This window comes from Narcine bancroftii, chromosome 4, assembly GCF_036971445.1.
Source record: "Narcine bancroftii isolate sNarBan1 chromosome 4, sNarBan1.hap1, whole genome shotgun sequence".
NCBI classification, from domain to species: domain Eukaryota; kingdom Metazoa; phylum Chordata; class Chondrichthyes; order Torpediniformes; family Narcinidae; genus Narcine; species Narcine bancroftii.
The window spans coordinates 149,178,423-149,250,511 of NC_091472.1; positions in this window are offsets into that span (position 1 = coordinate 149,178,423).

Below are 72,089 nucleotides of genomic sequence, written 5' to 3' on the forward strand. Positions count from 1 at the left end.
TTCCCACCTCTGATTCCCCATCTCTGATTCCGCACATCCAATTCCCTGCCTCTGATTCCCCAACTCTGATTCCCCACATCTGATTCCCCAGCTCTGATTCCCCGCCTCAGATTCCCCGCGTCTGATTCCCTGCCTCTGATTCCCCACCTCTGATTCCCTGCCTCTGATTCCCCATATCTGATTCCCCGCCTCTGATTCCCCAACTCTGATTCCCCGCTTCTGATTCCCCAGCTCTGAATCCCCGACTCTGATTCCCCGAGTCTGACTCCCTGCCTCTGATTCCCCGCCTCTAATTCCCCATCTGTGATTCACAACCTCTGATGCCCCACCTCTGATTCCCCATATCTGATTCCCCGCCTCTGTTTCCCCGCCTCTGATTCCCCGCCTCTGATTCCCCATATCTGATTCCCCGCCTCTGATTGCCCACCTCTGATTCCCCGCGTCTGATTCACTGCCTCTGATTCCCCGCCTCTGATTCCCCATATCTGATTCACCACCTCTCATTCCCGCCCTCTGATTCCCCATCTCTGATTCCGCACATCCGATTCCCTGCCTATGATTCCCCACCTCTGATTCCCGCCTCTGATTCCCCATATCTGATTCCCTGCCTCTGTTTCCCCGCCTCTGATTCCCCACCTCTGTTTCCCCATATCTGATTCCCCGCCTCTGATTCCCCATCTCTAATACCCTGCCTCTGATTCCCCAGCTCTGATTCCCCGCCTCTGATTCCCCGCATCAGATTCCCTGCCTCTGATTCCCCGCCTCTGATTCCAGGCCTCTGATTCCCAGCATCTGATTCCGGCCTCTGATTCCCGGCCTCTGATTCCCTGCTTCTGATTCTGATTCCCTGCCTCTGATTCCCCATCTCTGATTCCGCACATCTGATTCCCTGCCTCTGATTCCCCACCTCTGATTCCCCATATCTGATTCCCCAACTCTGATTCCCCTCCTCTAATTCGCCAGCTATGATTCCCCGCCTCTGATTCCCCGCCTCTGATTCCCTGCGTCTGATTCCCTGCCTCTGATTCCCAGCCTCTGATTCCCCTTTTCTGATTCACCACCTCTGAATCCCCACCTCTGATTCCCCATCTCTGATTCCGCACATCCGATTCCCTGCCTCTGATTCCCCGCCTCTGATTCCCTGCCTCTGATTCGCAACCTCAAATTCCCCACCTCTGATTCCCCATATCTGATTCCCCGCCTCTGTTTCCCTGCCTCTGATTCCCGGCCTCTGTTTTCCCATATCTGATTCCCCTCCTCTGATTCCCCAACTCTGATTCCCCGCCTCTGATTCCCCAGCTCTGATTCCCCGCCTTTTATTCCCGGCCTCTGATTCCCTGCCACTGATTCCCCGCCCCTGATTCCCCACCTCTGATTCCCCATATCTGATTCCCCGCCTCTGTTTCCCCAGCTCTGATTCCCCACCTCTGATTCCCCAGCTCTGATTCCCTGCCACTGATTCCCCGCACCTGATTCCCCACCTCTGATTCCCCATATCTGATTCCCCGCCTCTGTTTCCCCACCTCTGATTCCCTGCCTCTGATTCCCTGCCCTGATTCCCCATCTCTGTTTCACCGCCTTTGATTCGCCAACTCTGATTCCCCATATCTGATTCCCCGCCTCTGTTTCCCCGCCTCTGATTCCCTGCCTCTGATTCCCAACCTCTGATTCCACACCTCTGATTCCCCATATCTGATTCCCCGCCTCTATTTCCCCATATCTGATTCCCCGCCTCTGATTCCCCAACTCTGATTCCCCGCCTCTGATTCCCCAGCTCTGATTCCCCGCCTCTGATTCCCGGCGTCCGATTCCCTGCCTCTGATTCCCCGCCTCTGATTCACCATCTCTGATTCCCCGCCTCTGATTCCCCGTGTCTGATTCCCTGCCTCTGATTGCCCGGCTCAGATTCCCCGCCTCTGATTCCCTGCCACTGATTCCCTGCCCCTGATTCCCCACCTCTGATTCCCCATATCTGATTCCCCGCCTCTGTTTCCCCGCCTCTGATTCCCCGCCTCTGATTCCCCATATCTGATTCCCTGCCTCTGATTCCCCAACTCTGATTCCCCGCCTCTGATTCCCCGCCTGTTTCCCCATATCTGATTCCCCGCCTCTGAATCCCCAACTCTGATTCCCTGCCTCAGATTCCCCAGCTCTGATTCCCCGCCTTTGATTCACCCCGTCTGATTCCCAGCCTCTGAATCCCCGTGTCTGATTTCCTGCCTCTGATTCCCCGCCTCTGATTCCCCATCTCTGATTCACCGCCTCTGATTTCCCACCTCTGATTCCCCATCTCTGATTCCGCACATCCAATTCCCTGCCTCTGATTCCCCAACTCTGATTCCCCACATCTGATTCCCCAGCTCTGATTCCCCGCCTCAGATTCCCCGCGTCTGATTCCCTGCCTCTGATTCCCCACCTCTGATTCCCTGCCTCTGATTCCCCATATCTGATTCCCCGCCTCTGATTCCCCAACTCTGATTCCCCGCTTCTGATTCCCCAGCTCTGAATCCCCGACTCTGATTCCCCGAGTCTGACTCCCTGCCTCTGATTCCCCGCCTCTAATTCCCCATCTGTGATTCACAACCTCTGATGCCCCACCTCTGATTCCCAATATCTGATTCCCCGCCTCTGTTTCCCCGCCTCTGATTCCCCGCCTCTGATTCCCCATATCTGATTCCCCGCCTCTGATTGCCCACCTCTGATTCCCCGCGTCTGATTCACTGCCTCTGATTCCCCGCCTCTGATTCCCAATATCTGATTCACCACCTCTCATTCCCGCCCTCTGATTCCCCATCTCTGATTCCGCACATCCGATTCCCTGCCTATGATTCCCCACCTCTGATTCCCGCCTCTGATTCCCCATATCTGATTCCCTGCCTCTGTTTCCCCGCCTCTGATTCCCCACCTCTGTTTCCCCATATCTGATTCCCCGCCTCTGATTCCCCATCTCTAATACCCTGCCTCTGATTCCCCAGCTCTGATTCCCCGCCTCTGATTCCCCGCATCAGATTCCCTGCCTCTGATTCCCCGCCTCTGATTCCAGGCCTCTTATTCCCAGCATCTGATTCCGGCCTCTGATTCCCGGCCTCTGATTCCCTGCTTCTGATTCTGATTCCCTGCCTCTGATTCCCCATCTCTGATTCCGCACATCTGATTCCCTGCCTCTGATTCCCCACCTCTGATTCCCCATATCTGATTCCCCAACTCTGATTCCCCTCCTCTAATTCGCCAGCTATGATTCCCCGCCTCTGATTCCCCGCCTCTGATTCCCTGCGTCTGATTCCCTGCCTCTGATTCCCAGCCTCTGATTCCCCTTTTTCTGATTCACCACCTCTGAATCCCCACCTCTGATTCCCCATCTCTGATTCCGCACATCCGATTCCCTGCCTCTGATTCCCCGCCTCTGATTCCCCGCCTCTGATTCGCAACCTCAAATTCCCCACCTCTGATTCCCCATATCTGATTCCCCGCCTCTGTTTCCCTGCCTCTGATTCCCGGCCTCTGTTTTCCCATATCTGATTCCCCTCCTCTGATTCCCCAACTCTGATTCCCCGCCTCTGATTCCCCAGCTCTGATTCCCCGCGTTTTATTCCCGGCCTCTGATTCCCTGCCACTGATTCCCCGCCCCTGATTCCCCACCTCTGATTCCCCATATCTGATTCCCCGCCTCTGTTTCCCCAGCTCTGATTCCCCACCTCTGATTCCCCAGCTCTGATTCCCTGCCACTGATTCCCCGCCCCTGATTCCCCACCTCTGATTCCCCATATCTGATTCCCCGCCTCTGTTTCCCCACCTCTGATTCCCTGCCTCTGATTCCCTGCCCTGATTCCCCATCTCTGTTTCACCGCCTTTGATTCGCCAACTCTGATTCCCCATATCTGATTCCCCGCCTCTGTTTCCCCGCCTCTGATTCCCTGCCTCTGATTCCCAACCTCTGATTCCACACCTCTGATTCCCCATATCTGATTCCCCGCCTCTATTTCCCCATATCTGATTCCCCGCCTCTGATTCCCCAACTCTGATTCCCCGCCTCTGATTCCCCAGCTCTGATTCCCCGCCTCTGATTCCCGGCGTCCGATTCCCTGCCTCTGATTCCCCGCCTCTGATTCACCATCTCTGATTCCCCGCCTCTGATTCCCCGTGTCTGATTCCCTGCCTCTGATTGCCCGGCTCAGATTCCCCGCCTCTGATTCCCTGCCACTGATTCCCTGCCCCTGATTCCCCACCTCTGATTCCCCATATCTGATTCCCCGCCTCTGTTTCCCCGCCTCTGATTCCCCGCCTCTGATTCCCCATATCTGATTCCCTGCCTCTGATTCCCCAACTCTGATTCCCCGCCTCTGATTCCCCAGCTCTGAATCCCCGCCTCTGATTCCCCGCGTCTGATTCCCTCCCTCTGATTCCCCGCCTTGATTCCCCATCTCTGATTCACAACCTCTGATTCCCCACCTCTGATTCCCCATATCTGATTCCCCGCCTCTGTTTCCCCGCCTCTGATTCCCCATATCTGATTCCCCGGCTCTGATTGCCCACCTCTGATTCCCCGCCTATGATTAGCCAGCTCTGATTCCCCGCCTCTGAATCCCCGCATCTGATTCCCTGCCTCTGATTCCCCGCCTCTGATTCCCCATCTCTGATTCACCGCCTTTGATTCGCCACCTCTGATTCCCCATATCTGATTCCCCACCTCTGTTTCCCCGCCTCTGATTCCCCGCCTCTGATTCTCCATATCTCATTCCCCGCCTCTGAATCCCCATCTCTGATTCCCAGACTCTGAATCCCCACCTCTGATTCCCCATAGCTGATTCACCACCTCTCATTCCCGGCCTCTGATTCCCCATCTCTGATTCCGCTCATCCGATTCCCTGCCTATGATTCCCCACCTCTGATTCCCGCCTCTGATTCCCCATATCTGATTCCCGGCCTCTGATTCCCGGCCTCTGATTCCCCGCTTCTGATTCTGATTCCCTGCCTCTGATTCCCCATCTCTGATTCCGCACATCTGATTCCCTGCCTCTGATTCCCCACCTCTGATTCCCCATATCTGATTCCCCGCCTCTGTTTCCCCGCCTCTGATTCCCCGCCTCTGTTTCCCCATATCTAATTCCCCACCTCTGATGCCCCAACTCTGATTCCCCACCTCTGATTCCCCAGCTCTGATTCCCCACCTCTGATTCCCCAGCTCTGATTCCCCGCCTCAGATTCCCCGCGCCTGATTCCCTGCCTCTGATTCCCCGCCTCTGATTCCCTGCCTCTGATTCCCCATATCTGATTCCCCGCCTCTGATTCCCCAACTCTGATTCCCCGCTTCTGATTCCCCAGCTCTGAATCCCCGACTCTGATTCCCCGAGTCTGATTCCCTGCCTCTGATTCCCCGCCTCTAATTCCCCATCTGTGATTCACAACCTCTGATGCCCCACCTCTGATTCCCCATATCTGATTCCCCGCCTCTGTTTCCCCGCCTCTGATTCCCCGCCTCTGATTCCCCATATCTGATTCCCCGCCTCTGATTGCCCACCTCTGATTCCCCGCGTCTGATTCACTGCCTCTGATTCCCCGCCTCTGATTCCCCATATCTGATTCACCACCTCTCATTCCCGGCCTCTGATTCCCCATCTCTGATTCCGCACATCCGATTCCCTGCCTATGATTCCCCACCTCTGATTCCCGCCTCTGATTCCCCATATCTGATTCCCTGCCTCTGTTTCCCCGCCTCTGATTCCCCACCTCTTTTTCCCCATATCTGATTCCCCGCCTCTGATTCCCCAACTCTAATACCCTGCCTCTGATTCCCCAGCTCTGATTCCCCGCCTCTGATTCCCCGCATCAGATTCCCTGCCTCTGATTCCCCGCCTCTGATTCCAGGCCTCTGATTCCCAGCATCTGATTCCGGCCTCTGATTCCCGGCCTCTGATTCCCTGCTTCTGATTCTGATTCCCTGCCTCTGATTCCCCATCTCTGATTCCGCACATCTGATTCCCTGCCTCTGATTCCCCACCTCTGATTCCCCATATCTGATTCCCCAACTCTGAATCCCCTCCTCTAATTCGCCAGCTATGATTCCCCGCCTCTGATTCCCCGCCTCTGATTCCCTGCGTCTGATTCCCTGCCTCTGATTCCCAGCCTCTGATTCCCCTTTTCTGATTCACCACCTCTGAATCCCCACCTCTGATTCCCCATCTCTGATTCCGCACATCCGATTCCCTGCCTCTGATTCCCCGCCTCTGATTCCCCGCCTCTGATTCGCAACCTCAAATTCCCCACGTCTGATTCCCCATATCTGATTCCCCGCCTCTGTTTCCCTGCCTCTGATTCCCGGCCTCTGTTTCCCCATATCTGATTCCCCTCCTCTGATTCCCCAACTCTGATTCCCCGCCTCTGATTCCCCAGCTCTGATACCCCGCATTTTATTCCCGGCCTCTGATTCCCTGCCACTGATTCCCCGCCCCTGATTCCCCACCTCTGATTCCCCATATCTTATTCCCCGCCTCTGTTTCCCCAGCTCTGATTCCCCACCTCTGATTCCCCAGCTCTGATTCCCTGCCACTGATTCCCCGCCCCTGATTCCCCACCTCTGATTCCCCATATCTGATTCCCCGCCTCTGTTTCCCCAGCTCTGATTCCCTGCCTCTGATTCCCTGCCCTGATTCCCCATCTCTGTTTCACCGCCTTTGATTCGCCACCTCTGATTCCCCATATCTGATTCCCCGCCTCTGTTTCCCCGCCTCTGATTCCCTGCCTCTGATTCCCAACCTCTGATTCCACACCTCTGATTCCCCATATCTGATTCCCCGCCTCTATTTCCCCATATCTGATTCCCCGCCTCTGATTCCCCAACTCTGATTCCCCGCCTCTGATTCCCCAGCTCTGATTCCCCGCCTCTGATTCCCGACGTCCGATTCCCTGCCTCTGATTCCCCGCCTCTGATTCACCATCTCTGATTCCCCGCCTCTGATTCCCCGTGTCTGATTCCCTGCCTCTGATTCCCCGGCTCAGATTCCTCGCCTCTGATTCCCTGCCACAGATTCCCTGCCCCTGATTCCCCACCTCTGATTCCCCATATCTGATTCCCCGCCTCTGTTTCCCCGCCTCTGATTCCCCGCCTCTGATTCCCCATATCTGATTCCCTGCCTCTGATTCCCCAACTCTGATTCCCCGCCTCTGATTCCCCAGCTCTGAATCCCCGCCTCTGATTCCCCGCGTCTGATTCCCTCCCTCTGATTCCCCGCCTTGATTCCCCATCTCTGATTCACAACCTCTGATTCCCCACCTCTGATTCCCCATATCTCATTCCCCGTCTCTGTTTCCCCGCCTCTGATTCCCCATATCTGATTCCCCGGCTCTGATTGCCCACCTCTGATTCCCCGCCTATGATTCGCCAGCTCTGAATCCCCGCCTCTGAATCCCCGCATCTGATTCCCTGCCTCTGATTCCCCGCCTCTGATTCCCCATCTCTGATTCACCGCCTTTGATTCGCCACCTCTGATTCCCCATATCTGATTCCCCACCTCTGTTTCCCCGCCTCTGATTCCCCGCCTCTGATTCTCCATATCTCATTCCCCGCCTCTGAATCCCCATCTCTGATTCCCAGACTCTGAATCCCCACCTCTGATTCCCGGCCTCTTATTCCCAGCATCTGATTCCCCATATCTGATTCCCCGCCTCTGATTGCCCACCTCTGATTCCCCGCGTCTGATTCACTGCCTCTGATTCCCCGCCTCTGATTCCCCATATCTGATTCACCACCTCTCATTCCCGGCCTCTGATTCCCCATCTCTGATTCCGCACATCCGATTCCCTGCCTATGATTCCCCACCTCTGATTCCCGCCTCTGATTCCCCATATCTGATTCCCTGCCTCTGTTTCCCCGCCTCTGATTCCCCACCTCTTTTTCCCCATATCTGATTCCCCGCCTCTGATTCCCCAACTCTAATACCCTGCCTCTGATTCCCCAGCTCTGATTCCCCGCCTCTGATTCCCCGCATCAGATTCCCTGCCTCTGATTCCCCGCCTCTGATTCCAGGCCTCTGATTCCCAGCATCTGATTCCGGCCTCTGATTCCCGGCCTCTGATTCCCTGCTTCTGATTCTGATTCCCTGCCTCTGATTCCCCATCTCTGATTCCGCACATCTGATTCCCTGCCTCTGATTCCCCACCTCTGATTCCCCATATATGATTCCCCAACTCTGAATCCCCTCCTCTAATTCGCCAGCTATGATTCCCCGCCTCTGATTCCCCGCCTCTGATTCCCTGCGTCTGATTCCCTGCCTCTGATTCCCAGCCTCTGATTCCCCTTTTCTGATTCACCACCTCTGAATCCCCACCTCTGATTCCCCATCTCTGATTCCGCACATCCGATTCCCTGCCTCTGATTCCCCGCCTCTGATTCCCCGCCTCTGATTCGCAACCTCAAATTCCCCACGTCTGATTCCCCATATCTGATTCCCCGCCTCTGTTTCCCTGCCTCTGATTCCCGGCCTCTGTTTCCCCATATCTGATTCCCCTCCTCTGATTCCCCAACTCTGATTCCCCGCCTCTGATTCCCCAGCTCTGATACCCCGCCTTTTATTCCCGGCCTCTGATTCCCTGCCACTGATTCCCCGCCCCTGATTCCCCACCTCTGATTCCCCATATCTTATTCCCCGCCTCTGTTTCCCCAGCTCTGATTCCCCACCTCTGATTCCCCAGCTCTGATTCCCTGCCACTGATTCCCCGCCCCTGATTCCCCACCTCTGATTCCCCATATCTGATTCCCCGCCTCTGTTTCCCCAGCTCTGATTCCCTGCCTCTGATTCCCTGCCCTGATTCCCCATCTCTGTTTCACCGCCTTTGATTCGCCACCTCTGATTCCCCATATCTGATTCCCCGCCTCTGTTTCCCCGCCTCTGATTCCCTGCCTCTGATTCCCAACCTCTGATTCCACACCTCTGATTCCCCATATCTGATTCCCCGCCTCTATTTCCCCATATCTGATTCCCCGCCTCTGATTCCCCAACTCTGATTCCCCGCCTCTGATTCCCCAGCTCTGATTCCCCGCCTCTGATTCCCGACGTCCGATTCCCTGCCTCTGATTCCCCGCCTCTGATTCACCATCTCTGATTCCCCGCCTCTGATTCCCCGTGTCTGATTCCCTGCCTCTGATTCCCCGGCTCAGATTCCTCGCCTCTGATTCCCTGCCACAGATTCCCTGCCCCTGATTCCCCACCTCTGATTCCCCATATCTGATTCCCCGCCTCTGTTTCCCCGCCTCTGATTCCCCGCCTCTGATTCCCCATATCTGATTCCCTGCCTCTGATTCCCCAACTCTGATTCCCCGCCTCTGATTCCCCAGCTCTGAATCCCCGCCTCTGATTCCCCGCGTCTGATTCCCTCCCTCTGATTCCCCGCCTTGATTCCCCATCTCTGATTCACAACCTCTGATTCCCCACCTCTGATTCCCCATATCTCATTCCCCGTCTCTGTTTCCCCGCCTCTGATTCCCCATATCTGATTCCCCGGCTCTGATTGCCCACCTCTGATTCCCCGCCTATGATTCGCCAGCTCTGAATCCCCGCCTCTGAATCCCCGCATCTGATTCCCTGCCTCTGATTCCCCGCCTCTGATTCCCCATCTCTGATTCACCGCCTTTGATTCGCCACCTCTGATTCCCCATATCTGATTCCCCACCTCTGTTTCCCCGCCTCTGATTCCCCGCCTCTGATTCTCCATATCTCATTCCCCGCCTCTGAATCCCCATCTCTGATTCCCAGACTCTGAATCCCCACCTCTGATTCCCGGCCTCTTATTCCCAGCATCTGATTCCCGGCCTCTGATTCCCGGCCTCTGATTCCCGCTTCTGATTCTGATTCCCTGCCTCTGATTCCCCATCTCTGATTCCGCACATCTGATTCGCTGCCGCTGATTCCCCACCTCTGATTCCCCATATCTGATTCCCCGCCTCTGTTTCCCCGCCTCTGATTCCCCGCCTCTGTTTCCCCATATCTAATTCCCCACCTCTGATGCCCCAACTCTGATTCCCCACCTCTGATTCCCCAGCTCTGATTCCCCACCTCTGATTCCCCGCATCCGATTCCCCATGTCTGATTCCCCGCCTCTGTTTCCCCGCCTCTGATTCCCCGCCTCTGTTTCCCCATATCTGATTCCCCGCCTCTGATTCCCCAGCTCTGATCCCAGCCTCTGATTCCCCGCGTTCTATTCGCTGCCTCTGATTCCCCGCCTGTGATTCCCCATCTCTGATTCACCACCTCTGATTTCCCACCTCTGATTCCCCATATCTAATTCCCCGCCTCTGCTTGCCCGCCTCTCATTCCCCGCCTCTGTTTCCCCATATCTGATTCCCCGCCTCTGAATCCCGAACTCTGATTCCCTGCCTCTGATTCACCAGCTCTGATTCCCCGCCTTTGATTCCCCCCGTCTGATTCCCAGCCTCTGAATCCCTGTCTGATTTCCTGCCTCTGATTCCCCGCCTCTGATTCCCCATCTCTGATTCACTGCCTCTGATTCCCCACATCTGATTCCCCATCTCTGATTCCGCACAACCGATTCCCTGCCTCTGATTCCCCGACTCTGATTCCCCACCTCTGATTCCCTGCCTCTGATTCCCGGCCTCTGTTTCCCCATATCTGATTCCCCTCCTCTGATTCCCCAACTCTGATTCCCCGCCTCTGATTCCCCAGCTCTGATTCCCCGCCTTTTATTCCCGGCCTCTGATTCCCTGCCACTGATTCCCCGCCCCTGATTCCCCACCTCTGATTCCCCATATCTTATTCCCCGCCTCTGTTTCCCCAGCTCTGATTCCCCACCTCTGATTCCCCAGCTCTGATTCCCTGCCACTGATTCCCCGCCCCTGATTCCCCACCTCTGATTCCCCATATCTGATTCCCCGCCTCTGTTTCCCCAGCTCTGATTCCCTGCCTCTGATTCCCTGCCCTGATTCCCCATCTCTGTTTCACCGCCTTTGATTCGCCACCTCTGATTCCCCATATCTGATTCCCCGCCTCTGTTTCCCCGCCTCTGATTCCCTGCCTCTGATTCCCAACCTCTGATTCCACACCTCTGATTCCCCATATCTGATTCCCCGCCTCTATTTCCCCATATCTGATTCCCCGCCTCTGATTCCCCAACTCTGATTCCCCGCCTCTGATTCCCCAGCTCTGATTCCCCGCCTCTGATTCCCGACGTCCGATTCCCTGCCTCTGATTACCCGCCTCTGATTCACCATCTCTGATTCCCCGCCTCTGATTCCCCGTGTCTGATTCCCTGCCTCTGATTCCCCGGCTCAGATTCCTCGCCTCTGATTCCCTGCCACAGATTCCCTGCCCCTGATTCCCCACCTCTGATTCCCCATATCTGATTCCCCGCCTCTGTTTCCCCGCCTCTGATTCCCCGCCTCTGATTCCCCATATCTGATTCCCTGCCTCTGATTCCCCAACTCTGATTCCCCGCCTCTGATTCCCCAGCTCTGAATTCCCGCCTCTGATTCCCCGCGTCTGATTCCCTCCCTCTGATTCCCCGCCTTGATTCCCCATCTCTGATTCACAACCTCTGATTCCCCACCTCTGATTCCCCATATCTGATTCCCCATCTCTGTTTCCCCGCCTCTGATTCCCCATATCTGATTCCCCGGCTCTGATTGCCCACCTCTGATTCCCCTCCGATGATTCGCCAGCTCTGAATCCCCGCCTCTGAATCCCCGCATCTGATTCCCTGCCTCTGATTCCCCGCCTCTGATTCCCCATCTCTGATTCACCGCCTTTGATTCGCCACCTCTGATTCCCCATATCTGATTCCCCACCTCTGTTTCCCCGCCTCTGATTCCCCGCCTCTGATTCTCCATATCTCATTCCCCGCCTCTGAATCCCCATCTCTGATTCCCAGACTCTGAATCCCCACCTCTGATTCCCTTCCTCTTATTCCCAGCATCTGATTCCCGGCCTCTGATTCCCGGCCTCTGATTCCCCGCTTCTGATTCTGATTCCCTGCCTCTGATTCCCCATCTCTGATTCCGCACATCTGATTCGCTGCCTCTGATTCCCCACCTCTGATTCCCCATATCTGATTCCCCGCCTCTGTTTCCCCGCCTCTGATTCCCCGCCTCTGTTTCCCCATATCTAATTCCCCACCTCTGATGCCCCAACTCTGATTCCCCACCTCTGATTCCCCAGCTCTGATTCCCCGCCTCTGATTCCCCGCATCCGATTCCCCATGTCTGATTCCCCGCCTCTGTTTCCCCGCCTCTGATTCCCCGCCTCTGTTTCCCCATATCTGATTCCCCGCCTCTGATTCCCCAGCTCTGATCCCAGCCTCTGATTCCCCGCGTTCTATTCGCTGCCTCTGATTCCCCGCCTGTGATTCCCCATCTCTGATTCACCACCTCTGATTTCCCACCTCTGATTCCCCATATCTAATTCCCCGCCTCTGCTTGCCCGCCTCTCATTCCCCGCCTCTGTTTCCCCATATCTGATTCCCCGCCTCTGAATCCCCAACTCTGATTCCCTGCCTCTGATTCACCAGCTCTGATTCCCCGCCTTTGATTCCCCCCGTCTGATTCCCAGCCTCTGAATCCCTGTCTGATTTCCTGCCTCTGATTCCCCGCCTCTGATTCCCCATCTCTGATTCACTGCCTCTGATTCCCCACATCTGATTCCCCATCTCTGATTCCGCACAACCGATTCCCTGCCTCTGATTCCCCGACTCTGATTCCCCACCTCTGATTCCCCAGCTCTGATTCCCCGCCTCTGATTCCCCGCGTCTGATTCCCTGCCTGTGATTCCCCGCCTCTGATTCCCAGCCTCTGTATCCCTGCCACTGATTCCCCGCCCCTGATTCCCCACCTCTGATTCCCCATATCTTATTCCCCGCCTCTGTTTCCCCCCCTCTGATTCCCAGCCTCTGATTCCCCATATCTGATTCCCCGCCTCTGATTCCCCATATCTGATTCCCCGCCTCTATTTCCCCATATCTGCTTCGCCGCCTCTGATTCCCCAACTCTGATTCCCCGCCTCTGATTCCCCAGCTCTGATTTCCCGCCTCTGATTCCCGGCATCCGATTCCCTGCCTCTGATTCCCCGCCTCTGATTCCCCATCTCTGATTCCCCGCCTCTGATTCCCCGTGTCTGATTCCCTGCCTCTGATTCCCCGCCTCTGATTCCCCATATCTGATTCCCCGCCTCTGTTTTCCCGCCTCTGATTCCCTGCCTCTCATTCCCCATATCTGATTCCCCGCCTCTGATTCCCCAACTCTGATTCCCCGCCTCTGATTCCCCAGCTCTGAATCCCCGCCTCTGATTCCCCGCGTCTGATTCCCTTCCTCTGATTCCCCGCCTCTGATTCCCCAACTCTGATTCCCCGCCTCTGATTCCCCAGCTCTGAATCCCCGCCTCTGATTCCCCGCGTCTGATTCCCTGCCTCTGATTCCCCGCCTCTGATTCCCCATATCTGATTCCCCGCCTCTGATTGCCCACCTCTGATTCCCCGCGTCTGATTCCCTGCCTCTGATTCCCCGCCTCTGATTCCCCATCTCTGATTCACCACCTCTGATTCCCAGCCTCTGATTCCCCATCTCTGATTCCGCACATCCGATTCCCTGCCTATGATTCCCCACCTCTGATTCCCCGCCTCTGATTCCCCATATCTGATTCCCTGCCTCTGTTTCCCCGCCTCTGATTCCCCACCTCTGTTTCCCCATATCTGATTCCCCGCCTCTGATTCCCCAACTCTAATACCCCGCCTCTGATTCCCCAGCTCTGATTCCCCGCCTCTGATTCCCCGCATCTGATTCCCTGCCTCTGATTCCCCGCCTCTGATTTCAGGCCTCTGATTCCCAGCATCTGATTCCGGCCTCTAATTCCCGGCCTCTGATTCCCTGCTTCTGATTCTGATTCCCTGCCTCTGATTCCCCATCTCTGATTCCGCACATCTGATTCCTTGCCTCTGATTCCCCACCTCTGATTCCCCATATCTGATTCCCCGCCTGTGTTTCCCCGCCTCTGATTCCCCGCCTCTGTTTCCCAATATCTAAGTCCCCGCCTCTGATTCCCCAAATCTGATTCTCCACCTCTGATTCCCCAGCTCTGATTCCCCGCCTCTGATTCCCCGCATCTGATTCCCTGCATCTGATTCCAAGCCTCTGATTCCCTGCCTCTGATTCCCAACCTCTGATTCCCCACCTCTGATTCCCCATATCTGATTCCCGCCTCTGTTTCCCCGCCTCGGATTCCCCGCCTCTGTTTCCCCATATCTGATTACCGGCCTCTGATTCCCCGCCTCTGATTCCCCGCCTCTGATTCCCTGCCTCTGATTCCCCATCTCCGATTCCGCACATCTGATTCCCTTCCTCTGATTCCCCGCCTCTGATTCCCCGCCTCTGATTCCCTGCCTCTGATTCCCAACCTCGGATTCCCCACCTCTGATTCCCCATATCTGATTCCCCGCCTCTGTTTCCCCGCCTCTGATTCCCCGCCTCTGATTCCCAACTCTGATTCCCCGCCTCTGATTCCCCAGCTCTGATTCCCCGTGTTTGATTCCCTGCCTCTGATTCCCTGCCCTGATTCCCCATCTCTGTTTCATCGCCTTTGATTCGCCACCTCTGATTCCCCATATCTGATTACCCGCCTCTGTTTCCCCGACTCTGATTCCCTGCCTCTGATTCCCAACCTCTGATTCCACACCTCTGATTCCCCATATCTGATTCCCCGCCTCTATTTCCCCATATCTGATTCCCCGCCTCTGATTCCCCAACTCTGATTCCCCGCCTCTGATTCCCCAGCTCTGATTCCCCGACTCTGATTCCCGGAGTCCGATTCCCTGCCTCTGATTCCCCGCCTCTGATTCCCCATCTCTGATTCCCCGCCTCTGATTCCCCGTGTCTGATTCCCTGCCTCTGATTCCCCGCCTCTGATTCCCCGCCTCTGATTCCCTGCCACTGATTCCCTGCCCCTGATTCCCCAATTCTGATTCCCCATATCTGATTCCCCGCCTCTGTTTCCCCGCCTCTGATTCCCCACCTCTGATTCCCCATATCTGATTCCCTGCCTCTGATTCCCAAACTCTGATTCACCGCCTCTGATTCCCCAGCTCTGAATCCCCGCCTCTGAATCCCCGCGTCTGATTCCCTGCCTCTGATTCCCCGCCTTGATTCCCCATCTCTGATTCACAACCTCTGATTCCCCACCTCTGATTCCCTATATTTGATTCCCCGCCTCTGTTTCCCCGCCACTGATTCCCTGCCCCTGATTCCCCACCTCTGATTCCCCATATCTGATTCCCCGCCTCTGTTTCCCCGCCTCTGATTCCCCGCCTCTGATTCCCCATATCTGATTCCCTGCCTCTGATTCCCCAACTCTGATTCCCCGCCTCTGATTCCCCAGCTCTGAATCCCCGCCTCTGATTCCCCGCGTCTGATTCCCTCCCTCTGATTCCCCGCCTTGATTCCCCATCTCTGATTCACAACCTCTGATTCCCCACCTCTGATTCCCCATATCTGATTCCCCGCCTCTGTTTCCCCGCCTATGATTCGCCAGCTCTGATTCCCCGCCTCTGAATCCCCGCATCTGATTCCCTGCCTCTGATTCCCCGCCTCTGATTCCCCATCTCTGATTCACCGCCTTTGATTCGCCACCTCTGATTCCCCATATCTGATTCCCCACCTCTGTTTCCCCGCCTCTGATTCCCCGCCTCTGATTCTCCATATCTCATTCCCCGCCTCTGAATCCCCATCTCTGATTCCCAGACTCCGAATCCCCACCTCTGATTCCCCATATCTGATTCCCCGCCTCTGTTTCCCCGCCTCTGATTCCCCGCCTCTGATTCCCAACTCTGATTCCCCGCCTCTGATTCCCCAGCTCTGATTCCCCGTGTTTGATTCCCTGCCTCTGATTCCCTGCCCTGATTCCCCATCTCTGTTTCATCGCCTTTGATTCGCCACCTCTGATTCCCCATATCTGATTACCCGCCTCTGTTTCCCCGACTCTGATTCCCTGCCTCTGATTCCCAACCTCTGATTCCACACCTCTGATTCCCCATATCTGATTCCCCGCCTCTATTTCCCCATATCTGATTCCCCGCCTCTGATTCCCCAACTCTGATTCCCCGCCTCTGATTCCCCAGCTCTGATTCCCCGACTCTGATTCCCGGAGTCCGATTCCCTGCCTCTGATTCCCCGCCTCTGATTCCCCATCTCTGATTCCCCGCCTCTGATTCCCCGTGTCTGATTCCCTGCCTCTGATTCCCCGCCTCTGATTCCCCGCCTCTGATTCCCTGCCACTGATTCCCTGCCCCTGATTCCCCAATTCTGATTCCCCATATCTGATTCCCCGCCTCTGTTTCCCCGCCTCTGATTCCCCACCTCTGATTCCCCATATCTGATTCCCTGCCTCTGATTCCCAAACTCTGATTCACCGCCTCTGATTCCCCAGCTCTGAATCCCCGCCTCTGATTCCCCGCGTCTGATTCCCTGCCTCTGATTCCCCGCCTTGATTCCCCATCTCTGCTTCACAACCTCTGATTCCCCACCTCTGATTCCCTATATTTGATTCCCCGCCTCTGTTTCCCCGCCACTGATTCCCTGCCCCTGATTCCCCACCTCTGATTCCCCATATCTGATTCCCCGCCTGTTTCCCCGCCTCTGATTCCCCGCCTCTGATTCCCCATATCTGATTCCCTGCCTCTGATTCCCCAACTCTGATTCCCCGCCTCTGATTCCCCAGCTCTGAATCCCCGCCTCTGATTCCCCGCGTCTGATTCCCTCCCTCTGATTCCCCGCCTTGATTCCCCATCTCTGATTCACAACCTCTGATTCCCCACCTCTGATTCCCCATATCTGATTCCCCGCCTCTGTTTCCCCGCCTCTGATTCCCCATATCTAATTCGCCAGCTATGATTCCCCGCCTCTGATTCCCCGCCTCTGATTCCCTGCGTCTGATTCCCTGCCTCTGATTCCCAGCCTCTGATTCCCCTTTTCTGATTCACCACCTCTGAATCCCCACCTCTGATTCCCCATCTCTGATTCCGCACATCCGATTCCCTGCCTCTGATTCCCCGCCTCTGATTCCCCGCCTCTGATTCCCCGCCTCTGATTCGCAACCTCAAATTCCCCACCTATGATTCCCCATATCTGATTCCCCGCCTCTGTTTCCCTGCCTCTGATTCCCGGCCTCTGTTTCCCCATATCTGATTCCCCTCCTCTGATTCCCCAACTCTGATTCCCCGCCTCTGATTCCCCAGCTCTGTTTCCCCGCCTTTTATTCCCGGCCTCTGATTCCCTGCCACTGATTCCCCGCCCCTGATTCCCCACCTCTGATTCCCCATATCTTATTCCCCGCCTCTGTTTCCCCAGCTCTGATTCCCCACCTCTGATTCCCCAGCTCTGATTCCCTGCCACTGATTCCCCGCCCCTGATTCCCCACCTCTGATTCCCCATATCTTATTCCCCGCCTCTGTTTCCCCAGCTCTGATTCCCTGCCTCTGATTCCCTGCCCTGATTCCCCATCTCTGTTTCACCGCCTTTGATTCGCCACCTCTGATTCCACATATCTGATTCCCCACCTCTGTTTCCCCGCCTCTGATTCCCCACCTCTGATTCCCCATATCTGATTCCCCAACTCTGAATCCCCTCCTCTAATTCGCCAGCTATGATTCCCCGCCTCTGATTCCCCGCCTCTGATTCCCTGCGTCTGATTCCCTGCCTCTGATTCCCAGCCTCTGATTCCCCTTTTCTGATTCACCACCTCTGAATCCCCACCTCTGATTCCCCATCTCTGATTCCGCACATCCGATTCCCTGCCTCTGATTCCCCGCCTCTGATTCCCCGCCTCTGATTCGCAACCTCAAATTCCCCACGTCTGATTCCCCATATCTGATTCCCCGCCTCTGTTTCCCTGCCTCTGATTCCCGGCCTCTGTTTCCCCATATCTGATTCCCCTCCTCTGATTCCCCAACTCTGATTCCCCGCCTCTGATTCCCCAGCTCTGATTCCCCGCCTTTTATTCCCGGCCTCTGATTCCATGCCACTGATTCCCCGCCCCTGATTCCCCACCTCTGATTCCCCATATCTTATTCCCCGCCTCTGTTTCCCCAGCTCTGATTCCCCACCTCTGATTCCCCAGCTCTGATTCCCTGCCACTGATTCCCCGCCCCTGATTCCCCACCTCTGATTCCCCATATCTGATTCCCCGCCTCTGTTTCCCCAGCTCTGATTCCCTGCCTCTGATTCCCTGCCCTGATTCCCCATCTCTGTTTCACCGCCTTTGATTCGCCACCTCTGATTCCCCATATCTGATTCCCCGCCTCTGTTTCCCCGCCTCTGATTCCCTGCCTCTGATTCCCAACCTCTGATTCCACACCTCTGATTCCCCATATCTGATTCCCCGCCTCTATTTCCCCATATCTGATTCCCCGCCTCTGATTCCCCGTGTCTGATTCCCTGCCTCTGATTCCCCGGCTCAGATTCCCCGCCTCTGATTCCCTGCCACAGATTCCCTGCCCCTTATTCCCCACCTCTGATTCCCCATATCTGATTCCCCGCCTCTGTTTCCCCGCCTCTGATTCCCCGCCTCTGATTCCCCATATCTGATACCCTGCCTCTGATTCCCCAACTCTGATTCCCCGCCTCTGATTCCCCAGCTCTGAATCCCCGCCTCTGATTCCCCGCGTCTGATTCCCTCCCTCTGATTCCCCGCCTTGATTCCCCATCTATGATTCACAACCTCTGATTCCCCACCTCTGATTCCCCATATCTGATTCCCCGTCTCTGTTTCCCCGCCTCTGATTCCCGGCATCCGATTCCCTGCCTCTGATTCCCCGCCTCTGATTCCCCATCTCTGATTCCCCGCCTCTGATTCCCCGTGTCTGATTCCCTGCCTCTGATTCCCCGCCTCTGATTCCCCATATCTGATTCCCCGCCTCTGTTTTCCCGCCTCTGATTCCCTGCCTCTCATTCCCCATATCTGATTCCCCGCCTCTGATTCCCCAACTCTGATTCCCCGCCTCTGATTCCCCAGCTCTGAATCCCCGCCTCTGATTCCCCGCGTCTGATTCCCTTCCTCTGATTCCCCGCCTCTGATTCCCCAACTCTGATTCCCCGCCTCTGATTCCCCAGCTCTGAATCCCCGCCTCTGATTCCCCGCGTCTGATTCCCTGCCTCTGATTCCCCGCCTCTGATTCCCCATATCTGATTCCCCGCCTCTGATTGCCCACCTCTGATTCCCCGCGTCTGATTCCCTGCCTCTGATTCCCCGCCTCTGATTCCCCATCTCTGATTCACCACCTCTGATTCCCAGCCTCTGATTCCCCATCTCTGATTCCGCACATCCGATTCCCTGCCTATGATTCCCCACCTCTGATTCCCCGCCTCTGATTCCCCATATCTGATTCCCTGCCTCTGTTTCCCCGCCTCTGATTCCCCACCTCTGTTTCCCCATATCTGATTCCCCGCCTCTGATTCCCCAACTCTAATACCCCGCCTCTGATTCCCCAGCTCTGATTCCCCGCCTCTGATTCCCCGCATCTGATTCCCTGCCTCTGATTCCCCGCCTCTGATTTCAGGCCTCTGTTTCCCAGCATCTGATTCCGGCCTCTAATTCCCGGCCTCTGATTCCCTGCTTCTGATTCTGATTCCCTGCCTCTGATTCCCCATCTCTGATTCCGCACATCTGATTCCTTGCCTCTGATTCCCCACCTCTGATTCCCCATATCTGATTCCCCGCCTGTGTTTCCCCGCCTCTGATTCCCCACCTCTGTTTCCCAATATCTAAGTCCCCGCCTCTGATTCCCCAAATCTGATTCTCCACCTCTGATTCCCCAGCTCTGATTCCCCGCCTCTGATTCCCCGCATCTGATTCCCTGCATCTGATTCCAAGCCTCTGATTCCCTGCCTCTGATTCCCAACCTCTGATTCCCCACCTCTGATTCCCCATATCTGATTCCCGCCTCTGTTTCCCCGCCTCGGATTCCCCGCCTCTGTTTCCCCATATCTGATTACCGGCCTCTGATTCCCCGCCTCTGATTCCCCGCCTCTGATTCCCTGCCTCTGATTCCCCATCTCCGATTCCGCACATCTGATTCCCTTCCTCTGATTCCCCGCCTCTGATTCCCCGCCTCTGATTCCCTGCCTCTGATTCCCAACCTCGGATTCCCCACCTCTGATTCCCCATATCTGATTCCCCGCCTCTGTTTCCCCGCCTCTGATTCCCCGCCTCTGATTCCCAACTCTGATTCCCCGCCTCTGATTCCCCAGCTCTGATTCCCCGTGTTTGATTCCCTGCCTCTGATTCCCTGCCCTGATTCCCCATCTCTGTTTCATCGCCTTTGATTCGCCACCTCTGATTCCCCATATCTGATTACCCGCCTCTGTTTCCCCGACTCTGATTCCCTGCCTCTGATTCCCAACCTCTGATTCCACACCTCTGATTCCCCATATCTGATTCCCCGCCTCTATTTCCCCATATCTGATTCCCCGCCTCTGATTCCCCAACTCTGATTCCCCGCCTCTGATTCCCCAGCTCTGATTCCCCGACTCTGATTCCCGGAGTCCGATTCCCTGCCTCTGATTCCCCGCCTCTGATTCCCCATCTCTGATTCCCCGCCTCTGATTCCCCGTGTCTGATTCCCTGCCTCTGATTCCCCGCCTCTGATTCGCCGCCTCTGATTCCCTGCCACTGATTCCCTGCCCCTGATTCCCCAATTCTGATTCCCCATATCTGATTCCCCGCCTCTGTTTCCCCGCCTCTGATTCCCCACCTCTGATTCCCCATATCTGATTCCCTGCCTCTGATTCCCAAACTCTGATTCACCGCCTCTGATTCCCCAGCTCTGAATCCCCGCCTCTGATTCCCCGCGTCTGATTCCCTGCCTCTGATTCCCCGCCTTGATTCCCCATCTCTGATTCACAACCTCTGATTCCCCACCTCTGATTCCCTATATTTGATTCCCCGCCTCTGTTTCCCCGCCACTGATTCCCTGCCCCTGATTCCCCACCTCTGATTCCCCATATCTGATTCCCCGCCTCTGTTTCCCCGCCTCTGATTCCCCGCCTCTGATTCCCCATATCTGATTCCCTGCCTCTGATTCCCCAACTCTGATTCCCCGCCTCTGATTCCCCAGCTCTGAATCCCCGCCTCTGATTCCCCGCGTCTGATTCCCTCCCTCTGATTCCCCGCCTTGATTCCCCATCTCTGATTCACAACCTCTGATTCCCCACCTCTGATTCCCCATATCTGATTCCCCGCCTCTGTTTCCCCGCCTATGATTCGCCAGCTCTGATTCCCCGCCTCTGAATCCCCGCATCTGATTCCCTGCCTCTGATTCCCCGCCTCTGATTCCCCATCTCTGATTCACCGCCTTTGAATCGCCACCTCTGATTCCCCATATCTGATTCCCCACCTCTGTTTCCCCGCCTCTGATTCCCCGCCTCTGATTCTCCATATCTCATTCCCCGCCTCTGAATCCCCATCTCTGATTCCCAGACTCCGAATCCCCACCTCTGATTCCCCATATCTGATTCCCCGCCTCTGTTTCCCCGCCTCTGATTCCCCGCCTCTGATTCCCAACTCTGATTCCCCGCCTCTGATTCCCCAGCTCTGATTCCCCGTGTTTGATTCCCTGCCTCTGATTCCCTGCCCTGATTCCCCATCTCTGTTTCATCGCCTTTGATTCGCCACCTCTGATTCCCCATATCTGATTACCCGCCTCTGTTTCCCCGACTCTGATTCCCTGCCTCTGATTCCCAACCTCTGATTCCACACCTCTGATTCCCCATATCTGATTCCCCGCCTCTATTTCCCCATATCTGATTCCCCGCCTCTGATTCCCCAACTCTGATTCCCCGCCTCTGATTCCCCAGCTCTGATTCCCCGACTCTGATTCCCGGAGTCCGATTCCCTGCCTCTGATTCCCCGCCTCTGATTCCCCATCTCTGATTCCCCGCCTCTGATTCCCCGTGTCTGATTCCCTGCCTCTGATTCCCCGCCTCTGATTCCCCGCCTCTGATTCCCTGCCACTGATTCCCTGCCCCTGATTCCCCAATTCTGATTCCCCATATCTGATTCCCCGCCTCTGTTTCCCCGCCTCTGATTCCCCACCTCTGATTCCCCATATCTGATTCCCTGCCTCTGATTCCCAAACTCTGATTCACCGCCTCTGATTCCCCAGCTCTGAATCCCCGCCTCTGATTCCCCGCGTCTGATTCCCTGCCTCTGATTCCCCGCCTTGATTCCCCATCTCTGCTTCACAACCTCTGATTCCCCACCTCTGATTCCCTATATTTGATTCCCCGCCTCTGTTTCCCCGCCACTGATTCCCTGCCCCTGATTCCCCACCTCTGATTCCCCATATCTGATTCCCCGCCTGTTTCCCCGCCTCTGATTCCCCGCCTCTGATTCCCCATATCTGATTCCCTGCCTCTGATTCCCCAACTCTGATTCCCCGCCTCTGATTCCCCAGCTCTGAATCCCCGCCTCTGATTCCCCGCGTCTGATTCCCTCCCTCTGATTCCCCGCCTTGATTCCCCATCTCTGATTCACAACCTCTGATTCCCCACCTCTGATTCCCCATATCTGATTCCCCGCCTCTGTTTCCCCGCCTCTGATTCCCCATATCTGATTCCCCGGCTCTGATTGCCCACCTCTGATTCCCCGCCTATGATTCGCCAGCTCTGATTCCCCGCCTCTGAATCCCCGCATCTGATTCCCTGCCTCTGATTCCCCGCCTCTGATTCCCCATCTCTGATTCACCGCCTTTGATTCGCCACCTCTGATTCCCCATATCTGATTCCCCACCTCTGTTTCCCCGCCTCTGATTCCCCGCCTCTGATTCTCCATATCTCATTCCCCGCCTCTAAATCCCCATCTCTGATTCCCAGACTCCGAATCCCCACCTCTGATTCCCCATATCTGATTCACCACCTCTCATTCCCGGCCTCTGATTCCCCATCTCTGATTCCGCACATCCGATTCCCTGCCTATGATTCCCCACCTCTGATTCCCGCCTCTGATTACCCATATCTGATTCCCGGCCTCTGATTCCCGGCCTCTGATTCCCCGCTTCTGATTCTGATTCCCTGCCTCTGATTCCCCATCTCTGATTCCGCACATCTGATTCCCTGCCTCTGATTCCCCACCTCTGATTCCCCATATCTGATTCCCCGCCTCTGTTTCCCCGCCTCTGATTCCCCGCCTCTGTTTCCCCATATCTAATTCCCCACCTCTGATGCCCCAACTCTGATTCCCCACCTCTGATTCACCAGCTCTGATTCCCCACCTCTGATTCCCCAGCTCTGATTCCCCGCCTCAGATTCCCCGCGCCTGATTCCCTGCCTCTGATTCCCCGCCTCTGATTCCCTGCCTCTGATTCCCCATATCTGATTCCCCGCCTCTGATTCCCCAACTCTGATTCCCCGCTTCTGATTCCCCAGCTCTGAATCCCCGACTCTGATTCCCCGAGTCTGATTCCCTGCCTCTGATTCCCCGCCTCTAATTCCCCATATCTGATTCCCCGCCTCTGTTTCCCCGCCTCTGATTCCCCGCCTCTGATTCCCCATATCTGATTCCCCGCCTCTGATTGCCCACCTCTGATTCCCCGCGTCTGATTCACTGCCTCTGATTCCCCGCCTCTGATTCCCCATATCTGATTCACCACCTCTCATTCCCGGCCTCTGATTCCCCATCTCTGATTCCGCACATCCGATTCCCTGCCTATGATTCCCCACCTCTGATTCCCGCCTCTGATTCCCCATATCTGATTCCCTGCCTCTGTTTCCCCGCCTCTGATTCCCCACCTCTGTTTCCCCATATCTGATTCCCCGCCTCTGATTCCCCAACTCTAATACCCTGCCTCTGATTCCCCAGCTCTGATTCCCCGCCTCTGATTCCCCGCATCAGATTCCCTGCCTCTGATTCCCCGCCTCTGATTCCAGGCCTCTGATTCCCAGCATCTGATTCCGGCCTCTGATTCCCGGCCTCTGATTCCCTGCTTCTGATTCTGATTCCCTGCATCTGATTCCCCATCTCTGATTCCGCACATCTGATTCCCTGCCTCTGATTCCCAACCTCTGATTCCCCATATCTGATTCCCCAACTCTGATTCCCCTCCTCTAATTCGCCAGCTATGATTCCCCGCCTCTGATTCCCCGCCTCTGATTCCCTGCGTCTGATTCCCTGCCTCTGATTCCCAGCCTCTGATTCCCCTTTTCTGATTCACCACCTCTGAATCCCCACCTCTGATTCCCCATCTCTGATTCCGCACATCCGATTCCCTGCCTCTGATTCCCCGCCTCTGATTCCCCGCCTCTGATTCGCAACCTCAAATTCCCCACCTATGATTCCCCATATCTGATTCCCCGCCTCTGTTTCCCTGCCTCTGATTCCCGGCCTCTGTTTCCCCATATCTGATTCCCCTCCTCTGATTCCCCAACTCTGATTCCCCGCCTCTGATTCCCCAGCTCTGATTCCCCACCTTTTATTCCCGGCCTCTGATTCCCTGCCACTGATTCCCCGCCCCTGATTCCCCACCTCTGATTCCCCATATCTTATTCCCCGCCTCTGTTTCCCCAGCTCTGATTCCCCACCTCTGATTCCCCAGCTCTGATTCCCTGCCACTGATTCCCCGCCCCTGATTCCCCACCTCTGATTCCCCATATCTGATTCCCCGCCTCTGTTTCCCCAGCTCTGATTCCCTGCCTCTGATTCCCTGCCCTGATTCCCCATCTCTGTTTCACCGCCTTTGATTCGCCACCTCTGATTCCACATATCTGATTCCCCGCCTCTGTTTCCCCGCCTCTGATTCCCCACCTCTGATTCCCCATATCTGATTCCCCAACTCTGAATCCCCTCCTCTAATTCGCCAGCTATGATTCCCCGCCTCTGATTCCCCGCCTCTGATTCCCTGCGTCTGATTCCCTGCCTCTGATTCCCAGCCTCTGATTCCCCTTTTCTGATTCACCACCTCTGAATCCCCACCTCTGATTCCCCATCTCTGATTCCGCACATCCGATTCCCTGCCTCTGATTCCCCGCCTCTGATTCCCCGCCTCTGATTCCCCAACTCTAATACCCTGCCTCTGATTCCCCAGCTCTGATTCCCCGCCTCTGATTCCCCGCCTCAGATTCCCCGCGCCTGATTCCCTGCCTCTGATTCCCCGCCTCTGATTCCCTGCCTCTGATTCCCCATATCTGATTCCCCGCCTCTGATTCCCCAACTCTGATTCCCCGCTTCTGATTCCCCAGCTCTGAATCCCCGACTCTGATTCCCCGAGTCTGATTCCCTGCCTCTGATTCCCCGCCTCTAATTCCCCATATCTGATTCCCCGCCTCTGTTTCCCCGCCTCTGATTCCCCGCCTCTGATTCCCCATATCTGATTCCCCGCCTCTGATTGCCCACCTCTGATTCCCCGCGTCTGATTCACTGCCTCTGATTCCCCGCCTCTGATTCCCCATATCTGATTCACCACCTCTCATTCCCGGCCTCTGATTCCCCATCTCTGATTCCGCACATCCGATTCCCTGCCTATGATTCCCCACCTCTGATTCCCGCCTCTGATTCCCCATATCTGATTCCCTGCCTCTGTTTCCCCGCCTCTGATTCCCCACCTCTGTTTCCCCATATCTGATTCCCCGCCTCTGATTCCCCAACTCTAATACCCTGCCTCTGATTCCCCATCTCTGATTCCCCGCCTCTGATTCCACGCATCAGATTCCCTGCCTCTGATTCCCCGCCTCTGATTCCAGGCCTCTGATTCCCAGCATCTGATTCCGGCCTCTGATTCCCGGCCTCTGATTCCCTGCTTCTGATTCTGATTCCCTGCCTCTGATTCCCCATCTCTGATTCCGCACATCTGATTCCCTGCCTCTGATTCCCAACCTCTGATTCCCCATATCTGATTCCCCAACTCTGATTCCCCTCCTCTAATTCGCCAGCTATGATTCCCCGCCTCTGATTCCCCGCCTCTGATTCCCTGCGTCTGATTCCCTGCCTCTGATTCCCAGCCTCTGATTCCCCTTTTCTGATTCACCACCTCTGAATCCCCACCTCTGATTCCCCATCTCTGATTCCGCACATCCGATTCCCTGCCTCTGATTCCCCGCCTCTGATTCGCAACCTCAAATTCCCCACCTATGATTCCCCATATCTGATTCCCCGCCTCTGTTTCCCTGCCTCTGATTCCCGGCCTCTGTTTCCCCATATCTGATTCCCCTCCTCTGATTCCCCAACTCTGATTCCCCGCCTCTGATTCCCCAGCTCTGTTTCCCCGCCTTTTATTCCCGGCCTCTGATTCCCTGCCACTGATTCCCCGCCCCTGATTCCCCACCTCTGATTCCCCATATCTTATTCCCCGCCTCTGTTTCCCCAGCTCTGATTCCCCACCTCTGATTCCCCAGCTCTGATTCCCTGCCACTGATTCCCCGCCCCTGATTCCCCACCTCTGATTCCCCATATCTTATTCCCCGCCTCTGTTTCCCCAGCTCTGATTCCCTGCCTCTGATTCCCTGCCCTGATTCCCCATCTCTGTTTCACCGCCTTTGATTCGCCACCTCTGATTCCACATATCTGATTCCCCACCTCTGTTTCCCCGCCTCTGATTCCCCACCTCTGATTCCCCATATCTGATTCCCCAACTCTGAATCCCCTCCTCTAATTCGCCAGCTATGATTCCCCGCCTCTGATTCCCCGCCTCTGATTCCCTGCGTCTGATTCCCTGCCTCTGATTCCCAGCCTCTGATTCCCCTTTTCTGATTCACCACCTCTGAATCCCCACCTCTGATTCCCCATCTCTGATTCCGCACATCCGATTCCCTGCCTCTGATTCCCCGCCTCTGATTCCCCGCCTCTGATTCGCAACCTCAAATTCCCCACGTCTGATTCCCCATATCTGATTCCCCGCCTCTGTTTCCCTGCCTCTGATTCCCGGCCTCTGTTTCCCCATATCTGATTCCCCTCCTCTGATTCCCCAACTCTGATTCCCCGCCTCTGATTCCCCAGCTCTGATTCCCCGCCTTTTATTCCCGGCCTCTGATTCCATGCCACTGATTCCCCGCCCCTGATTCCCCACCTCTGATTCCCCATATCTTATTCCCCGCCTCTGTTTCCCCAGCTCTGATTCCCCACCTCTGATTCCCCAGCTCTGATTCCCTGCCACTGATTCCCCGCCCCTGATTCCCCACCTCTGATTCCCCATATCTGATTCCCCGCCTCTGTTTCCCCAGCTCTGATTCCCTGCCTCTGATTCCCTGCCCTGATTCCCCATCTCTGTTTCACCGCCTTTGATTCGCCACCTCTGATTCCCCATATCTGATTCCCCGCCTCTGTTTCCCCGCCTCTGATTCCCTGCCTCTGATTCCCAACCTCTGATTCCACACCTCTGATTCCCCATATCTGATTCCCCGCCTCTATTTCCCCATATCTGATTCCCCGCCTCTGATTCCCCGTGTCTGATTCCCTGCCTCTGATTCCCCGGCTCAGATTCCCCGCCTCTGATTCCCTGCCACAGATTCCCTGCCCCTTATTCCCCACCTCTGATTCCCCATATCTGATTCCCCGCCTCTGTTTCCCCGCCTCTGATTCCCCGCCTCTGATTCCCCATATCTGATACCCTGCCTCTGATTCCCCAACTCTGATTCCCCGCCTCTGATTCCCCAGCTCTGAATCCCCGCCTCTGATTCCCCGCGTCTGATTCCCTCCCTCTGATTCCCCGCCTTGATTCCCCATCTATGATTCACAACCTCTGATTCCCCACCTCTGATTCCCCATATCTGATTCCCCGTCTCTGTTTCCCCGCCTCTGATTCCCCATATCTGATTCCCCGGCTCTGATTGCCCACCTCTGATTCCCCGCCTATGATTCGCCAGCTCTGAATCCCCGCCTCTGAATCCCCGCATCTGATTCCCTGCCTCTGATTCCCCGCCTCTGATTCCCCATCTCAGATTCACCGCCTTTGATTCGCCACCTCTGATTCCCCATATCTGATTCCCCACCTCTGTTTCCCCGCCTCTGATTCCCCGCCTCTGATTCTCCATATCTCATTCCCCGCCTCTGAATCCCCATCTCTGATTGCCAGACTCTGAATCCCCACCTCTGATTCCCGGCCTCTTATTCCCAGCATCTGATTCCCGGCCTCTGATTCCGGGCCTCTGATTCCCCGCTTCTGATTCTGATTCCCTGCCTCTGATTCCCCATCTCTGATTCCGCACATCTGATTCCCTGCCTCTGATTCCCCACCTCTGATTCCCCATATCTGATTCCCCGCCTCTGTTTCCCCGCCTCTGATTCCCCGCCTCTGTTTCCCCATATCTAATTCCCCACCTCTGATGCCCCAACTCTGATTCCCCACCTCTGATTCCCCAGCTCTGATTCCCCGCCTCTGATTCCCCGCATCCGATTCCCCATGTCTGATTCCCCGCCTCTGTTTCCCCGCCTCTGATTCCCCGCCTCTGTTTCCCCATATCTGATTCCCCGCCTCTGATTCCCCAGCTCTGATCCCAGCCTCTGATTCCCCGCGTTCTATTCGCTGCCTCTGATTCCCCGCCTGTGATTCCCCATCTCTGATTCACCACCTCTGATTTCACACCTCTGATTCCCCAAATCTAATTCCCCGCCTCTGCTTGCCCGCCTCTCATTCCCCGCCTCTGTTTCCCCATATCTGATTCCCCGCCTCTGAATCCCCAACTCTGATTCCCTGCCTCTGATTCACCAGCTCTGATTCCCCGCCTTTGATTCCCCCCGTCTGATTCCCAGCCTCTGAATCCCTGTCTGATTTCCTGCCTCTGATTCCCCGCCTCTGATTCCCCATCTCTGATTCACTGCCTCTGATTCCCCACATCTGATTCCCCATCTCTGATTCCGCACAACCGATTCCCTGCCTCTGATTCCCCGACTCTGATTCCCCACCTCTGATTCCCCAGCTCTGATTCCCCGCCTCTGATTCCCCGCGTCTGATTCCCTGCCTGTGATTCCCCGCCTCTGATTCCCCATCTCTGATTCCCCAACTCTGATTCCCCGTGTCTGATTCCCTTCGTTTGATTCCCCGCCTCTGATTCCCCGCCTCTGATTCCCTGCCACTGATTCCCCGCCCCTGATTCCCCACCTCTGATTCCCCATATCTTATTCCCCGCCTCTGTTTCCCCCCCTCTGATTCCCAGCCTCTGATTCCCCATATCTGATTCCCCGCCTCTGATTCCCCATATCTGATTCCCCGCCTCTATTTCCCCATATCTGCTTCGCCGCCTCTGATTCCCCAACTCTGATTCCCCGCCTCTGATTCCCCAGCTCTGATTTCCCGCCTCTGATTCCCGGCATCCGATTCCCTGCCTCTGATTCCCCGCCTCTGATTCCCCATCTCTGATTCCCCGCCTCTGATTCCCCGTGTCTGATTCCCTGCCTCTGATTCCCCGCCTCTGATTCCCCATATCTGATTCCCCGCCTCTGTTTTCCCGCCTCTGATTCCCTGCCTCTCATTCCCCATATCTGATTCCCCGCCTCTGATTCCCCAACTCTGATTCCCCGCCTCTGATTCCCCAGCTCTGAATCCCCACCTCTGATTCCCCGCGTCTGATTCCCTTCCTCTGATTCCCCGCCTCTGATTCCCCAACTCTGATTCCCCGCCTCTGATTCCCCAGCTCTGATTCCCCATATCTGATTCCCCGCCTCTGATTGCCCGCCTCTGATTCCCCGCGTCTGATTCCCTGCCTCTGATTCCCCGCCTCTGATTCCCCATCTCTGATTCACCACCTCTGATTCCCAGCCTCTGATTCCCCATCTCTGATTCCGCACATCCGATTCCCTGCCTATGATTCCCCACCTCTGATTCCCCGCCTCTGATTCCCCATATCTGATTCCCTGCCTCAGTTTCCCCGCCTCTGATTCCCCACCTCTGTTTCCCCATATCTGATTCCCCGCCTCTGATTCCCCAACTCTAATACCCCGCCTCTGATTCCCCAGCTCTGATTCCCCGCCTCTGATTCCCCGCATCTGATTCCCTGCCTCTGATTCCGCGCCTCTGATTCCAGGCCTCTGATTCCCAGCATCTGATTCCGGCCTCTAATTCCCGGCCTCTGATTCCCTGCTTCTGATTCTGATTCCCTGCCTCTGATTCCCCATCTCTGATTCCGCACATCTGATTCCTTGCCTCTGATTCCCCACCTCTGATTCCCCATATCTGATTCCCCGCCTGGGTTTCCCCGCCTCTGATTCCCCGCCTCTGTTTCCCAATATCTAAGTCCCCGCCTCTGATTCCCCAAATCTGATTCCCCACCTCTGATTCCCCAGCTCTGATTCCCCGCCTCTGATTCCCCGCATCTGATTCCCTGCATCTGATTCCAAGCCTCTGATTCCCTGCCTCTGATTCCCAACCTCTGATTCCCCACCTCTGATTCCCCATATCTGATTCCCGCCTCTGTTTCCCCGCCTCGGATTCCCCGCCTCTGTTTCCCCATATCTGATTACCGGCCTCTGATTCCCCGCCTCTGATTCCCCGCCTCTGATTCCCTGCCTCTGATTCCCCATCTCCGATTCCGCACATCTGATTCCCTTCCTCTGATTCCCCGCCTCTGATTCCCCGCCTCTGATTCCCTGCCTCTGATTCCCAACCTCGGATTCCCCACCTCTGATTCCCCATATCTGATTCCCCGCCTCTGTTTCCCCGCCTCTGATTCCCCGCCTCTGATTCCCAACTCTGATTCCCCGCCTCTGATTCCCCAGCTCTGATTCCCCGTGTTTGATTCCCTGCCTCTGATTCCCTGCCCTGATTCCCCATCTCTGTTTCATCGCCTTTGATTCGCCACCTCTGATTCCCCATATCTGATTACCCGCCTCTGTTTCCCCGACTCTGATTCCCTGCCTCTGATTCCCAACCTCTGATTCCACACCTCTGATTCCCCATATCTGATTCCCCGCCTCTATTTCCCCATATCTGATTCCCCGCCTCTGATTCCCCAACTCTGATTCCCCGCCTCTGATTCCCCAGCTCTGATTCCCAGACTCTGATTCCCGGAGTCCGATTCCCTGCCTCTGATTCCCCGCCTCTGATTCCCCATCTCTGATTCCCCGCCTCTGATTCCCCGTGTCTGATTCCCTGCCTCTGATTCCCCGCCTCTGATTCCCCGCCTCTGATTCCCTGCCACTGATTCCCTGCCCCTGATTCCCCAATTCTGATTCCCCATATCTGATTCCCCGCCTCTGTTTCCCCGCCTCTGATTCCCCACCTCTGATTCCCCATATCTGATTCCCTGCCTCTGATTCCCAAACTCTGATTCACCGCCTCTGATTCCCCAGCTCTGAATCCCCGCCTCTGATTCCCCGCGTCTGATTCCCTGCCTCTGATTCCCCGCCTTGATTCCCCATCTCTGATTCACAACCTCTGATTCCCCACCTCTGATTCCCTATATTTGATTCCCCGCCTCTGTTTCCCCGCCACTGATTCCCTGCCCCTGATTCCCCACCTCTGATTCCCCATATCTGATTCCCCGCCTCTGTTTCCCCGCCTCTGATTCCCCGCCTCTGATTCCCCATATCTGATTCCCTGCCTCTGATTCCCCAACTCTGATTCCCCGCCTCTGATTCCCCAGCTCTGAATCCCCGCCTCTGATTCCCCGCGTCTGATTCCCTCCCTCTGATTCCCCGCCTTGATTCCCCATCTCTGATTCACAACCTCTGATTCCCCACCTCTGATTCCCCATATCTGATTCCCCGCCTCTGTTTCCCCGCCTCTGATTCCCCATATCTGATTCCCCGGCTCTGATTGCCCACCTCTGATTCCCCGCCTATAATTCGCCAGCTCTGATTCCCCGCCTCTGAATCCCCGCATCTGATTCCCTGCCTCTGATTCCCCGCCTCTGATTCCCCATCTCTGATTCACCGCCTTTGATTCGCCACCTCTGATTCCCCATATCTGATTCCCCACCTCTGTTTCCCCGCCTCTGATTCCCCGCCTCTGATTCTCCATATCTCATTCCCCGCCTCTGAATCCCCATCTCTAATTCCCAGACTCTGAATCCCCACCTCTGATTCCCCATATCTGATTCACCACCTCTCATTCCCGGCCTCTGATTCCCCATCTCTGATTCCGCACATCCGATTCCCTGCCTATGATTCCCCACCTCTGATTCCCGCCTCTGATTCCCCATATCTGATTCCCGGCCTCTGATTCCCGGCCTCTGATTCCCCGCTTCTGATTCTGATTCCCTGCCTCTGATTCCCCATCTCTGATTCCGCACATCTGATTCCCTGCCTCTGATTCCCCACCTCTGATTCCCCATATCTGATTCCCCGCCTCTGTTTCCCCGCCTCTGATTCCCCGCCTCTGTTTCCCCATATCTAATTCCCCACCTCTGATGCCCCAACTCTGATTCCCCACCTCTGATTCCCCAGCTCTGATTCCCCACCTCTGATTCCCCAGCTCTGATTCCCTGCCTCAGATTCCCCGCGCCTGATTCCCTGCCTCTGATTCCCCGCCTCTGATTCCCTGCCTCTGATTCCCCATATCTGATTCCCCGCCTCTGATTCCCCAACTCTGATTCCCCGCTTCTGATTCCCCAGCTCTGAATCCCCGACTCTGATTCCCCGAGTCTGATTCCCTGCCTCTGATTCCCCGCCTCTAATTCCCCATATCTGATTCCCCGCCTCTGTTTCCCCGCCTCTGATTCCCCGCCTCTGATTCCCCATATCTGATTCCCCGCCTCTGATTGCCCACCTCTGATTCCCCGCGTCTGATTCACTGCCTCTGATTCCCCGCCTCTGATTCCCCATATCTGATTCACCACCTCTCATTCCCGGCCTCTGATTCCCCATCTCTGATTCCGCACATCCGATTCCCTGCCTATGATTCCCCACCTCTGATTCCCGCCTCTGATTCCCCATATCTGATTCCCTGCCTCTGTTTCCCCGCCTCTGATTCCCCACCTCTGTTTCCCCATATCTGATTCCCCGCCTCTGATTCCCCAACTCTAATACCCTGCCTCTGATTCCCCAGCTCTGATTCCCCGCATCTGATTCCCCGCATCAGATTCCCTGCCCCTGATTCCCCGCCTCTGATTCCAGGCCTCTGATTCCCAGCATCTGATTCCGGCCTCTGATTCCCGGCCTCTGATTCCCTGCTTCTGATTCTGATTCCCTGCCTCTGATTCCCCATCTCTGATTCCGCACATCTGATTCCCTGCCTCTGATTCCCAACCTCTGATTCCCCATATCTGATTCCCCAACTCTGATTCCCCTCCTCTAATTCGCCAGCTATGATTCCCCGCCTCTGATTCCCCGCCTCTGATTCCCTGCGTCTGATTCCCTGCCTCTGATTCCCAGCCTCTGATTCCCCTTTTCTGATTCACCACCTCTGAATCCCCACCTCTGATTCCCCATCTCTGATTCCGCACATCCGATTCCCTGCCTCTGATTCCCCGCCTCTGATTCCCCGCCTCTGATTCGCAACCTCAAATTCCCCACCTCTGATTCCCCATATCTGATTCCCCGCCTCTGTTTCCCTGCCTCTGATTCCCGGCCTCTGTTTCCCCATATCTGATTCCCCTCCTCTGATTCCCCAACTCTGATTCCCCGCCTCTGATTCCCCAGCTCTGATTCCCCGCCTTTTATTCCCGGCCTCTGATTCCCTGCCACTGATTCCCCGCCCCTGATTCCCCACCTCTGATTCCCCATATCTTATTCCCCGCCTCTGTTTCCCCAGCTCTGATTCCCCACCTCTGATTCCCCAGCTCTGATTCCCTGCCACTGATTCCCCGCCCCTGATTCCCCACCTCTGATTCCCCATATCTGATTCCCCGCCTCTGTTTCCCCAGCTCTGATTCCCTGCCTCTGATTCCCTGCCCTGATTCCCCATCTCTGTTTCACCGCCTTTGATTCGCCACCTCTGATTCCCCATATCTGATTCCCCGCCTCTGTTTCCCCGCCTCTGATTCCCTGCCTCTGATTCCCAACCTCTGATTCCACACCTCTGATTCCCCATATCTGATTCCCCGCCTCTATTTCCCCATATCTGATTCCCCGCCTCTGATTCCCCAACTCTTATTCCCCGCCTCTGATTCCCCAGCTCTGATTCCCCGCCTCTGATTCCCGACGTCCGATTCCCTGCCTCTGATTCCCCGCCTCTGATTCACCATCTCTGATTCCCCGCCTCTGATTCCCCGTGTCTGATTCCCTGCCTCTGATTCCCCGGCTCAGATTCCCCGCCTCTGATTCCCTGCCACAGATTCCCTGCCCCTGATTCCCCACCTCTGATTCCCCATATCTGATTCCCCGCCTCTGTTTCCCCGCCTCTGATTCCCCGCCTCTGATTCCCCATATCTGATTCCCTGCCTCTGATTCCCCAACTCTGATTCCCCGCCTCTGATTCCCCAGCTCTGAATCCCCGCCTCTGATTCCCCGCGTCTGATTCCCTCCCTCTGATTCCCCGCCTTGATTCCCCATCTCTGATTCACAACCTCTGATTCCCCACCTCTGATTCCCCATATCTGATTCCCCGTCTCTGTTTCCCCGCCTCTGATTCCCCATATCTGATTCCCCGGCTCTGATTGCCCACCTCTGATTCCCCGCCTAGGATTCGCCAGCTCTGAATCCCCGCCTCTGAATCCCCGCATCTGATTCCCTGCCTCTGATTCCCCGCCTCTGATTCCCCATCTCTGATTCACCGCCTTTGATTCGCCACCTCTGATTCCCCATATCTGATTCCCCACCTCTGTTTCCCCGCCTCTGATTCCCCGCCTCTGATTCTCCATATCTCATTCCCCGCCTCTGAATCCCCATCTCTGATTCCCAGACTCTGAATCCCCACCTCTGATTCCCGGCCTCTTATTCCCAGCATCTGATTCCCGGCCTCTGATTCCCGGCCTCTGATTCCCCGCTTCTGATTCTGATTCCCTGCCTCTGATTCCCCATCTCTGATTCCGCACATCTGATTCCCTGCCTCTGATTCCCCACCTCTGATTCCCCATATCTGATTCCCCGCCTCTGTTTCCCCGCCTCTGATTCCCCGCCTCTGTTTCCCCATATCTAATTCCCCACCTCTGATGCCCCAACTCTGATTCCCCACCTCTGATTCCCCAGCTCTGATTCCCCGCCTCTGATTCCCCGCATCCGATTCCCCATGTCTGATTCCCCGCCTCTGTTTCCCCGCCTCTGATTCCCCGCCTCTGTTTCCCCATATCTGATTCCCCGCCTCTGATTCCCCAGCTCTGATCCCAGCCTCTGATTCCCCGCGTTCTATTCGCTGCCTCTGATGCCCCGCCTGTGATTCCCCATCTCTGATTCACCACCTCTGATTTCCCACCTCTGATTCCCCATATCTAATTCCCCGCCTCTGCTTGCCCGCCTCTCATTCCCCGCCTCTGTTTCCCCATATCTGATTCCCCGCCTCTGAATCCCCAACTCTGATTCCCTGCCTCTGATTCACCAGCTCTGATTCCCCGCCTATGATTCCCCCCGTCTGATTCCCAGCCTCTGAATCCCTGTCTGATTTCCTGCCTCTGATTCCCCGCCTCTGATTCCCCATCTCTGATTCACTGCCTCTGATTCCCCACATCTGATTCCCCATCTCTGATTCCGCACAACCGATTCCCTGCCTCTGATTCCCCGACTCTGATTCCCCACCTCTGATTCCCCAGCTCTGATTCCCCGCCTCTGATTCCCCGTGTCTGATTCCCTGCCTGTGATTCCCCGCCTCTGATTCCCCATCTCTGATTCCCCAACTCTGATTCCCCGTGTCTGATTCCCTTCCTTTGATTCCCCGCCTCTGATTCCCCGCCTCTGATTCCCTGCCACTGATTCCCCGCCCCTGATTCCCCACCTCTGATTCTCCATATCTTATTCCCCGCCTCTGTTTCCCCCCCTCTGATTCCCAGCCTCTGATTCCCCATATCTGATTCCCCGCCTCTGATTCCCCATATCTGATTCCCCGCCTCTATTTCCCCATATCTGCTTCGCCGCCTCTGATTCCCCAACTCTGATTCCCCGCCTCTGATTCCCCAGCTCTGATTTCCCGCCTCTGATTCCCGGCATCCGATTCCCTGCCTCTGATTCCCCGCCTCTGATTCCCCATCTCTGATTCCCCGCCTCTGATTCCCCGTGTCTGATTGCCTGCCTCTGATTCCCCGCCTCTGATTCCCCATATCTGATTCCCCGCCTCTGTTTTCCCGCCTCTGATTCCCTGCCTCTGATTCCCCAGCTCTGATTCCCCGCCTTTGATTCCCCCCGTCTGATTCCCAGCCTCTGAATCCCCGTGTCTGATTTCCTGCCTCTGATTCCCCGCCTCTGATTCCCCATCTCTGATTCACCGCCTCTGATTCCCCATCTCTGATTCCCCACCTCTGATTCCCCATATCTGATTCCCTGCCTCTGTTTCCCCGCCTCTGATTCCCCACCTCTGTATCCCCATATCTGATTCCCCGCCTCTGATTCCACAACTCTAATACCCCGCCTCTGATTCCCCAGCTCTGATTCCCCGCCTCTGATTCCCCGCATCTGATTCCCTGCCTCTGATTCCCCGCCTCTGATTCCAGGCCTCTGATTCCCAGCATCTGATTCCGGCCTCTGATTCCCGGCCTCTGATTCCCTGCTTCTGATTCTGATTCCCTGCCTCTGATTCCCAATCTCTGATTCCGCACATCTGATTCCTTGCCTCTGATTCCCCACCTCTGATTCCCCATATCTGATTCCCCGCCTGGGTTTCCCCGCCTCTGATTCCCCGCCTCTGTTTCCCAATATCTAAGTCCCCGCCTCTGATTCCCCAAATCTGATTCCCCACCTCTGATTCCCCAGCTCTGATTCCCCGCCTCTGATTCCCCGCATCTGATTCCCTGCATCTGATTCCAAGCCTCTGATTCCCTGCCTCTGATTCCAAACCTCTGATTCCCCACCTCTGATTCCCCATATCTGATTCCCCGCCTCTGTTTCCCCGCCTCGGATTCCCCGCCTCTGTTTCCCCATATCTGATTCCCGGCCTCTGATTCCCCGCCTCTGATTCCCCGCCTCTGATTCCCTGCCTCTGATTCCCCATCTCCGATTCCCCTCGTCTAATACCCCGCCTCTGATTCTCCGCCACTGATTCACCGCATCTGATTCCACGCCTCTGATTCCCCGCCTCTGATTCCCCGCCTCTGATTCCCCGCCTCTGATTCCCCGCCTCTGATTCCCCGCCTATGTTTACCCGCCTCTGATTCCCCGCCTCTGATTCCACGCCTCTGATTCCCCGCCTCTGATTCCCCGCCTCTAATTCCCCGCCTCTGATACCGCACCTCTGATGTCCCGCATCTGATTCCCTGCATCTGATTCCCCGCCTCAGATTCCCTGCCTCTGATTTCCCGGCTCTGATTCCCCGCCTCTGATTCCCCACCTATGTTTACCCGCCTCTGTTTACTCGCCTGTTTTCCCGCCTCTGGTTCCCCAACACAGATTCCCTGCCTCAGATTCCCTGCCTCTGATTCCCTGCCTCTGATTCCCTGCCCCTGATTCTCTGCATCTGATTGCCCGCCTCTGATTCCCCGCCTCTGATTCCCCGCCTCTGATTCCCCACCTCTGATTCCCCACTTCTGATTCCCCGCCTCTGATTCACCGCCTCTGTTTCCCCGCCTCTGATTCCCCGCCTCTGATTCCCCACTTCTGATTGCCCGCCTCTGATTCCCTGCCTCTGATTCCCCGCCTCTGATTCCCCGCCTCTGATTCCCCACATCTGATTCCCCACTTCTGATTCCCCGCCTCTGATTCCCCACATCTGATTCCCCACTTCTGATTCCCCGCCTCTGATTCCCCGCCTCTGATTCCCCTCATCTAATACCCCACCTCTGATTCCCCGCCTCTGATTCCCCGCATCTGATTCCCCGCCTCTGATTCCCCGCCTCTGATTCACCGCCTCTGATTCCCCGCCTCTGATTCCCTGCCTCTGATTCCACGCCTATGTTTACCCGCCTCTGTTTACCCGCCTGTTTCCCCGCCTCTGATTCCCCACCTCAGATTCCCTACCTCAGATTCCGTGACTCTGATTCCCTGCCTCTGATTCCCTGCCTCTGATTCCCTGCATCTGAATGCCCATCTCTGATTCTCAACCTCTGATACCCCGCCTCTGATTCCCCACCTCTGATTCCCCGCTTCTGATTCCCCGCCTCTGATTCCCCGCCTCTGATTCCCCGCCTCTGATTCCCCGCCTCTGATTCCCCACCTCTGATTCACTGCCTCCCTTTCCGCTCAACTTTCCTGGCCTACGTTTCCCCACATATCTTTCCCCGCCTCTGATTCCCTGCCTCTGATTCCCCGCCTCTGATTCCCCGCCTCTGATTCCCCACCACTGTCTCTACGCCTCTCTTTTGCCTGCACTCTTTCCCCTCCACTCTTTCCGTGCCTCTCTTTCCCTCCCTCAATTTCAACAACTCTGTTTGATCTGTTCTGTGTAACTCATTTTCAACATACAAGTTCCAACCACTATGTTTCGCCCATCTCTTTCGCCGCCTCTATTTATGCACCTATGATTACCCGCTTCTGTTTACCCGCCTGTTTCCCCACATCTCTTTCCCCACCTCTGATTCCACGCCTCTGATTCGCCGCCTCTGATTGCCCTCCTCTGATTCCCTGCCTCTGATTCCCCGCCTCTGATTCCCCGCCTCTGACTCACCGCCTCCCTTTCCGTGCATCTTTCCTGGCCTACGTTTCCCCACATCTCTTTCCCCACCTCTGATTCCACGACTCAGATTCGCCGTCTCTGATTTCCCGCCTCTGATTCCCTGACTCTGATTCCCCGCCTCTGATTCCCCGCCTCTGATTCCCCCGTCTGATTCCCCGCCTCTGATTCCCCGCCTCTGATTCCCCGCCTCTGATTCCCCGCCTCTGATTCCCAACTCTGATTCCCCGCCTCTGATTCCCCAGCTCTGATTCCCCGTGTTTGATTCCCTGCCTCTGATTCCCTGCCCTGATTCCCCATCTCTGTTTCACCGCCTTTGATTCGCCACCTCTGATTCCACATATCTGATTCCCCGCCTCTGTTTCCCCGACTCTGATTCCCTTCCTCTGATTCACAAACTCTGATTCCACACCTCTGATTCCCCATATCTGATTCCCCGCCTCTATTTCCCCATATCTGAATCCCCGCCTCTGATTCCCCAACTCTGATTCCCCGCCTCTGATTCCCCAGCTCTGATTCCCCGACTCTGATTCCCGGCGTCCGATTCCCTGCCTCTGATTCCCCGCCTCTGATTCCCCATCTCTGATTCCCCGCCTCTGATTCCCCGTGTCTGATTCCCTGCCTCTGATTCCCCGCCTCTGATTCCCCGCCTCTGATTCCCTGACACTGAATCCCTTCCCCTGATTCCCCACCTCTGATTCCCCATATCTGATTCCCCGCCTCTGTTTCCCCGCCTCTGATTCCCCGCCTCTGATTCCCCATATCTGATTCCCTGCCTCTGATTCCCCAACTCTGATTCCCCGCCTCTGATTCCCCAGCTCTGAATCCCCGCCTCTGATTCCCCGTGTCTGATTCCCTGCCTCTGATTCCCCGCCTTGATTCCCCATCTCTGATTCACAACCTCTGATTCCCCACCTCTGATTCCCTATATTTGATTCCCCGCCTCTGTTTCCCCGCCTCTGATTCCCCGCCTCTGATTCCCCATATCTGATTCCCCGCCTCTGATTGCCCACCTCTGATTCCCCGCCTCTGATTCGCCAGCTCTGATTCCCCGCCTCTGATTCCCCGCATCTGATTCCCTGACTCTGATTCCCCGCCTCTGATTCCCCATCTCTGATTCACCGCCTTTGATTCGCCACCTCTGATTCCCCATATCTGATTCCCCACCTCTGTTTCCCGGCCTCTGATTCCCCGCCTCTGATTCTCCATATCTCATTCCCCGCCTCTGAATCCCCATCTCTGATTCCCGGACTCTGATTCCCCACCTCTGATTCCCGGCCTCTTATTCCCAGCATCTGATTCCCGGCCTCTGATTCCCGGCCTCTGATTCCCCGCTTCTGATTCTGATTCCCTGCCTCTGATTCCCCATCTCTGATTCCGCACATCTGATTCCGTGCCTCTGATTCCCCACCTCTGATTCCCCATATCTTATTCCCCGCCTCTGTTTCCCCGCCTCTGATTCCCCGCCTCTGTTTCCCTATATCTAATTCCCCACCTCTGATGCCCCAACTCTGATTCCCCGCCTCTGATTCCCCAGCTCTGATTCCCCGCCTCTGATTCCCCGCATCCGATTCCCCATATCTGATTCCCCGCCTCTGTTTCCCCGCCTCTGATTCCCCGCCTCTGTTTCCCCATATCTGATTCCCCGCCTCTGATTCCCAACTATGATTCCCCGCCTCTGATTCCCCAGCTCTGATTCCCTGCGTCTGATTCCCTGCGTTCTATTCCCTGCCTCTGATTCCCCGCCTGTGATTCCCCATCACTGATTCACCACCTCTGATTCCCCACCTCTGATTCCCCATATCTAATTCCCCGCCTCTGTTTGCCCGCCTCTGATTCCCCGCCTCTGTTTCCCCATGTCTGATTCCCCGTCTCTGAATCCCCAACTCTGATTCCCTGCCTCTGATTCCCCAGCTCTGATTCCCCGCCTTTGATTCCCCCCGTCTGATTCCCAGCCTCTGAATCCCCGTGTCTGATTTCCTGCCTCTGATTCCCCGCCTCTGATTCCCCATCTCTGATTCCTCTGATTCCCCACATCTGATTCCCCATCTCTGATTCCGCACATCCGATTCCCTGCCTCTGATTCCCCAACTCTGATTCCCCACCTCTGTTTCCCCATATCTGATTCCCCGTCTCTGAATCCCCAACTCTGATTCCCTGCCTCTGATTCCCCAGCTCTGATTCCCCGCCTTTGATTCCCCCGTCTGATTCCCAGCCTCTGAAACCCCGTGTCTGATTTCCTGCCTCTGATTCCCCGCCTCTGATTCCCCATCTCTGATTCCTCTGATTCCCCACATCTGATTCCCCATCTCTGATTCCGCACATCCGATTCCCTGCCTCTGATTCCCCAACTCTGATTCCCCACCTCTGATTCCCCAGCTCTGATTCCCCGCCTCAGATTCCCCGCGTCTGATTCCCTGCCTCTGATTCCCCGCCTCTGATTCCCCATCTCTGATTCCCCACCTCTGATTCCCCGTGTCTGATTCCCTGCCTCTGATTCCCCGCCTCTGAATCCCAGCCTCTGATTCCCCATATCTGATTCCCCGCCTCTGATTCCCTGCCTCTGATTCCCCAGCTCTGATTCCCCGCCTTTGATTCCCCCCGTCTGATACCCAGCCTCTGAATCCCCGTGTCTGATTTCCTGCCTCTGATTCCCCGCCTCTGATTCCCCATCTCTGATTCACCGCCTCTGATTCCCCATCTCTTATTCCCCACCTCTGATTCCCCATATCTGATTCCCTGCCTCTGTTTCCCCGCCTCTGATTCCCCACCTCTGTATCCCATATCTGATTCCCCGCCTCTGATTCCCCAACTCTAATACCCCGCCTCTGATTCCCCAGCTCTGATTCCCCGCCTCTGATTCCCTGCATCTGATTCCCTGCCTCTGATTCCCCGCCTCTGATGCCAGGCCTCTGATTCCCAGCATCTGATTCCGGCCTCTGATTCCCGGCCTCTGATTCCCTGCTTCTGATTCTGATTCCCTGCCTCTGATTCCCCATCTCTGATTCCGCACATCTGATTCCTTGCCTCTGATTCCCCACCTCTGATTCCCCATATCTGATTCCCCGCCTGGGTTTCCCCGCCTCTGATTCCCCGCCTCTGTTTCCCAATATCTAAGTCCCCGCCTCTGATTCCCCAAATCTGATTCCCCACCTCTGATTCCCCAGCTCTGATTCCCCGCCTCTGATTCCCCGCATCTGATTCCCTGCATCTGATTCCAAGCCTCTGATTCCCTGCCTCTGATTCCCAACCTCTGATTCCCCACCTCTGATTCCCCATATCTGATTCCCCGCCTCTGTTTCCCCGCCTCGGATTCCCCCCCTCTGTTTCCCCATATCTGATTCCCGGACTCTGATTCCCCGCCTCTGATTCCCCGCCTCTGATTCCCTGCCTCTGATTCCCCATCTCCGATTCCCCTCGTCTAATACCACGCCTCTGATTCTCCGCCACTGATTCACCGCATCTGATTCCACGCCTCTGATTCCCCGCCTCGGATTCCCCGCCTCTGATTCCCCGCCTCTGATTCCCCGCCTATGTTTACCCGCCTCTGATTCATCGCCTCTGATTCCACGCCTCGGATTCCCCGCCTCTGATTCCCCGCCTCTAATTCCCCGCCTCTGATACCGCACCTCTGATGTCCCGCATCTGATTCCCTGCATCTGATTCCCCGCCTCAGATTCCCCGCCTCTGATTTCCCGGCTCTGATTCCCCGCCTCTGATTCCCCACCTATGTTTACCCGCCTCTGTTTACTCGCCTGTTTTCCCGCCTCTGGTTCCCCAACACAGATTCCCTGCCTCAGATTCCCTGCCTCTGATTCCCTGCCTCTGATTCCCTGCCTCTGATTCCCTGCATCTGATTGCCCGCCTCTGATTCCCCGCCTCTGATTCCCCGCCTCTGATTCCCCACCTCTGATTCCCCACTTCTGATTCCCCGCCTCTGATTCACCGCCTCTGTTTCCCCGCCTCTGATTCCCCGCCTCTGATTCCCCACTTCTGATTGCCCGCCTCTGATTCCCTGCCTCTGATTCCCCGCCTCTGATTCCCCACATCTGATTCCCCACTTCTGATTCCCCGCCTCTGATTCCCCGCCTCTGATTCCACGCCTCTGATTCACCGCCTCTGATTCCCCGCCTCTGATTCCCCGCCTCTGATTCCCCTCATCTAATACCCCACCTCTGATTCCCCGCCTCTGATTCCCCGCATCTGATTCCCCGCCTCTGATTCCCCGCCTCTGATTCACCGCCTCTGATTCCCCGCCTCTGATTCCCTGCCTCTGATTCCCCGCCTATGTTTACCCGCCTCTGTTTACCCGCCTGTTTCCCCGCCTCTGATTCCCCACCTCAGATTCCCTACCTCAGATTCCGTGACTCTGATTCCCTGCCTCTGATTCCCTGCCTCTGATTCCCTGCATCTGAATGCCCATCTCTGATTCTCAACCTCTGATACCCCTCCTCTGATTCCCCACCTCTGATTCCCCTCTTCTGATTCCCCGCCTCTGATTCCCCGCCTCTGATTCCCCGCCTCTGATTCCCCGCCTCTGATTCCCCACCTCTGATTCACTGCCTCCCTTTCCGCTCAACTTTCCTGGCCTACGTTTCCCCACATATCTTTCCCCGCCTCTGATTCCCTGCCTCTGATTCCCCGCCTCTGATTCCCCGCCTCTGATTCCCCACCACTGTCTCTACGCCTCTCTTTTGCCTGCACTCTTTCCCCTCCACTCTTTCCGTGCCTCTCTTTCCCTCCCTCAATTTCAACAACTCTGTTTGATCTGTTCTGTGTAACTCATTTTCAACATACAAGTTCCAACCACTATGTTTCGCCCATCTCTTTCGCTGCCTCTATTTATGCACCTATGTTTACCCGCTTCTGTTTACCCGCCTGTTTCCCCACATCTCTTTCCCCACCTCTGATTCCACGCCTCTGATTCGCCGCCTCTGATTGCCCCCCTCTGATTCCCTGCCTCTGATTCCCCGCCTCTGATTCCCCGCCTCTGATTCACCGCCTCCCTTTCCGTGCATCTTTCCTGGCCTACGTTTCCCCACATCTCTTTCCCCACCTCTGATTCCACGACTCAGATTCGCCGTCTCTGATTTCCCGCCTCTGATTCCCTGCCTCTGATTCCCCGCCTCTGATTCCACGCCTCTGATTCCCCCCTCTGATTCCCCGCCTCTGATTCCCCGCCTCTGATTCCCCGCCTCTGATTCCACGCCTCTGATTCCCAACTCTGATTCCCCGCCTCTGATTCCCCAGCTCTGATTCCCCGTGTTTGATTCCCTGCCTCTGATTCCCTGCCCTGATTCCCCATCTCTGTTTCACCGCCTTTGATTCGCCACCTCTGATTCCACATATCTGATTCTCCGCCTCTGTTTCCCCGACTCTGATTCCCTTCCTCTGATTCCCAACCTCTGATTCCACACCTCTGATTCCCCATATCTGATTCCCCGCCTCTATTTCCCCACATCTGAATCCCCGCCTCTGATTCCCCAACTCTGATTCCCCGCCTCTGATTCCCCAGCTCTGATTCCCCGACTCTGATACCCGGCGTCCGATTCACTGCCTCTGATTCCCCGCCTCTGATTCCCCAACTCTGATTCCCCGCCTCTGATTCCCCGTGTCTGATTCCCTGCCTCTGATTCCCCGCCTCTGATTCCCCGCCTCTGATTCCCTGACACTGAATCCCTTCCCCTGATTCCCCACCTCTGATTCCCCATATCTGATTCCCCGCCTCTGTTTCCCCGCCTCTGATTCCCCGCCTCTGATTCCCCATATCTGATTCCCCGCCTCTGATTGCCCACCTCTGATTCCCCGCCTCTGATTCGCCAGCTCTGATTCCCCGCCTCTGATTCCCCGCATCTGATTCCCTGCCTCTGATTCCCCGCCTCTGATTCCCCATCTCTGATACACCGCCTTTGATTCGCCACCTCTGATTCCCCATATCTGATTCCCCACCTCTGTTTCCCGGCCTCTGATTCCCCGCCTCTGATTCTCCATATCTCAGTCCCCGCCTCTGAATCCCCATCTCTGATTCCCGGACTCTGATTCCCCACCTCTGATTCCCGGCCTCTTATTCCCAGCATCTGATTCCCGGCCTCTGATTCCCGGCCTCTGATTCCCCGCTTCTGATTCTGATTCCCTGCCTCTGATTCCCCATCTCTGATTCCGCACATCTGATTCCCTGCCTCTGATTCCCCACCTCTGATTCCCCATATCTTATTCCCCGCCTCTGTTTCCCCGCCTCTGATTCCCCGCCTCTGTTTCCCTATATCTAATTCCCCACCTCTGATGCCCCAACTCTGATTCCCCGCCTCTGATTCCCCAGCTCTGATTCCCCGCCTCTGATTCCCCGCATCCGATTCCCCATATCTGATTCCCCGCCTCTGTTTCCCCGCCTCTGATTCCCCGCCTCTGTTTCCCCATATCTGATTCCCCGCCTCTGATTCCCAACTATGATTCCCCGCCTCTGATTCCCCAGCTCTGATTTCCTGCGTCTGATTCCCTGCGTTCTATTCCCTGCCTCTGATTCCCCGCCTGTGATTCCCCATCACTGATTCACCACCTCTGATTCCCCACCTCTGATTCCCCATATCTAATTCCCCGCCTCTGTTTGCCCGCCTCTGATTCCCCGCCTCTGTTTCCCCATATCTGATTCCCCGTCTCTGAATCCCCAACTCTGATTCCCTGCCTCTGATTCCCCAGCTCTGATTCCCCGCCTTTGATTCCCCCCGTCTGATTCCCAGCCTCTGAATCCCCGTGTCTGATTTCCTGCCTCTGATTCCCCGTCTCTGATTCCCCATCTCTGATTCCTCTGATTCCCCACATCTGATTCCCCATCTCTGATTCCGCACATCCGATTCCCTGCCTCTGATTCCCCAACTCTGATTCCCCACCTCTGTTTCCCCATATCTGATTCCCCGTCTCTGAATCCCCAACTCTGATTCCCTGCCTCTGATTCCCCAGCTCTGATTCCCCGCCTTTGATTCCCCCCGTTTGATTCCCAGCCTCTGAATCCCCGTGTCTGATTTCCTGCCTCTGATTCCCCGCCTCTGATTCCCCATCTCTGATTCCTCTGATTCCCCACATCTGATTCCCCATCTCTGATTCCGCACATCCGATTCCCTGCCTCTGATTCCCCAACTCTGATTCCCCACCTCTGATTCCCCAGCTCTGATTCCCCGCCTCAGATTCCCCGCATCTGATTCCCTGCCTCTGATACCCCGCCTCTGATTCCCCATCTCTGATTCCCCACCTCTGATTCCCCGTGTCTGATTCCCTGCCTCTGATTCCCCGCCTCTGAATCCCAGCCTCTGATTCCCCATATCTGATTCCCCGCCTCTGATTCCCTGCCTCTGATTCCCCAGCTCTGATTCCCCGCCTTTGATTCCCCCCGTCTGATTCCCAGCCTCTGAATCCCCGTGTCTGATTTCCTGCCTCTGATTCCCCGCCTCTGATTCCCCATCTCTGATTCACCGCCTCTGATTCCCCATCTCTGATTCCCCACCTCTGATTCCCCATATCTGATTCCCTGCCTCTGTTTCCCCGCCTCTGATTCCCCACCTCTGTATCCCCATATCTGATTCCCCGCCTCTGATTCCCCAACTCTAATACCCCGCCTCTGATTCCCCAGCTCTGATTCCCCGCCTCTGATTCCCCGCATCTGATTCCCTGCCTCTGATTCCCCGCCTCTGATTCCAGGCCTCTGATTCCCAGCATCTGATTCCGGCCTCTGATTCCCGGCCTCTGATTCCCTGCTTCTGATTCTGATTCCCTGCCTCTGATTCCCCATCTCTGATTCCGCACATCTGATTCCTTGCCTCTGATTCCCCACCTCTGATTCCCCATATCTGATTCCCCGCCTGGGTTTCCCCGCTTCTGATTCCCCGCCTCTGTTTCCCAATATCTAAGTCCCCGCCTCTGATTCCCCAAATCTGATTCCCCACCTCTGATTCCCCAGCTCTGATTCCCCGCCTCTGATTCCCCGCATCTGATTCCCTGCATCTGATTCCAAGCCTCTGATTCCCTGCCTCTGATTCCCAACCTCTGATTCCCCACCTCTGATTCCCCATATCTGATTCCCCGCCTCTGTTTCCCCGCCTCGGATTCCCCGCCTCTGTTTCCCCATATCTGATTCCCGGCCTCTGATTCCCCACCTCTGATTCCCCTCCTCTGATTCCCTGCCTCTGATTCCCCATCTCCGATTCCCCTCGTCTAATACCCCGCCTCTGATTCTCGGCCACTGATTCACCGCATCTGATTCCACGCCTCTGATTCCCCGCCTCTGATTCCCCGCCTCTGATTCCCCGCCTCTGATTCCCCGCCTCTGATTCCCCGCCTATGTTTACCCGCCTCTGATTCCCCGCCTCTGATTCCACGCCTCTAATTCCCCGCCTCTGATACCGCACCTCTGATGTCCCGCATCTGATTCCCTGCATCTGATTCCCCGCCTCAGATTCCCTGCCTCTGATTTCCCGGCTCTGATTCCCCGCCTCTGATTCCCCACCTATGTTTACCCGCCTCTGTTTACTCGCCTGTTTTCCCGCCTCTGGTTCCCCAACACAGATTCCCTGCCTCAGATTCCCTGCCTCTGATTCCCTGCCTCTGATTCCCTGCCTCTGATTCCCTGCATCTGATTTCCCGCCTCTGATTCCCCGCCTCTGATTCCCCGCCTCTGATTCCCCACCTCTGATTCCCCACTTCTGATTCCCCGCCTCTGATTCACCACCTCTGTTTCCCCGCCTCTGATTCCCCGCCTCTGATTCCCCACTTCTGATTGCCCGCCTCTGATTCCCTGCCTCTGATTCCCCGCCTCTGATTCCCCACATCTGATTCCCCACTTCTGATTCCCCGCCTCTGATTCCCCGCCTCTGATTCCACGCCTCTGATTCCCCGCCTCTGATTCCCCGCCTCTGATTCCCCGCCTCTGATTCCCCTCATCTAATACCCCACCTCTGATTCCCCGCCTCTGATTCCCCGCATCTGATTCCCCGCCTCTGATTCCCCGCCTCTGATTCACCGCCTCTGATTCCCCGCCTCTGATTCCCTGCCTCTGATTCCACGCCTATGTTTACCCGCCTCTGTTTACCCGCCTGTTTCCCCGCCTCTGATTCCCCACCTCAGATTCCCTACCTCAGATTCCGTGACTCTGATTCCCTGCCTCTGATTCCCTGCCTCTGATTCCCTGCATCTGAATGCCCATCTCTGATTCTCAACCTCTGATACCCCGCCTCTGATTCCCCACCTCTGATTCCCCGCTTCTGATTCCCCGCCTCTGATTCCCCGCCTCTGATTCCCCGCCTCTGATTCCCCGCCTCTGATTCCCCACCTCTGATTCACTGCCTCCCTTTCCGCTCAACTTTCCTGGCCTACGTTTCCCCACATATCTTTCCCCGCCTCTGATTCCCTGCCTCTGATTCCCCGCCTCTGATTCCCCGCCTCTGATTCCCCACCACTGTCTCTACGCCTCTCTTTTGCCTGCACTCTTTCCCCTCCACTCTTTCCGTGCCTCTCTTTCCCTCCCTCAATTTCAACAACTCTGTTTGATCTGTTCTGTGTAACTCATTTTCAACATACAAGTTCCAACCACTATGTTTCGCCCATCTCTTTCGCCGCCTCTATTTATGCACCTATGATTACCCGCTTCTGTTTACCCGCCTGTTTCCCCACATCTCTTTCCCCACCTCTGATTCCACGCCTCTGATTCGCCGCCTCTGATTGCCCCCCTCTGATTCCCTGCCTCTGATTCCCCGCCTCTGATTCCCCGCCTCTGACTCACCGCCTCCCTTTCCGTGCATCTTTCCTGGCCTACGTTTCCCCACATCTCTTTCCCCACCTCTGATTCCACGCCTCAGATTCGCCGTCTCTGATTTCCCGCCTCTGATTCCCTGCCTCTGATTCCCCGCCTCTGATTCCCCGCCTCTGATTCACCCGTCTGATTCCCCGCCTCTGATTCCCCGCCTCTGATTCCCCGCCTCTGATTCCCCGCCTCTGATTCCCAACTCTGATTCCCCGCCTCTGATTCCCCAGCTCTGATTCCCCGTGTTTGATTCCCTGCCTCTGATTCCCTGCCCTGATTCCCCATCTCTGTTTCACCGCCTTTGATTCGCCACCTCTGATTCCACATATCTGATTCCCCGCCTCTGTTTCCCCGACTCTGATTCCCTTCCTCTGATTCCCAACCTCTGATTCCACACCTCTGATTCCCCATATCTGATTCCCCGCCTCTATTTCCCCATATCTGAATCCCCGCCTCTGATTCCCCAACTCTGATTCCCCGCCTCTGATTCCCCAGCTCTGATTCCCCGACTCTGATTCCCGGCGTCCGATTCCCTGCCTCTGATTCCCCGCCTCTGATTCCCCATCTCTGATTCCCCGCCTCTGATTCCCCGTGTCTGATTCCCTGCCTCTGATTCCCCACCTCTGATTCCCCGCCTCTGATTCCCTGACACTGAATCCCTTCCCCTGATTCCCCACCTCTGATTCCCCATATCTGATTCCCCGCCTCTGTTTCCCCGCCTCTGATTCCCCGCCTCTGATTCCCCATATCTGATTCCCTGCCTCTGATTCCCCAACTCTGATTCCCCGCCTCTGATTCCCCAGCTCTGAATCCCCGCCTCTGATTCCCCGTGTCTGATTCCCTACCTCTGATTCCCCGCCTTGATTCCCCATCTCTGATTCACAACCTCTGATTCCCCACCTCTGTTTCCCTATATTTGATTCCCCGCCTCTGTTTCCCCGCCTCTGATTCCCCGCCTCTGATTCCCCATATCTGATTCCCCGCCTCTGATTGCCCACCTCTGATTCCCCGCCTCTGATTCGCCAGCTCTGATTCCCCGCCTCTGATTCCCCGCATCTGATTCCCTGCCTCTGATTCCCCGCCTCTGATTCCCCATCTCTGATTCACCGCCTTTGATTCGCCACCTCTGATTCCCCATATCTGATTCCCCACCTCTGTTTCCCGGCCTCTGATTCCCCGCCTCTGATTCTCCATATCTCATTCCCCGCCTCTGAATCCCCATCTCTGATTCCCGGACTCTGATTCCCCACCTCTGATTCCCGGCCTCTTATTCCCAGCATCTGATTCCCGGCCTCTGATTCCCGGCCTCTGATTCCCCGCTTCTGATTCTGATTCCCTGCCTCTGATTCCCCATCTCTGATTCCGCACATCTGATTCCGTGCCTCTGATTCCCCACCTCTGATTCCCCATATCTTATTCCCCGCCTCTGTTTCCCCACCTCTGATTCCCCGCCTCTGTTTCCCTATATCTAATTCCCCACCTCTGATGCCCCAACTCTGATTCCCCGCCTCTGATTCCCCAGCTCTGATTCCCCGCCTCTGATTCCCCGCATCCGATTCCCCATATCTGATTCCCCGCCTCTGTTTCCCCGCCTCTGATTCCCCGCCTCTGTTTCCCCATATCTGATTCCCCGCCTCTGATTCCCAACTATGATTCCCCGCTTCTGATTCCCCAGCTCTGATTCCCTGCGTCTGATTCCCTGCGTTCTATTCCCTGCCTCTGATTCCCCGCCTGTGATTCCCCATCACTGATTCACCACCTCTGATTCCCCACCTCTGATTCCCCATATCTAATTCCCCGCCTCTGTTTGCCCGCCTCTGATTCCCCGCCTCTGTTTCCCCATATCTGATTCCCCGTCTCTGATTCCCCAACTCTGATTCCCCGTGTCTGATTCCCTGCCTCTGATTCCCCGCCTCTGATTCCCCGCCTCTGATTCCCTGCCACTGATTCCCTGCCCCTGATTCCCCACCTCTGATTCCCCATATCTGATTCCCCGTCTCTGTTTCCCCGCCTCTGATTCCCCGCCTCTGATTCCCCATATCTGATTCCGTGCCTCTGATTCCCCACCTCTGATTCCCCATATCTTATTCCCCGCCTCTGTTTCCCCGCCTCTGATTCCCCACCTCTGTTTCCCTATATCTAATTCCCCACCTCTGATGCCCCAACTCTGATTCCCCGCCTCTGATTCCCCAGCTCTGATTCCCCGCCTCTGATTCCCCGCATCCGATTCCCCATATCTGATTCCCCGCCTCTGTTTCCCCGCCTCTGATTCCCCGCCTCTGTTTCCCCATATCTGATTCCCCGCCTCTGATTCCCAACTATGATTCCCCGCCTCTGATTCCCCAGCTCTGATTCCCTGCGTCTGATTCCCTGCGTTCTATTCCCTGCCTCTGATTCCCCGCCTGTGATTCCCCATCACTGATTCACCACCTCTGATTCCCCACCTCTGATTCCCCATATCTAATTCCCCGCCTCTGTTTGCCCGCCTCTGATTCCCCGCCTCTGTTTCCCCATATCTGATTCCCCGTCTCTGAATCCCCAACTCTGATCCCCTGCCTCTGATTCCCCAGCTCTGATTCCCCGCCTTTGATTCCCCCCGTCTGATTCCCAGCCTCTGAATCCCCGTGTCTGATTTCCTGCCTCTGATTCCCCGCCTCTGATTCCCCATCTCTGATTCCTCTGATTCCCCACATCTGATTCCCCATCTCTGATTCCGCACATCCGATTCCCTGCCTCTGATTCCCCAACTCTGATTCCCCACCTCTGATTCCCCAGCTCTGATTCCCCGCCTCAGATTCCCCGTGTCTGATTCCCTGCCTCTGATTCCCCGCCTCTGATTCCCCATCTCTGATTCCCCGCCTCTGATTCCCCGTGTCTGATTCCCTGCCTCTGATTCCCCGCCTCTGATTACCCGCCTCTGATTCCCTGCCACTGATTCCCTGCCCCTGATTCCCCACCTCTGATTCCCCATATCTGATTCCCCGCCTCTGTTTCCTCGCCTCTGATTCCCCGCCTCTGATTCCCCATATCTGATTCCATGCCTCTGATTCCCCAACTCTGATTCCCCGCCTCTGATTCCCCAGCTCTGAATCCCCGCCTCTGATTCCCCGTGTCTGATTCCCTGCCTCTGATTCCCCACCTTGATTCCCCATCTCTGATTCACAACCTCTGATTCCCCACCTCTGATTCCCTATATTTGATTCCCCGCCTCTGTTTCCCCGCCTCTGATTCCGCGCCTCTGATTCCCCATATCTGATTCCCCGCCTCTGATTGCCCACCTCTGATTCCCCGCCTCTGATTCGCCAGCTCTGATTCCCCGCCTCTGATTCCCCGCATCTGATTCCCTGCCTCTGATTCCCCGCCTCTGATTCCCCATCTCTGATTCACCACCTTTGATTCGCCACATCTGATTCCCCATATCTGATTCCCCACCTCTGTTTCCCGGCCTCTGATTCCCCGCCTCTGATTCTCCATATCTCATTCCCCGCCTCTGAATCCCCATCTCTGATTCCCGGACTCTGATTCCACACCTCTGATTCCCGGCCTCTTATTCCCAGCATCTGATTCCCGGCCTCTGATTCCCGGCCTCTGATTCCCCGCTTCTGATTCTGATTCCCTGCCTCTGATTCCCCATCTCTGATTCCGCACATCTGATTCCCTGCCTCTGATTCCCCACCTCTGATTCCCCATATCTGATTCCCCGCCTCTGTTTCCCCGCCTCTGATTCCCCACCTCTGTTTCCCTATATCTAATTCCCCACCTCTGATGCCCCAACTCTGATTCCCCGCCTCTGTTTCACCAGCTCTGATTCCCCGCCTCTGATTCCCCGCATCCGATTCCCCATATCTGATTCCCCGCCTCTGTTTCCCCGCCTCTGATTCCCCGCCTCTGTTTCCCCATATCTGATTCCCCGCCTCTGATTCCCAACTATAATTCCCCGCCTCTGATTCCCCAGCTCTGATTCCCTGCGTCTGATTCCCTGCGTTCTATTCCCTGCCTCTGATTCCCCGCCTGTGATTCCCCATCACTGATTCACCACCTCTGATTCCCCACCTCTGATTCCCCATATCTAATTCCCCGCCTCTGTTTGCCCGCCTCTGATTCCCCGCCTCTGTTTCCCCATATCTGATTCCCCGTCTCAGAATCCCCAACTCTGATTCCCTGCCTCTGATTCCCCAGCTCTGATTCCCCGCCTTTGATTCCTCCCGTCTGATTCCCAGCCTCTGAATCCCCGTGTCTGATTTCCTGCCTCTGATTCCCCGCCTCTGATTCCCCATCTCTGATTCCTCTGATTCCTCACATCTGATTCCCCATCTCTGATTCCGCACATCCGATTCCCTGCCTCTGATTCCCCAACTCTGATTCCCCACCTCTGATTCCCCAGCTCTGATTCCCCGCCTCAGATTCCCCGCGTCTGATTCCCCGCCTCTGATTCCCCGCATCCGATTCCCCATATCTGATTCCCCGCCTCTGTTTCCCCGCCTCTGATTCCCCGCCTCTGTTTCCCCATATCTGATTCCCCGCCTCTGATTCCCAACTATGATTCACCGCCTCTGATTCCCCAGCTCTGATTCCCTGCGTCTGATTCCCTGCGTTCTATTCCCTGCCTCTGATTCCCCGCCTGTGATTCCCCATCACTGATTCACCACCTCTGATTCCCCACCTCTGATTCCCCATATCTAATTCACCGCCTCTGTTTGCCCGCCTCTGATTCCCCGCCTCTGTTTCCCCATATCTGATTCCCCGTCTCTGAATCCCCAACTCTGATTCCCTGCCTCTGATTCCCCAGCTCTGATTCCCCGCCTTTGATTCCCCCCGTCTGATTCCCAGCCTCTGAATCCCCGTGTCTGATTTCCTGCCTCTGATTCCCCGCCTCTGATTCCCCATCTCTGATTCCTCTGATTCCCCACATCTGATTCCCCATCTCTGATTCCGCACATCCGATTCCCTGCCTCTGATTCCCCAACTCTGATTCCCCACCTCTGATTCCCCAGCTCTGATTCCCGGACTCTGATTCCCCACCTCTGATTCCCGGCCTCTTATTCCCAGCATCTGATTCCCGGCCTCTGATTCCCGGCCTCTGATTCCCCGCTTCTGATTCTGATTCCCTGCCTCTGATTCCCCATCTCTGATTCCGCACATCTGATTCCGTGCCTCTGATTCCCCACCTCTGATTCCCCATATCTTATTCCCCGCCTCTGTTTCCCCGCCTCTGATTCCCCGCCTCTGTTTCCCTATATCTAATTCCCCACCTCTGATGCCCCAACTCTGATTCCCCGCCTCTGATTCCCCAGCTCTGATTCCCCGCCTCTGATTCCCCGCATCCGATTCCCCATATCTGATTCCCCGCCTCTGTTTCCCCGCCTCTGATTCCCCGCCTCTGTTTCCCCATATCTGATTCCCCGCCTCTGATTCCCAACTATGATTCCCCGCCTCTGATTCCCCAGCTCTGATTCCCTGCGTCTGATTCCCTGCGTTCTATTCCCTGCCTCTGATTCCCCGCCTGTGATTCCCCATCACTGATTCACCACCTCTGATTCCCCACCTCTGATTCCCCATATCTAATTCCCCGCCTCTGTTTGCCCGCCTCTGATTCCCCGCCTCTGTTTCCCCATATCTGATTCCCCGTCTCTGAATCCCCAACTCTGATTCCCTGCCTCTGATTCCCCAGCTCTGATTCCCCGCCTTTGATTCCCCCCGTCTGATTCCCAGCCTCTGAATCCCCGTGTCTGATTTCCTGCCTCTGATTCCCCGCCTCTGATTCCCCATCTCTGATTCCTCTGATTCCCCACATCTGATTCCCCATCTCTGATTCCGCACATCCGATTCCCTGCCTCTGATTCCCCAACTCTGATTCCCCACCTCTGATTCCCCAGCTCTGATTCCCCGCCTCAGATTCCCCGCGTCTGATTCCCTGCCTCTGATTCCCCGCCTCTGATTCCCCATCTCTGATTCCCCGCCTCTGAATCCCCGTGTCTGATTCCCTGCCTCTGATTCCCCGCCTCTGATTCCCCATCTCTGATTCCTCTGATTCCTCACATCTGATTCCCCATCTCTGATTCCGCACATCCGATTCCCTGCCTCTGATTCCCCAACTCTGATTCCCCACATCTGATTCCCCATCTCTGATTCCGCACATCCGATTCCCTGCCTCTGATTCCCCAACTCTGATTCCCCACCTCTGATTCCCCAGCTCTGATTCCCCGCCTCAGATTCCCCGCCTCTGATTCCCCATCTCTGATTCCCCGCCTCTGAATCCCCGTGTCTGATTCCCTGCCTCTGATTCCCCGCCTCTGATTCCCCATCCCTGATTCCTCTGATTCCTCACATCTGATTCCCCATCTCTGATTCCGCACATCCGATTCCCTGCCTCTGATTCCCCAACTCTGATTCCCCACCTCTGATTCCCCAGCTCTGATTCCCCGCCTCAGATTCCCCGCGTCTGATTCCCCGCCTCTGATTCCCCGCATCCGATTCCCCATATCTGATTCCCCGCCTCTGTTTCCCCGCCTCTGATTCCCCGCCTCTGTTTCCCCATATCTGATTCCCCGCCTCTGATTCCCAACTATGATTCCCCGCCTCTGATTCCCCAGCTCTGATTCCCTGCGTCTGATTCCCTGCGTTCTATTCCCTGCCTCTGATTCCCCGCCTGTGATTCCCCATCACTGATTCATCACCTCTGATTCCCCACCTCTGATTCCCCATATCTAATTCACCGCCTCTGTTTGCCCGCCTCTGATTCCCCGCCTCTGTTTCCCCATATCTGATTCCCCGTCTCTGAATCCCCAACTCTGATTCCCTGCCTCTGATTCCCCAGCTCTGATTCCCCGCCTTTGATTCCCCCCGTCTGATTCCCAGCCTCTGAATCCCCGTGTCTGATTTCCTGCCTCTGATTCCCCGCCTCTGATTCCCCATCTCTGATTCCTCTGATTCCCCACATCTGATTCCCCATCTCTGATTATGCACATCCGATTCCCTGCCTCTGATTCCCCAACTCTGATTCCCCACCTCTGATTCCCCAGCTCTGATTCCCGGACTCTGATTCCCCACCTCTGATTCCCGGCCTCTTATTCCCAGCATCTGATTCCCGGCCTCTGATTCCCGGCCTCTGATTCCCCGCTTCTGATTCTGATTCCCTGCCTCTGATTCCCCATCTCTGATTCCGCACATCTGATTCCGTGCCTCTGATTCCCCACCTCTGATTCCCCATATCTTATTCCCCGCCTCTGTTTCCCCGCCTCTGATTCCCCGCCTCTGTTTCCCTATATCTAATTCCCCACCTCTGATGCCCCAACTCTGATTCCCCGCCTCTGATTCCCCAGCTCTGATTCCCCGCCTCTGATTCCCCGCATCCGATTCCCCATATCTGATTCCCCGCCTCTGTTTCCCCGCCTCTGATTCCCCGCCTCTGTTTCCCCATATCTGATTCCCCGCCTCTGATTCCCAACTATGATTCCCCGCCTCTGATTCCCCAGCTCTGATTCCCTGCGTCTGATTCCCTGCGTTCTATTCCCTGCCTCTGATTCCCCGCCTGTGATTCCCCATCACTGATTCACCACCTCTGATTCCCCACCTCTGATTCCCCATATCTAATTCCCCGCCTCTGTTTGCCCGCCTCTGATTCCCCGCCTCTGTTTCCCCATATCTGATTCCCCGTCTCTGAATCCCCAACTCTGATTCCCTGCCTCTGATTCCCCAGCTCTGATTCCCCGCCTTTGATTCCCCCCGTCTGATTCCCAGCCTCTGAATCCCCGTGTCTGATTTCCTGCCTCTGATTCCCCGCCTCTGATTCCCCATCTCTGATTCCTCTGATTCCCCACATCTGATTCCCCATCTCTGATTCCGCACATCCGATTCCCTGCCTCTGATTCCCTAACTCTGATTCCCCACCTCTGATTCCCCAGCTCTGATTCCCCGCCTCAGATTCCCCGCGTCTGATTCCCTGCCTCTGATTCCCCGCCTCTGATTCCCCATCTCTGATTCCCCGCCTCTGATTCCCCGTCTCTGATTCCCTGCCTCTGATTCCCCGCCTCTGATTCCCCGCCTCTGATTCCCTGCCACTGATTCCCTGCCCCTGATTCCCCACCTCTGATTCCCCATATCTGATTCCCCGCCTCTGTTTCCCCGCCTCTGATTCCCCGCCTCTGATTCCCCATATCTGATTCCCTGCCTCTGATTCCCCAACTCTGATTCCCCGCCTCTGATTCCCCAGCTCTGAATCCCCGCCTCTGATTCCCCGTGTCTGATTCCCTGCCTCTGATTCCCCACCTTGATTCCCCATCTCTGATTCACAACCTCTGATTCCCCACCTCTGATTCCCTATATTTGATTCCCCGCCTCTGTTTCCCCGCCTCTGATTCCGCGCCTCTGATTCCCCATATCTGATTCCCCGCCTCTGATTGCCCACCTCTGATTCCCCGCCTCTGATTCGCCAGCTCTGATTCCCCGCCTCTGATTCCCCGCATCTGATTCCCTGCCTCTGATTCCCCGCCTCTGATTCCCCATCTCTGATTCACCACCTTTGATTCGCCACCTCTGATTCCCCATATCTGATTCCCCACCTCTGTTTCCCGGCCTCTGATTCCCCGCCTCTGATTCTCCATATCTCATTCCCCGCCTCTGAATCCCCATCTCTGATTCCCGGACTCTGATTCCACACCTCTGATTCCCGGCCTCTTATTCCCAGCATCTGATTCCCGGCCTCTGATTCCCGGCCTCTGATTCCCCGCTTCTGATTCTGATTCCCTGCCTCTGATTCCCCATCTCTGATTCCGCACATCTGATTCCCTGCCTCTGATTCCCCACCTCTGATTCCCCATATCTGATTCCCCGCCTCTGTTTCCCCGCCTCTGATTCCCCACCTCTGTTTCCCTATATCTAATTCCCCACCTCTGATGCCCCAACTCTGATTCCCCGCCTCTGTTTCACCAGCTCTGATTCCCCGCCTCTGATTCCCCGCTTCCGATTCCCCATATCTGATTCCCCGCCTCTGTTTCCCCGCCTCTGATTCCCCGCCTCTGTTTCCCCATATCTGATTCCCCGCCTCTGATTCCCAACTATGATTCCCCGCCTCTGATTCCCCAGCTCTGATTCCCTGCGTCTGATTCCCTGCGTTCTATTCCCTGCCTCTGATTCCCCGCCTGTGATTCCCCATCACTGATTCACCACCTCTGATTCCCCACCTCTGATTCCCCATATCTAATTCCCCGCCTCTGTTTGCCCGCCTCTGATTCCCCGCCTCTGTTTCCCCATATCTGATTCCCCGTCTCTGAATCCCCAACTCTGATTCCCTGCCTCTGATTCCCCAGCTCTGATTCCCCGCCTTTGATTCCTCCCGTCTGATTCCCAGCCTCTGAATCCCCGTGTCTGATTTCCTGCCTCTGATTCCCCGCCTCTGATTCCCCATCTCTGATTCCTCTGATTCCTCACATCTGATTCCCCATCTCTGATTCCGCACATCCGATTCCCTGCCTCTGATTCCCCAACTCTGATTCCCCACCTCTGATTCCCCAGCTCTGATTCCCCGCCTCAGATTCCCCGCGTCTGATTCCCCGCCTCTGATTCCCCGCATCCGATTCCCCATATCTGATTCCCCGCCTCTGTTTCCCCGCCTCTGATTCCCCGCCTCTGTTTCCCCATATCTGATTCCCCGCCTCTGATTCCCAACTATGATTCCCCGCCTCTGATTCCCCAGCTCTGATTCCCTGCGTCTGATTCCCTGCGTTCTATTCCCTGCCTCTGATTCCCCGCCTGTGATTCCCCATCACTGATTCACCACCTCTGATTCCCCACCTCTGATTCCCCATATCTAATTCCCCGCCTCTGTTTGCCCGCCTCTGATTCCCCGCCTCTGTTTCCCCATATCTGATTCCCCGTCTCTGAATCCCCAACTCTGATTCCCTGCCTCTGATTCCCCAGCTCTGATTCCCCGCCTTTGATTCCCCCCGTCTGATTCCCAGCCTCTGAATCCCCGTGTCTGATTTCCTGCCTCTGATTCCCCGCCTCTGATTCCCCATCTCTGATTCCTCTGATTCCCCACATCTGATTCCCCATCTCTGATTCCGCACATCCGATTCCCTGCCTCTGATTCCCCAACTCTGATTCCCCACCTCTGATTCCCCAGCTCTGATTCCCCGCCTCAGATTCCCCGCGTCTGATTCCCTGCCTCTGATTCCCCGCCTCTGATTCCCCATCTCTGATTCACCGCCTTTGATTCGCCACCTCTGATTCCCCATATCTGATTCCCCACCTCTGTTTCCCGGCCTCTGATTCCCCGCCTCTGATTCTCCATATCTCATTCCCCGCCTCTGAATCCCCATCTCTGATTCCCGGACTCTGATTCCCCACCTCTGATTCCCGGCCTCTTATTCCCAGCATCTGATTCCCGGCCTCTGATTCCCGGCCTCTGATTCCCCGCTTCTGATTCTGATTCCCTGCCTCTGATTCCCCATCTCTGATTCCGCACATCTGATTCCGTGCCTCTGATTCCCCATCTCTGATTCCCCATATCTTATTCCCCGCCTCTGTTTCCCCGCCTCTGATTCCCCGCCTCTGTTTCCCTATATCTAATTCCCCACCTCTGATGCCCCAACTCTGATTCCCCGCCTCTGATTCCCCAGCTCTGATTCCCCGCCTCTGATTCCCCGCATCCGATTCCCCATATCTGATTCCCCGCCTCTGTTTCCCCGCCTCTGATTCCCCGCCTCTGTTTCCCCATATCTGATTCCCCGCCTCTGATTCCCAACTATGATTCCCCGCCTCTGATTCCCCAGCTCTGATTCCCTGCGTCTGATTCCCTGCGTTCTATTCCCTGCCTCTGATTCCCCGCCTGTGATTCCCCATCACTGATTCACCACCTCTGATTCCCCACCTCTGATTCCCCATATCTAATTCCCCGCCTCTGTTTGCCCGCCTCTGATTCCCCGCCTCTGTTTCCCCATATCTGATTCCCCGTCTCTGAATACCCAACTCTGATTCCCTGCCTCTGATTCCCCAGCTCTGATTCCCCGCCTTTGATTCCCCCCGTCTGATTCCCAGCCTCTGAATCCCCGTGTCTGATTTCCTGCCTCTGATTCCCCGCCTCTGATTCCCCATCTCTGATTCCTCTGATTCCCCACATCTGATTCCCCATCTCTGATTCCGCACATCCGATTCCCTGCCTCTGATTCCCCAACTCTGATTCCCCACCTCTGATTCCCCAGCTCTGATTCCCCGCCTCAGATTCCCCGCGTCTGATTCCCTGCCTCTGATTCCCCGCCTCTGATTCCCCATCTCTGATTCCCCGCCTCTGATTCCCCGTGTCTGATTCCCTGCCTCTGATTCCCCGCCTCTGATTCCCCGCCTCTGATTCCCTGCCACTGATTCCCTGCCCCTGATTCCCCACATCTGATTCCCCATATCTGATTCCCCGCCTCTGTTTCCCCGCCTCTGATTCCCCGCCTCTGATTCCCCATATCTGATTCCCTTCCTCTGATTCCCCAACTCTGATTCCCCGCCTCTGATTCCCCAGCTCTGAATCCCCGCCTCTGATTCCCCGTCTCTGATTCCCTGCCTCTGATTCCCCGCCTTGATTCCCCATCTCTGATTCACAACCTCTGATTCCCCACCTCTGATTCCCTATATTTGATTCCCCGCCTCTGTTTCCCCGCCTCTGATTCCCCGCCTCTGATTCCCCATATCTGATTCCCCGCCTCTGATTGCCCACCTCTGATTCCCCGCCTCTGATTCGCCAGCTCCGATTCCCCGCCTCTGATTCCCCGCATCTGATTCCCTGCCTCTGATTCCCCGCCTCTGATTCCCCATCTCTGATTCACCACCTTTGATTCGCCACCTCTGATTCCCCATATCTGATTCCCCACCTCTGTTTCCCGGCCTCTGATTCCCCGCCTCTGATTCTCCATATCTCATTCCCCGCCTCTGAATCCCCATCTCTGATTCCCGGACTCTGATTCCACACCTCTGATTCCCGGCCTCTTATTCCCAGCATCTGATTCCCGGCCTCTGATTCCCGGCCTCTGATTCCCCGCTTCTGATTCTGATTCCCTGCCTCTGATTCCCCATCTCTGATTCCGCACATTGATTCCCTGCCTCTGATTCCCCACCTCTGATTCCCCATATCTGATTCCCCGCCTCTGTTTCCCCGCCTCTGATTCCCCACCTCTGTTTCCCTATATCTAATTCCCCACCTCTGATGCCCCAACTCTGATTCCCCGCCTCTGTTTCACCAGCTCTGATTCCCCGCCACTGATTCCCCGCATCCGATTCCCCATATCTGATTCCCCGCCTCTGTTTCCCCGCCTCTGATTCCCCGCCTCTGTTTCCCCATATCTGATTCCCCGCCTCTGATTCCCAACTATGATTCCCCGCCTCTGATTCCCCAGCTCTGATTCCCTGCGTCTGATTCCCTGCGTTCTATTCCCTGCCTCTGATTCCCCGCCTCTGATTCCCCGCCTCTGATTCCCCGCCTCTGATTCCCCGCCTATGTTTACCCGCCTCTGATTCCCCGCCTCTGATTCCACGCCTCTAATTCCCCGCCTCTGATACCGCACCTCTGATGTCCCGCATCTGATTCACTGCATCTGATTCCCCGCCTCAGATTCCCTGCCTCTGATTTCCCGGCTCTGATTCCCCGCCTCTGATTCCCCACCTATGTTTACCCGCCTCTGTTTACTCGCCTGTTTTCCCGCCTCTGGTTCCCCAACACAGATTCCCTGCCTCAGATTCCCTGCCTCTGATTCCCTGCCTCTGATTCCCTGCCTCTGATTCCCTGCATCTGATTTCCCGCCTCTGATTCCCCGCCTCTGATTCTCCGCCTCTGATTCCCCACCTCTGATTCCCCACTTCTGATTCCCCGCCTCTGATTCACCGCCTCTGTTTCCCCGCCTCTGATTCCCCGCCTCTGATTCCCCACTTCTGATTGCCCGCCTCTGATTCCCTGCCTCTGATTCCCCGCCTCTGATTCCCCACATCTGATTCCCCACTTCTGATTCCCCGCCTCTGATTCCCCGCCTCTGATTCCACGCCTCTGATTCCCCGCCTCTGATTCCCCGCCTCTGATTCCCCGCCTCTGATTCCCCTCATCTAATACCCCACCTCTGATTCCCCGCCTCTGATTCCCCGCATCTGATTCCCCGCCTCTGATTCCCCGCCTCTGATTCACCGCCTCTGATTCCCCGCCTCTGATTCCCTGCCTCTGATTCCACGCCTATGTTTACCCGCCTCTGTTTACCCGCCTGTTTCCCCGCCTCTGATTCCCCACCTCAGATTCCCTACCTCAGATTCCGTGACTCTGATTCCCTGCCTCTGATTCCCTGCCTCTGATTCCCTGCATCTGAATGCCCATCTCTGATTCTCAACCTCTGATACCCCGCCTCTGATTCCCCACCTCTGATTCCCCGCTTCTGATTCCCCGCCTCTGATTCCCCGCCTCTGATTCCCCGCCTCTGATTCCCCGCCTCTGATTCCCCACCTCTGATTCACTGCCTCCCTTTCCGCTCAACTTTCCTGGCCTACGTTTCCCCACATATCTTTCCCCGCCTCTGATTCCCTGCCTCTGATTCCCCGCCTCTGATTCCCCGCCTCTGATTCCCCACCACTGTCTCTACGCCTCTCTTTTGCCTGCACTCTTTCCCCTCCACTCTTTCCGTGCCTCTCTTTCCCTCCCTCAATTTCAACAACTCTGTTTGATCTGTTCTGTGTAACTCATTTTCAACATACAAGTTCCAACCACTATGTTTCGCCCATCTCTTTCGCCGCCTCTATTTATGCACCTATGATTACCCGCTTCTGTTTACCCGCCTGTTTCCCCACATCTCTTTCCCCACCTCTGATTCCACGCCTCTGATTCGCCGCCTCTGATTGCCCCCCTCTGATTCCCTGCCTCTGATTCCCCGCCTCTGATTCCCCGCCTCTGACTCACCGCCTCCCTTTCCGTGCATCTTTCCTGGCCTACGTTTCCCCACATCTCTTTCCCCACCTCTGATTCCACGCCTCAGATTCGCCGTCTCTGATTTCCCGCCTCTGATTCCCTGCCTCTGATTCCCCGCCTCTGATTCCCCGCCTCTGATTCACCCGTCTGATTCCCCGCCTCTGATTCCCCGCCTCTGATTCCCCGCCTCTGATTCCCCGCCTCTGATTCCCAACTCTGATTCCCCGCCTCTGATTCCCCAGCTCTGATTCCCCGTGTTTGATTCCCTGCCTCTGATTCCCTGCCCTGATTCCCCATCTCTGTTTCACCGCCTTTGATTCGCCACCTCTGATTCCACATATCTGATTCCCCGCCTCTGCTTCCCCGACTCTGATTCCCTTCCTCTCATTCCCAACCTCTGATTCCACACCTCTGATTCCCCATATCTGATTCCCCGCCTCTATTTCCCCATATCTGAATCCCCGCCTCTGATTCCCCAACTCTGATTCCCCGCCTCTGATTCCCCAGCTCTGATTCCCCGACTCTGATTCCCGGCGTCCGATTCCCTGCCTCTGATTCCCCGCCTCTGATTCCCCATCTCTGATTCCCCGCCTCTGATTCCCCGTGTCTGATTCCCTGCCTCTGATTCCCCACCTCTGATTCCCCGCCTCTGATTCCCTGACACTGAATCCCTTCCCCTGATTCCCCACCTCTGATTCCCCATATCTGATTCCCCGCCTCTGTTTCCCCGCCTCTGATTCCCCGCCTCTGATTCCCCATATCTGATTCCCTGCCTCTGATTCCCCAACTCTGATTCCCCGCCTCTGATTCCCCAGCTCTGAATCCCCGCCTCTGATTCCCCGTGTCTGATTCCCTACCTCTGATTCCCCGCCTTGATTCCCCATCTCTGATTCACAACCTCTGATTCCCCACCTCTGTTTCCCTATATTTGATTCCCCGCCTCTGTTTCCCCGCCTCTGATTCCCCGCCTCTGATTCCCCATATCTGATTCCCCGCCTCTGATTGCCCACCTCTGATTCCCCGCCTCTGATTCGCCAGCTCTGATTCCCCGCCTCTGATTCCCCGCATCTGATTCCCTGCCTCTGATTCCCCGCCTCTGATTCCCCATCTCTGATTCACCTCCTTTGATTCGCCACCTCTGATTCCCCATATCTGATTCCCCACCTCTGTTTCCCGGCCTCTGATTCCCCGCCTCTGATTCTCCATATCTCATTCCCCGCCTCTGAATCCCCATCTCTGATTCCCGGACTCTGATTCCCCACCTCTGATTCCCGGCCTCTTATTCCCAGCATCTGATTCCCGGCCTCTGATTCCCGGCCTCTGATTCCCCGCTTCTGATTCTGATTCCCTGCCTCTGATTCCCCATCTCTGATTCCGCACATCTGATTCCGTGCCTCTGATTCCCCACCTCTGATTCCCCATATCTTATTCCCCGCCTCTGTTTCCCCACCTCTGATTCCCCGCCTCTGTTTCCCTATATCTAATTCCCCACCTCTGATGCCCCAACTCTGATTCCCCGCCTCTGATTCCCCAGCTCTGATTCCCCGCCTCTGATTCCCCGCATCCGATTCCCCATATCTGATTCCCCGCCTCTGTTTCCCCGCCTCTGATTCCCCGCCTCTGTTTCCCCATATCTGATTCCCCGCCTCTGATTCCCAACTATGATTCCCCGCTTCTGATTCCCCAGCTCTGATTCCCTGCGTCTGATTCCCTGCGTTCTATTCCCTGCCTCTGATTCCCCGCCTGTGATTCCCCATCACTGATTCACCACCTCTGATTCCCCACCTCTGATTCCCCATATCTAATTCCCCGCCTCTGTTTGCCCGCCTCTGATTCCCCGCCTCTGTTTCCCCATATCTGATTCCCCGTCTCTGATTCCCCAACTCTGATTCCCCGTGTCTGATTCCCTGCCTCTGATTCCCCGCCTCTGATTCCCCGCCTCTGATTCCCTGCCACTGATTCCCTGCCCCTGATTCCCCACCTCTGATTCCCCATATCTGATTCCCCGTCTCTGTTTCCCCGCCTCTGATTCCCCGCCTCTGATTCCCCATATCTGATTCCGTGCCTCTGATTCCCCACCTCTGATTCCCCATATCTTATTCCCCGCCTCTGTTTCCCCGCCTCTGATTCCCCGCCTCTGTTTCCCTATATCTAATTCCCCACCTCTGATGCCCCAACTCTGATTCCCCGCCTCTGATTCCCCAGCTCTGATTCCCCGCCTCTGATTCCCCGCATCCGATTCCCCATATCTGATTCCCCGCCTCTGTTTCCCCGCCTCTGATTCCCCGCCTCTGTTTCCCCATATCTGATTCCCCGCCTCTGATTCCCAACTATGATTCCCAGCCTATGATTCCCCAGCTCTGATTCCCTGCGTCTGATTCCCTGCGTTCTATTCCCTGCCTCTGATTCCCCGCCTGTGATTCCCCATCACTGATTCACCACCTCTGATTCCCCACCTCTGATTCCCCATATCTAATTCCCCGCCTCTGTTTGCCCGCCTCTGATTCCCCGCCTCTGTTTCCCCATATCTGATTCCCCGTCTCTGAATCCCCAACTCTGATTCCCTGCCTCTGATTCCCCAGCTCTGATTCCCCGCCTTTGATTCCCCCCGTCTGATTCCCAGCCTCTGAATCCCCGTGTCTGATTTCCTGCCTCAGATTCCCCGCCTCTGATTCCCCATCTCTGATTCCTCTGATTCCCCACATCTGATTCCCCATCTCTGATTCCGCACATCCGATTCCCTGCCTCTGATTCCCCAACTCTGATTCCCCACCTCTGATTCCCCAGCTCTGATTCCCCGCCTCAGATTCCCCGCGTCTGATTCCCTGCCTCTGATTCCCCGCCTCTGATTCCCCATCTCTGATTCCCCGCCTCTGATTCCCCGTGTCTGATTCCCTGCCTCTGATTCCCCGCCTCTGATTCCCCGCCTCTGATTCCCTGCCACTGATTCCCTGCCCCTGATTCCCCACCTCTGATTCCCCATATCTGATTCCCCGCCTCTGTTTCCCCGCCTCTGATTCCCCGCCTCTGATTCCCCATATCTGATTCCATGCCTCTGATTCCCCAACTCTGATTCCCCGCCTCTGATTCCCCAGCTCTGAATCCCCGCCTCTGATTCCCCGTGTCTGATTCCCTGCCTCTGATTCCCCACCTTGATTCCCCATCTCTGATTCACAACCTCTGATTCCCCACCTCTGATTCCCTATATTTGATTCCCCGCCTCTGTTTCCCCGCCTCTGATTCCGCGCCTCTGATTCCCCATATCTGATTCCCCGCCTCTGATTGCCCACCTCTGATTCCCCGCCTCTGATTCGCCAGCTCTGATTCCCCGCCTCTGATTCCCCGCATCTGATTCCCTGCCTCTGATTCCCCGCCTCTGATTCCCCATCTCTGATTCACCACCTTTGATTCGCCACATCTGATTCCCCATATCTGATTCCCCACCTCTGTTTCCCGGCCTCTGATTCCCCGCCTCTGATTCTCCATATCTCATTCCCCGCCTCTGAATCCCCATCTCTGATTCCCGGACTCTGATTCCACACCTCTGATTCCCGGCCTCTTATTCCCAGCATCTGATTCCCGGCCTCTGATTCCCCGCCTCTGTTTCCCCATATCTGATTCCCCGTCTCTGAATCCCCAACTCTGATTCACTGCCTCTGATTCCCCAGCTCTGATTCCCTGCGTCTGATTCCCTGCGTTCTATTCCCTGCCTCTGATTCCCCGCCTGTGATTCCCCATATCTAATTCCCCGCCTCTGTTTGCCCGCCTCTGATTCCCCGCCTCTGTTTCCCCATATCTGATTCCCCGTCTCTGAATCCCCAACTCTGATTCCCTGCCTCTGATTCCCCAGCTCTGATTCCCCGCCTTTGATTCCCCCCGTCTGATTCCCAGCCTCTGAATCCCCGTGTCTGATTTCCTGCCTCTGATTCCCCGCCTCTGATTCCCCATCTCTGATTCCTCTGATTCCCCACATCTGATTCCCCATCTCTGATTCCGCACATCCGATTCCCTGCCTCTGATTCCCCAACTCTGATTCCCCACCTCTGATTCCCCAGCTCTGATTCCCCGCCTCAGATTCCCCGCGTCTGATTCCCTGCCTCTGATTCCCCGCCTCTGATTCCCCATCTCTGATTCCCCGCCTCTGATTCCCCGTCTCTGATTCCCTGCCTCTGATTCCCCGCCTCTGATTCCCCGCCTCTGATTCCCTGCCACTGATTCCCTGCCCCTGATTCCCCACCTCTGATTCCCCATATCTGATTCCCCGCCTCTGTTTCCCCGCCTCTGATTCCCCGCCTCTGATTCCCCATATCTGATTCCCTGCCTCTGATTCCCCAACTCTGATTCCCCGCCTCTGATTCCCCAGCTCTGAATCCCCGCCTCTGATTCCCCGTGTCTGATTCCCTGCCTCTGATTCCCCACCTTGATTCCCCATCTCTGATTCACAACCTCTGATTCCCCACCTCTGATTCCCTATATTTGATTCCCCGCCTCTGTTTCCCCGCCTCTGATTCCGCGCCTCTGATTCCCCATATCTGATTCCCCGCCTCTGATTGCCCACCTCTGATTCCCCGCCTCTGATTCGCCAGCTCTGATTCCCCGCCTCTGATTCCCCGCATCTGATTCCCTGCCTCTGATTCCCCGCCTCTGATTCCCCATCTCTGATTCACCACCTTTGATTCGCCACCTCTGATTCCCCATATCTGATTCCCCACCTCTGTTTCCCGGCCTCTGATTCCCTGCCTCTGATTCTCCATATCTCATTCCCCGCCTCTGAATCCCCATCTCTGATTCCCGGACTCTGATTCCACACCTCTGATTCCCGGCCTCTTATTCCCAGCATCTGATTCCCGGCCTCTGATTCCCGGCCTCTGATTCCCCGCTTCTGATTCTGATTCCCTGCCTCTGATTCCCCATCTCTGATTCCGCACATCTGATTCCCTGCCTCTGATTCCCCACCTCTGATTCCCCATATCTGATTCCCCGCCTCTGTTTCCCCGCCTCTGATTCCCCACCTCTGTTTCCCTATATCTAATTCCCCACCTCTGATGCCCCAACTCTGATTCCCCGCCTCTGTTTCACCAGCTCTGACTCCCCGCCTCTGATTCCCCGCTTCCGATTCCCCATATCTGATTCCCCGCCTCTGTTTCCCCGCCTCTGATTCCCCGCCTCTGTTTCCCCATATCTGATTCCCCGCCTCTGATTCCCAACTATGATTCCCCGCCTCTGATTCCCCAGCTCTGATTCCCTGCGTCTGATTCCCTGCGTTCTATTCCCTGCCTCTGATTCCCCGCCTGTGATTCCCCATCACTGATTCACCACCTCTGATTCCCCACCTCTGATTCCCCATATCTAATTCCCCGCCTCTGTTTGCCCGCCTCTGATTCCCCGCCTCTGTTTCCCCATATCTGATTCCCCGTCTCTGAATCCCCAACTCTGATTCCCTGCCTCTGATTCCCCAGCTCTGATTCCCCGCCTTTGATTCCTCCCGTCTGATTCCCAGCCTCTGAATCCCCGTGTCTGATTTCCTGCCTCTGATTCCCCGCCTCTGATTCCCCATCTCTGATTCCTCTGATTCCTCACATCTGATTCCCCATCTCTGATTCCGCACATCCGATTCCCTGCCTCTGATTCCCCAACTCTGATTCCCCACCTCTGATTCCCCAGCTCTGATTCCCCGCCTCAGATTCCCCGCGTCTGATTCCCCGCCTCTGATTCCCCGCATCCGATTCCCCATATCTGATTCCCCGCCTCTGTTTCCCCGCCTCTGATTCCCCGCCTCTGTTTCCCCATATCTGATTCCCCGCCTCTGATTCCCAACTATGATTCCCCGCCTCTGATTCCCCAGCTCTGATTCCCTGCGTCTGATTCCCTGCGTTCTATTCCCTGCCTCTGATTCCCCGCCTGTGATTCCCCATCACTGATTCACCACCTCTGATTCCCCACCTCTGATTCCCCATATCTAATTCCCCGCCTCTGTTTGCCCGCCTCTGATTCCCCGCCTCTGTTTCCCCATATCTGATTCCCCGTCTCTGAATCCCCAACTCTGATTCCCTGCCTCTGATTCCCCAGCTCTGATTCCCCGCCTTTGATTCCCCCCGTCTGATTCCCAGCCTCTGAATCCCCGTGTCTGATTTCCTGCCTCTGATTCCCCGCCTCTGATTCCCCATCTCTGATTCCTCTGATTCCCCACATCTGATTCCCCATCTCTGATTCCGCACATCCGATTCCCTGCCTCTGATTCCCCAACTCTGATTCCCCACCTCTGATTCCCCAGCTCTGATTCCCCGCCTCAGATTCCCCGCGTCTGATTCCCTGCCTCTGATTCCCCGCCTCTGATTCCCCATCTCTGATTCACCGCCTTTGATTCGCCACCTCTGATTCCCCAAATCTGATTCCCCACCTCTGTTTCCCGGCCTCTGATTCCCCGCCTCTGATTCTCCATATCTCATTCCCCGCCTCTGAATCCCCATCTCTGATTCCCGGACTCTGATTCCCCACCTCTGATTCCCGGCCTCTTATTCCCAGCATCTGATTCCCGGCCTCTGATTCCCGGCCTCTGATTCCCCGCTTCTGATTCTGATTCCCTGCCTCTGATTCCCCATCTCTGATTCCGCACATCTGATTCCGTGCCTCTGATTCCCCATCTCTGATTCCCCATATCTTATTCCCCGCCTCTGTTTCCCCGCCTCTGATTCCCCGCCTCTGTTTCCCTATATCTAATTCCCCACCTCTGATGCCCCAACTCTGATTCCCCGCCTCTGATTCCCCAGCTCTGATTCCCCGCCTCTGATTCCCCGCATCCGATTCCCCAACTCTGATTCCCCGCCTCTGTTTCCCCGCCTCTGATTCCCCGCCTCTGTTTCCCCATATCTGATTCCCCGCCTCTGATTCCCAACTATGATTCCCCGCCTCTGATTCCCCAGCTCTGATTCCCTGCGTCTGATTCCCTGCGTTCTATTCCCTGCCTCTGATTCCCCGCCTGTGATTCCCCATCACTGATTCACCACCTCTGATTCCCCACCTCTGATTCCCCATATCTAATTCCCCGCCTCTGTTTGCCCGCCTCTGATTCCCCGCCTCTGTTTCCCCATATCTGATTCCCCGTCTCTGAATACCCAACTCTGATTCCCTGCCTCTGATTCCCCAGCTCTGATTCCCCGCCTTTGATTCCCCCCGTCTGATTCCCAGCCTCTGAATCCCCGTGTCTGATTTCCTGCCTCTGATTCCCCGCCTCTGATTCCCCATCTCTGATTCCTCTGATTCCCCACATCTGATTCCCCATCTCTGATTCCGCACATCCGATTCCCTGCCTCTGATTCCCCAACTCTGATTCCCCACCTCTGATTCCCCAGCTCTGATTCCCCGCCTCAGATTCCCCGCGTCTGATTCCCTGCCTCTGATTCCCCGCCTCTGATTCCCCATCTCTGATTCCCCGCCTCTGATTCCCCGTGTCTGATTCCCTGCCTCTGATTCCCCGCCTCTGATTCCCCGCCTCTGATTCCCTGCCACTGATTCCCTGCCCCTGATTCCCCACATCTGATTCCCCATATCTGATTCCCCGCCTCTGTTTCCCCGCCTCTGATTCCCCGCCTCTGATTCCCCATATCTGATTCCCTGCCTCTGATTCCCCAACTCTGATTCCCCGCCTCTGATTCCCCAGCTCTGAATCCCCGCCTCTGATTCCCCGTGTCTGATTCCCTGCCTCTGATTCCCCGCCTTGATTCCCCATCTCTGATTCACAACCTCTGATTCCCCACCTCTGATTCCCTATATTTGATTCCCCGCCTCTGTTTCCCCGCCTCTGATTCCCCGCCTCTGATTCCCCATATCTGATTCCCCGCCTCTGATTGCCCACCTCTGATTCCCCGCCTCTGATTCGCCAGCTCCGATTCCCCGCCTCTGATTCCCCGCATCTGATTCCCTGCCTCTGATTCCCCGCCTCTGATTCCCCATCTCTGATTCACCACCTTTGATTCGCCACCTCTGATTCCCCATATCTGATTCCCCACCTCTGTTTCCCGGCCTCTGATTCCCCGCCTCTGATTCTCCATATCTCATTCCCCGCCTCTGAATCCCCATCTCTGATTCCCGGACTCTGATTCCACACCTCTGATTCCCGGCCTCTTATTCCCAGCATCTGATTCCCGGCCTCTGATTCCCGGCCTCTGATTCCCCGCTTCTGATTCTGATTCCCTGCCTCTGATTCCCCATCTCTGATTCCGCATATCTGATTCCCTGCCTCTGATTCCCCACCTCTGATTCCCCATATCTGATTCCCCGCCTCTGTTTCCCCGCCTCTGATTCCCCACCTCTGTTTCCCTATATCTAATTCCCCACCTCTGATGCCCCAACTCTGATTCCCCGCCTCTGTTTCACCAGCTCTGATTCCCCGCCTCTGATTCCCCGCATCCGATTCCCCATATCTGATTCCCCGCCTCTGTTTCCCCGCCTCTGATTCCCCGCCTCTGTTTCCCCATATCTGATTCCCCGCCTCTGATTCCCAACTATGATTCCCCGCCTCTGATTCCCCAGCTCTGATTCCCTGCGTCTGATTCCCTGCGTTCTATTCCCTGCCTCTGATTCCCCGCCTGTGATTCCCCATCACTGATTCACCACCTCTGATTCCCCACCTCTGATTCCCCATATCTAATTCCCCGCCTCTGTTTGCCCGCCTCTGATTCCCCGCCTCTGTTTCCCCATATCTGATTCCCCGTCTCTGAATCCCCAACTCTGATTCCCTGCCTCTGATTCCCCTGCTCTGATTCCCCGCCTTTGATTCCTCCCGTCTGATTCCCAGCCTCTGAATCCCCGTGTCTGATTTCCTGCCTCTGATTCCCCGCCTCTGATTCCCCATCTCTGATTCCTCTGATTCCTCACATGTGATTCCCCATCTCTGATTCCGCACATCCGATTCCCTGCCTCTGATTCCCCAACTCTGATTCCCCACCTCTGATTCCCCAGCTCTGATTCCCCGCCTCAGATTCCCCGCGTCTGATTCCCCGCCTCTGATTCCCCGCATCCGATTCCCCATATCTGATTCCCCGCCTCTGTTTCCCCGCCTCTGATTCCCCGCCTCTGTTTCCCCATATCTGATTCCCCGCCTCTGATTCCCAACTATGATTCCCCGCCTCTGATTCCCCAGCTCTGATTCCCTGCGTCTGATTCCCTGCGTTCTATTCCCTGCCTCTGATTCCCCGCCTGTGATTCCCCATCACTGATTCACCACCTCTGATTCCCCACCTCTGATTCCCCATATCTAATTCCCCGCCTCTGTTTGCCCGCCTCTGATTCCCCGCCTCTGTTTCCCCATATCTGATTCCCCGTCTCTGAATCCCCAACTCTGATTCCCTGCCTCTGATTCCCCAGCTCTGATTCCCCGCCTTTGATTCCCCCCGTCTGATTCCCAGCCTCTGAATCCCCGTGTCTGATTTCCTGCCTCTGATTCCCCGCCTCTGATTCCCCATCTCTGATTCCTCTGATTCCCCACATCTGATTCCCCATCTCTGATTCCGCACTTCCGATTCCCTGCCTCTGATTCCCCAACTCTGATTCCCCACCTCTGATTCCCCAGCTCTGATTCCCCGCCTCAGATTCCCCGCGTCTGATTCCCTGCCTCTGATTCCCCGCCTCTGATTCCCCATCTCTGATTCCCCGCCTCTGATTCCCCGTGTCTGATTCCCTGCCTCTGATTCCCCGCCTCTGATTCCCCGCCTCTGATTCCCTGCCACTGATTCCCTGCCCCTGATTCCCCACCTCTGATTCCCCATATCTGATTCC